The sequence below is a fragment of the Lissotriton vulgaris genome, chromosome 9, assembly GCF_964263255.1.
Source record: "Lissotriton vulgaris chromosome 9, aLisVul1.2, whole genome shotgun sequence".
Classification (NCBI taxonomy): Eukaryota; Metazoa; Chordata; class Amphibia; order Caudata; family Salamandridae; genus Lissotriton; species Lissotriton vulgaris.
Genome location: NC_141697.1, coordinates 374,901,693 through 374,973,781, shown reverse-complemented (window position 1 = coordinate 374,973,781; position 72,089 = coordinate 374,901,693).

Sequence of the window (72,089 nt, the reverse complement as noted above, 5' to 3'; positions counted from 1 at the left end):
GTAGGAGGGGCATCTAGCCGTCTCCCCCCTGGGAGGGGCCTATGGCCCATCTCCCCCTAGGCGACCCATCCGTAGTGGGTGCCGCCTCCCCGTGGAAGGGGCCAATGGCCGCCTCCCCCCGGGCGCTCCCATCCATTCTGGGTGGCGCCCCCCTCTAGGGACCTTGAAATTACTGCTCACCGATCATGACCTTACCGCCCGACCAAAACATAAATACGACAGTTGTTACCTACTAAGGAAAGAAAATTCGCCTAATCTGACACAGCTTGACGATTCATCAACTATTCATTCTACAAAGGGAAAAAAGTCCTAAAGCAGAAGACAATTTCTTTATGCGATACACTTCTTTACTTTTCTACAAAGGAAAAAAGGCCTATACACATTTCTTCAATCCCAAGGCATACATAACTGCTGAAAAAACGTGACTGCATCTCTTTAATACAATTGGATGACAATTACTTTATTCAAACAACATTGCAAGAGGGGCTGGTGGGTGGGTCAAAACTGCCGCTTGTTCCGTCGAGGGCTCACGGGCAACGAGTGGTGCAGCCTTCAGAGTACTGGAACAAGAGGACGCTTCTTCGGATTCCTGCTCTATTTATCCGTTTGCGGGAGGGCGGGGACCCTCCTCAGGTACGCCCCCTGGGCGCGGTCTTCCGGGCGGGTGTCTAGGACAACCCCTTCTGGGCGGGAAGGGCGTGCTCCGGCTACGCCGCTATGGGCATACCAGCCGAACCACGCCCCCGCCCAAAACGGTTTCCCGGGGGGATCGGGGCACCCATCCATACGTTCGGGGGGACCGAGTGGTCTTCCCTTTCCATATGGCCGGGATCCCCGCCACCCCCTCCCAACACCAATTCCCCAAGGGGAGGAGACAGACACAGGTTTGAGCTTTTGGAAGGCGGGGGGGAGTCAACCCCCGGCCGTATTTATTCAAATATGAAACTAAATGTAAAACATTAAATTAAAACGTTTCATGAATTATGTACAATTTTACTTTCATTAAATTTTTGATGAAGACATGTTCTTTGGCTAACGTTAACAGATCTCTAATACAAAGGTTTCCTAGCCGAGTCTAGCATCCTGAAAATGCATACATTCTAAATTAAAATTGTACATCCTAGCATTAAGGGCCAACGGCAAGGTCTTAACCGGTGTCAGATCCCTACTAGCAAACTCCCGCCCTCACGGTGTGAGTGGCGCATGCGCAGAGGACTTCACCCTCATTGCCAACTGTAACTTCCCTTGTCGTGGGGGCCCCCTTTCACTCGACGCCATCTTAAAGGTCGTCCGAGTTCCCGTGTGAGGTATCTGTAGGAAGGACAGCGTGGACTCCCCCCCTTCCCCACACTCTCTTCCGCCGGAGCGGATATCCGGCCCCTGGGAAATTCGTAGGAGGGGCATCTAGCCGTCTCCCCCCTGGGAGGGGCCTATGGACGTCTCCCCCTAGGCGACCCATCCGTAGTGGGTGCCACCTCCCCGTGGAAGGGGCCAGTGGCCGCCTCCCCCCGGGCGCTCCCATCCATTCTGGGTGGCGCCCCCCTCTAGGGACCTTGAAATTACTGCTCACCGATCATGACCTTACCGCCACAGGCCGGATAGTTGACCGACTATCCGGCCCCCCACTCCTCCTAAAGGTCATGCTTCCTCAAACCCCTTAGCCATGCTATGAAGTCTCCTATGAGTAAATCATTCCCCTCCCTGGACAGGTGAACCCCATCATTCAGATACATGCGATCACCCCGAATACACCCGTGGGGAATGCTATGCAACTGCGCGGAGCGAAACAATTTCCCAATTTTATTGTTGACCCTCTTTACCGAGTGGTTCAACGCTGACACAGAGAGCCCCCCCCGCCAAACCTTCCTGGGGACCATGTGGGACCAGGCAATCGCGACCCCGGGAGCCTCTTAGCCAACCAGCTAACTGCCGACAGAATGTGTTCTAATAACACTCGTCTTCCCAGCTTCACTAAGTCATTGCCCCCCAGGTGTACTCTGACTATAGATGGCGGTGACCTTTGCCGCCCTAAAAGACCCTCCACAAACGATTGAAATTGGTCAAAACAGAGGCCACCCTCCCTATGGAAGGTCACTCTGTACCCGTATTCCCCAGATGCGTGAATCGCGTCACCTGCCATGAATACGTCCCCGGCACGCCTCACGTATGAGTGGCCCACGACCCACACCACTAGCTCTCCAGTCGGTGATCCTCGACCGCTGGTCTCCTGGTGCTGGGTTGACTCCAAATTCCGCCCGCGTGACAGGCTTGCGAAACTGTAATTCAAACAAAAGACAAGAAGCGTGAGTGCATTTCAATAGTCTTTTACAACATGTGCAATCGCACATACCTTTTGAAGCAGTTCGAGGACCAACGGCCTAGCTGTTTCACTTCTTCCGCACCCTGACCCCGGGCCGTAGCCTCAGTAGCAGCCCCTATTGTAAATGAGTGGGTCCAAAATCGCACAGGTCCATGCCCGCGGCAGCGATTGTAAGTGCTAGCACCTTCTGAAACTGAAATCTCGTCAGAGGGGTGCCATCCTTGTGCCTAAGCAGGCTCCCTCCCCATGTAGCCGACCTCTGTGCCAAGTATTCCTCTAAACACTTTATCGGACAAGTGGGGGACCCTCGAGCGCGCTGCACAACAACACTATCTCCCATAGCTCCCTGGTCTGTCTTGGATCTGGCTATCGAGATTAGCATCGAATCACCCCTTATTTTTACGTGATCCCTGCATAAGCCTCCCTCCCTATCTTTCTTGTTCCTCGCCACGAGTTCGCTTACCCGCATAGCCCCATGGAATGCCAAGGCGAAAGCTGCCCGGAACAGAACTGCTTCGGAAGGGGAGGAGCACGTCTCATCCAGCTTTGCTAAAAGCAGAGACAATCGCTCTAAACCAATCGGGCGCCTCGTATTTTGTCTGCGACCCTCCAGGCGTTGCCAGCCGCGGAGCGCCTTCCTGACTAAAAAGGAACCCGTCGGGTCCCTTATGCCGTGTAGCTGTGCCATGAATGAAATGGACGCCCTATGTCTGTTGGCAGTTGCCGCTGATCGGCCTTCTCTATGCAGCGCTACCAAGAACCCCAGGAAGGATTCCTCCTGTCCCCAGCTATGTCTCCCTGCCGGGCCTAAAAACGTGCAGTAGGAACGAAACGCTCCCTCATAAGCCTTCCTCGTGCTTCGGGGAGCGGTGCCGCCACTAGGTCCGCTGTGGGTAGATAGCCCCTGAAAGCCTGCATGTGTGAACGAGAGAGTGCATCAGCTGCATTATTCAGTACACCCGGCACATGTTTTGCCCTGAACTGTAAATTCAATCTCATGCAACGTAAAACAATTTCTTTTAACAGTCTCAAGATCCACCTGCAGCGGGCTGCCTGCTGATTAATGCACTCAACCACAGTCATATTGTCGGACCAAAACACTACTGAGCGGTCCCTAAATTCGTCCGGCCATGCCAACAGAGCAACCCAAATGGGAAACAGCTCCAAGAACCCAATGTTACCTGTCAGGCCGCTGGAGTGCCACCACGTCGGCCATACTTGTGCCGACCATCGGTTACCAAAGATGGCACCAAATCCCATGCTCCCGGCTGAATCGGTCCACAAACCCAGTTCGTCCGACGATGCTGGCGGTTTGTTCCACACTACTCGACCGTTGAAGTCCGCCAGAAATGCCAACTAAATGCGCATATCCTGGCGAACCTCTGCCGACAGTCTCGTACGGTGGTGTCCCTCCTTGAGGCCGATCATAGCTTGTGCAATAGAGCGTGAGAAAGGGCGGGCCATCGGTATTATTCTCAAGGCTAAGTTAAGCTGGCCCACTGTTTGCTGTAACTGGTGCAGGGTCACTTTCTCTTTGCCCAGGCATTGTGTTAAGGAAGCCCTGAACTTGGCCACCTTTTACATCGGCAAACAGAAGCATCCTTCCACTGAATCGAGCTCAATTCCCAGAAACTCCAGTGAAGTAGATGGCCCCACCGTCTTACCTGGTGCCAATGGGACTCCAAACTCCTGCATGAGGATGCAGAAGTCCTGGAGCGCCTGTGCACATTTCCCATTGCCGGCCGGCCCTAAGAAAAGGAAGTCATCTAGATAGTGCATCACTTGTCTATGTCCTGTGGCCTCGGTGAATGCCCACTCTAAAAAACAGCTGAACATCTCAAAATATGCACAAGAAATGGAGCAACCCATAGGTATGCATTTAACCTTTTTTGGAGCATCCAACAGGCAGGACACAATCAATTCCTACCCATGTGCAGGTATTGTGCTCACTGCACCTTTTGGCTTCAGGGTCTTATCAAAGCGTCATTGCAGAGGTTGGCGAGGTGTCCCAAAGTGCACTTTCACGCTTTTTTCATGCCTTCTTGGATGCAATGCTGAACAGGCTTCAACATCACATCTACTTCTCAAACACCCCACAAGCCATACAAGAAACCAAGCAGGATTTCTATCAAATTGCACGTTTCCACATGTGATTGGATGCATTAACGGAACCCATATTTCCATCACTCCACCAGCAGCCACAGAATATGTTTTTCGAAATAGGAAAAGCTACCAGTCCCTCAACATCCAGATTGTGTGCAATGCAAAATACATCATCAATGATATAGTGTCAAAGTACCCAGGCAGCACACATGACTCCTTCATTTTCAGACACAGTGGAATTTATAGACGTCTGAGTGCTGGACAGTTTGGAGAGGGATACCTGCTAGGTAAATCACACTCATGCACACATCTATCCATACATCTTTCACAAGATAATGGAACACACAGTTACTCTTTTGTTTCCTCCATGCAGGTGACAGTGCCTATGCAGTGCGTGACTTCATCCTAACGCCATACTTGAATCCAGCAAATGCAAGTGAGAGAAGATACAACAGGGCACACCGGTCAACAAGTGGGGTCATTGAACGCACATTTGGCATTTTAAAAAGCCGTTTCCGCTGCATACACAAAAGTGGAGGAGCTTTGCAATACAGTCCTGAAACATGTTGCAAAATTGTAACTAGCTGCACAATGCTACATAACATGGCTATGCGCAAAGGCACAGATATTGAAGTGAGTGAGTCAGACACATCTGATGATGATGCCATACCTCCACCTAGAAGGGCTGTAGCTGGAGTAGGAGCAGTGGATGCCGTCAAAGACGATCTGAGATTACACAGAATTACTTTTAGGTAAGACAAGCAATTTCACAAACTTTCTCTTTTTTGCAAGTGTTGTTTTTATTCACAACACACAAACCATAGTACATTTTTCAAACTGGAAATGTCAGTTCACAGTCATGGTAAAGTAACATAAATGTGAAAGAAAGCCATATGAGACAATGCATTAATGAAAAAAGTATTGCACTGTAAATTGTCACTTCTTGCGCTGGTGGCTTGGTGCAGGCCGTTCTTCTGATTCCATGCTTTCATAATCAGGTGCAGTGCCAGCACGCCTTCCACTTCTGAGCTGTGTCATTTGAGAAGTTGGTGTGGGGTTCCTGCTACTCTTGCTGGAGGTGTCCTCACTGTCAGCTGAAGCAATGAGAGCGCTTGCACCAGAGTTTGCAGTTTGTAATATTTCAACTGCAGAGGGGACTTTATCCAGGATTTTTGCTATGTTATGAGTGCATTCACTCATTTCCCTCTGCATGTTAATGCTGCGCCTAGTGAAGTTGCATGTCACGGTTCTTAGCCGGGTAATGGCTTTTGTATAACCATGCATTCTCCCATGTGCATGGTGTGCAGCCCTGTTGCGAGATGTCTCAGTACTTTCGAGGGTCAAGCACAGTCTGTCAGTTGATGCTGCCATACTCTTCATTCCTTCTCCCATGCTTTCTTGGTTTGAGCTTCATTTTGAAAGCTGTCTATTTATTGAACGTAGGGCCTTATGTTGCAGGCACTGCACATGAAGCATATCCTGCTCTAAACCTGCAAAGACTGTTGGTGTTTCCAGTTGACCACTGCTGCTCCTAGATGTATTCAGCCTGTATGTACGGGGCCTTCTTTGTCTTTGGGGTTGTTCTTGCAAGTTACGAGGGCACACTGTGTCATGGCCACTGTCTACTGTACCCCCATCTTTATTGACATCTTCTTCCAAAGGTGGCAGAAGGGCTACCTGTCTGCCCTTTCTGAAAAACACATGAAGTAGAGACAGTCTCATCACTGCATCGTCCTTCAGCATCAGATAAAACATGAGGAGGGGATTCATCACCCTCACTTTGATCCCTGGATTCCCTTGATTGTTCTGTGGATGTAGAGTGACACATATGAGTTTGTGTTTGTATGTGCATTTTCTGACAAATAAAGTTTTTATTTTTTGAACAACTAACTTTCACTATACTATATTTCTGCCTTCAAAGTAAAAACACAAACTTTTCATGTGTTTCTGTGATGGCAATTTGATACAATTATGAGTGCACTACAACTCCCACTATGCATTGCTTGCTATGTGTTAAACTGTCTCCCAGGACTACTAGATTCCTCAAACTGAGTACATGCACTACACAAACACACATGCATTACACTCTTCTTCTGGACTTCTTTGCATGCATCTTACCTTGTGCAGTTGGTGTAGGGTCAGAGCTGTCTATATCAGCAACTCCACTCACTCTCTCTAGCAGCAGAGTGGATTCAACAAGTTCCTCGTGTGGTGTTGGTTGATCTGCTGTTGAAGTTCCACCACCAGTTTTGTTTGCTTCCTTTATTCTTTCTGTAACCCTTTCTTTGGATCTTTGACGCATGTCATACCATCTTTTCTTCAGTTCTTCTATGGTACGGTTTGTCACTCACACAGCATTGACTCTCTGCTGAATCTCCAGCCAGATTTTTCCTTTCCTTGATTCAGGAACTTTTAATGCTTTTTTGCCAAAAAGCAACTCATGGCTGCACACTATTTCTTCAATTAGAATTTCTTGTTCCTTTTCTGAAAACTTGTGTTTTCTCTTTCTTTTCTCTCCAGCCATAACCTCCTGTGTGTTCTGGGACTCCATTACACTCCAAACAGGTCTGCTCTGCCTCCAAACAGTCTTCCAACTGCCACTGGGTATGGCTCAGGCAAGCAGGTGCAGGTAATCACTCCCTCTTCCTGGGTGTGATGTCATCAGCCTGCTCCTGAATAGCAGATTCCCGTTTTTTGCGATTTCTTAATTTGCGAATTTTGCAATTTAAGAAATCGCAAAATATTCTCAGAAATGTTTGAGATTTTTAGGGAATCGCTAAAAATTCGCTAAATAATACATACTTACCATTTTGCGATTCTGCAATTGCGATTCGCAAAAAATCGCTATTACAGAATCGCAAAACACAATATTGATACATCTGCCCCATAGAGATCTATATTACATTTTTTAAGGTGCAGATGGGTGGAAGGAGGGTTGGGGTAAGTACAGTGTTTCATTATAGCATGTAATGGGATTTTTTTATTCAATTTGTGCAGTATGTTTTTAAATATAAGTTTTGTGCCTTTTCCTAGGTGCTATGAGGGTCGTATTTCTTTTTTACTGCTTTTTACTGTTTGAATTTAGCTTTGCCATGTATTAGGCAGTCCCCGTCTTTGCACCTAGTATCAAGAACGTCATGCCCCAGCTGTAAGGACTGCTCAACACTAGTATAATTAGGAAAGAGTTGAAGATCCCACTCAACTTGATGCAGTAACAGTCAGGTTCCTCTCTCAGAACCCAGCAATCCATCCAACCACTTTGCTTGGGCTCTGTACAGAACTATTTAAAAATACCACATACACACATACATACATACATATGACTGTGAACATGAAACACAGTTCGTAAAACATTTCAGAGGAATAAAATTTACAAAAAAGCCTAACACAATATAAACAACCAATCTCTTCAAGTGAACAGCACAATAATAATAACTAAATTGGATTGATTTACACGTAGGTTTATTCTGGCTGGTGAGCTGTTCACATCCTGAAGTCAGACCAATGGGAGATGTTAGTTTCATGCTAGCCATGTCTGGCATAGTAGCAACTAAGATGGAGGTCCTACATCATCAGCCTAGTAAAAGCAGGTCTACAAGTTTGAAGCTCCAATGCCAAGGGTCAAACCAAACTGAACCCAGGGGTGTCATATCTGTAAGAGAACATTTTAAAAACGCATGTCAGACTAGCATCACTGGTGGTCGCATGTGCAAAATACCAGCTCCTTCAGCACAGATGGGCCCCAAGGAAAGCTGAGTGCACGTCTAATGAAGAGGAGCATACAATGCTACAAAAAGTTGCATTGATAAGTATTGTCTATCCACAAGAGCTGACCCTCAGAGCTCTATGACATGTTTGGTTCCAAGAAAGATCTAATGTTAGCGCTCTCAGGGGTTGTAATTGTGAGTATTTGCAAATTTAAGACAGGGCAAGTCAGGCTGCTACAAGTAGTCTCTCTGTGACAGCTTTCAGGAGAAGGTCAGGAAATGTGCCTCTTGTTTGACTCGTTATTTAACTAACACAGTTCACTGGAGGAAATACCAGGAGTCTGAAATAATGAAAAGAACACGTGAAATTGGCAACTAAAATGGGCAAAATAGGAACCTATTTCCCTCCTGTTGGAGGTTAATATGACTTGGTATAACTCCCTTCCCTAGCACCAAAAGCCACCATAGCGACACAGTGTGCTTGTTAAACTTTTAGCACATTTCACCAATCTTAGTGGTAAAGTGAACCACAGCTGCTAGACCCCGACTCTGGGAAAGTAGTCACTGCCATTTCATTGTATTATCAATAGTCAGCCTCGAATATGTAAATTAACTCACATGTCTTAGCAAAGGTTTCCAAACCCTCATGATCTTATGTTATGGGATTTCATGGACTGATTTCCATGACTTCTGATTGGTTAGATTAGTTGCCAAATCTAACTTATCCGAAAAAACACATTCACATTTATCAGACCTTAGAGGCCATTAGCCAACATAGAAATTAGGACAGCACTGACCACATAGACTAAAAATGGAATAACTCGTTTCCCTTACATTTGGTGAACACCTAGCTGAATCCATGGGACCACCCTCCAAGCTCTTAATAAAAAGGAAGATCAGGACCATTACAAACCCCTCTCTAACTCCTCGTTCACAATTCACAAATTCGGTGCATTCTTCCTGAGACCCATATTGTAATAAAGCCAAAACAAGGTGGAAATCTCATGAATTATATGCAGGAGATTCAAGTCTAAAACAGTGCTTCCTAAACTCTTCAGAACCACAACCCAATTTTTAGAACAAACTTTCTCAAACCACCTTGCTTTGATAGAAATGAAGTGGGCGATATTTTAATGTGCTAAAGCATCATGTGGTATGCAGTGTCATTTGCAAACAGCACATTTTTAATTGAAATGGCCTCTGAATTTTCACAGAAATACAGTTTTAGTGATAAAACTGCATTACATACATAAAAATATCCTTTGTGGGCAGTCCACTTGCGGTCTGAGTTTTGAAATTAAGAGGATTGGTGGTGGGCGGCGTGGCTTTATATGCCGCAAGATGGCCGTGACTCGGTGAAGCTCCGGATTGCAACCAAGACCTTTGCCTTTGTGGAGCGGCTGACCTTGTCTCCTGGTAGTATGCTGAAGAGGTCCTGAATGTGCGGATGCGGAGGCACAGGTAGCTTTTTTTTTAGCTTCAGCTAAGCCGTTTTTTACCCTGTTTCCCCCACGCCGCGTTCTCCTCAAGATTGCCGGTTGCAGCTGCCATTTTGTAAGCTGCGGAATGCGGCGATGAATTGCAAGTGACGCGCTAACTTGTACCTTTGGAAATTATATATGCCCAAATCATTCTTTCAAGTTGGCTTTTATTAATTTTTTGAACACGCACTGGCTGAATCAACCTTACTAATGCCTCCATGCATATATCTCAAATATATAGCTCTACCAGGTGTGTTTCTCTCATTGGCTCCTTTTGCTTTTTGCTTTTCTTTGCCGCTCACCTGTTTATAAATTCAATGTTTCTTCACAAGAGCTACTAGATTGACTTCCGGCTGCATTTTCTTTGGATTTTGGACCTCTTCTGGTGTTTTGTAATTAGGATATGCACTTAAATATCTGGTTGCTATTTGTGGCTGTGTGTGCATTAGGTAACCTACCCTCTCTTTCTCTATATGGAGTCTTCCACCCTCTCCAGTCAAAAGCGTGCCTCTGTGAACATGTCCACCCTCCGCAAAGACTCCACTACTGCTGCCTCAAAAAGACAAACGAAGGAGCCTTGTTCCCCCACAAAATCTACATTACCCTTAGTGCTAGAACACCTTATAGAGGAAATAAAACTTTTGAAACCTTTTGTCATAGAAACAAATGCTACCCTTCAGAGACTAGAGGAGAAATGGTCTAGTCTAGAGTCTAGAGTGTCGGTGGCGGAGCAGTGGATTAGCAAGGCCCAGGACGTGATCCCTAAAGTCGATGCTATCACCAAAGAAATAGCGCTCCTTAAACAACAAACGGAGGACATAGAAAATCGAAACAGATGCAATAACCTCAGAATTGACGGTATTCCTAAAGGGGAAGAGGGATCTGATATGCTTTCTTTCCTCAAAAGTCATATCCCTAACCTGGTTGGCCTTAAGGAAGGTACTAATCTCAATCTACAACGTGCGCACCGCATTGGACCCAAACTCGGAGGGTCTTCTTCTTTTGCATCATCAACCAGTCTCTCCAGAGGGATAATTATCCTTTTTTTGGAATATACTGAACTCATAATGGTTCTCTCAGCGCCCAAGCAGAGAAAGCAGATGGTATGGTCTGGCCAGAGAGTTTTTTTATCACAAGATGTGGCTCGTGCCACTGCCGCCCTCCGTGAGGAGTTACTTTCCTTTTGTCCTGCTCTCTGCTCCATGAATGACAGACATGGTCTAGTGTATCATTGTTTTTTTAAGTTACTTATAAGGAAAGGTCCTTTCATTTGAGGGCCCTGAGGACTTAAGACAGTTTCTTTTTTGCCACAAAGGTGAAGACATGGATTTTGGGAAATCCTGAACATGGACTTGTTTAACACATTTCAGTTCTATTTCACATAACCTCTCTTATTTTAGATGAAGAATAGTGATTGCCTCTGTTCTCTAGTTTAATATGTAAATGGTGTTTGTCTGTTTTCTTAGGCAGCTTCTACGTAACAATTTCTGCAATTTCTTTTTTACAGATATCTCTTGTCTGGTACAGATACCCTTCCTTGATGTTCTCTCCTCCATGTGCCTCCCTTCCTAGTCCTAGTGTTTATAATTCCTATTCACATGTTGGTAAGTCTTGCTCCCTTATCAAAAATGCTTGTTTCTTGTGTTTATCTTTTGAACTATTTTTTCATTTGGTTAAATTCTGCTCATTATTTCTTCCTACCTGCTTCTCACTATTCTATTCTTATTCATTGACCTTCATTTTCAGTGATCTTTGTCGTTTCTCCTCGACTTGGCTGACTCTGTTGTCTGTCTTCGTCTTTGCATTTCCCAGCCTCTTCATGTTGTTTTATCCACACTGGCAGTGTACTTTTTTTTGTACTAATACATAGCACTGGCCGAAGATCTGAAGCTGTGCACAATCTCACTGGGGTAGAAAAACTGTGAAGCTTTGTCTATAAGATCCATATGGCCAACTATATATCTGGAGACATCAATCAATCAATCAATCAGTGACACTTATAGAGCGCGCTACATACCCGTAGGGTCTCAAGGCGCTGGGGGGGGGGGGGGGGGGGGGGGGGGGTGCCGCTACTGCTTGAACAGCCAGGTCTTCAGCTTCTTCCTGAAGGAGAGGTGGTCTTGGGTCAGGCGCAGGTCGGTCGGGAGGGAGTTCCAGGTCTTGGCGGCCAGGTAGGAGAAGGACCTTCCTCCTGTAGTCGCTCTTCGGATGCGGGGGACGGCGGCGAGTGCGTGGTTGGCTGATCGGAGGTGGCGTTTGGGAGCGTAGAAGTTGACTCGGCTGTTGAGGTAGCTCGGGCCTTGGTCGTGTAGGGCTTTGTGTGCGTGGGTGAGGAGGCGGAAGGTGATTCTCTTGTTGACGGGGAGCCAGTGAAGGTCTCTCAGATGTCCGGAGATGTGGCTGGTTCGTGGGATGTCGAGGATGAGTCTGGCTGAGGCGTTTTGGATCTGCTGGAGTCTCTTCTGGAGCTTGGCGGTGGTACCGGCGTAGAGGGCGTTGCCGTAGTCCAGTCGGCTGGTGACGAGGGCCTGGGTGACGGTCTTCCTGGTCTCTGTGGGGATCCACCGGAAGATCTTCCGTAGCATGCGTAGGATGTTGAAGCACGCCGAGGAGACGTTGTTGACTTGCCTGGTCATGGAGAGGGAGGAGTCCAGGATGAAGCCCAGGTTTCGTGCATGGTCTGTCGGTTTGGGTGCGGTGCCCAGGGCGGGAGGCCACCAGGAGTCGTCCCAGGCGGAGGGTGAGGAGCCCAGGATGAGGACCTCCGTCTTGTCCGAGTTCAGTTTCAGGCGGCTGGTCGTCATCCACTCGGCTACCTCTTTCATCCCTTCGTGCAGGTTGGCTCTGGCGGCGGCGGGGTCGTTGGTCAGGGAGAGGATCAGGTGGGTGTCGTCGGCGTAGGAGATTATGCTGAGGTTGTGTTTGCGTACGATGGCCGCGAGGGGGCTCATGTAGACGTTGAAGAGGGTGGGTCTCAGAGATGATCCTTGGGGGACGCCGCAGATGACTTCGGAGGCCTCTGACTTGTACGGTGGTAGGCGGACTCTCTGTGTTCTTCCGTCGAGGAAGGAGATGATCCATTCCAGCGCCTTGTCCTGGATTCCGGTGTTGCTGAGGCGCCGTACTAGGGTGCGGTGGCAGACCGTGTCGAATGCCGTGGAGAGGTCTAGGAGGATGAGGGCCGCTGTTTCTCCATTGTCCATCAGGGCTCGGATGTCATCGGTGGCGGCGATGAGGGCGGTCTCGGTGCTGTGTTTGGCTCGGAAGCCGGACTGTGAGGGGTCGAGGGATCCGTTTGTCTCGAGGAAGGCGGCCATCTGCTTGTTGACGGTCTTCTCGATGACTTTGGCTGGAAACGGGAGAAGCGAGATGGGGCGGTAATTCTTGAGGTCGGTGGGGTCCGCTGTTGGTTTCTTGAGTAGAGCGCTGAGTTCGGCGTGTTTCCAGCTCTCAGGGAAGATGGTGGTGTCGAAGGATGTGTTGATGATGTCTCGCAGGTGGGGTGCGATGACAGCGTCGGCCTTGTTGAAGACGTGGTGAGGGCAGGGGTCGGTTGGTGATCCGGAGTGGATGGAGTTCAACGTGCGGATGGTGTCTTCGGTGCTGATCGGGGTCCAGGCGTGGAGGGTGGTGGTGGGGGGTGGTTGTTCGGTCGTGGTGTGCGTTGGTTGGTTGTTGAAGCTGCTGTGTATGTCCGTGATCTTGTTGTGGAAGTATGAAGCGAGGGAGTTGCAGAGGTCTTGCGATGGGGTGACGTCGTTGTTTCCTGCGCTGGGGTTGGAAAGCTCTTTCACGATGTTGAAGAGTTCCTTGCAGTTGTGTGCGTTGTTGTCCAACCGGTCCTTGAATGCTGTTTTCTTGGCGGCGCGGATCAGCTGGTGGTGTTTCCGGGTGGCAAGTTTGAAGGAGGTCCTGTTGTCCGGTGTCGGTTCCCTTTTCCAGACTTTCTCGAGGGCTCGGCAGTTCTTCTTGGAGCTCTTGAGTTCGTCGGTGAACCATGGGGCCTTCTTGCTGCCGGGTCTGCTAGGCGGGGTCCTCAGCGGGGCGAGTTCGTCCGCGCAGTTGCTGATCCACTTCGTGAGGTTGTCGGCGGCCTGGGTGGGGTTCGCTGAGCTGGCAGGAGGGTGCTGGCTCAGGGAGGTGGCGAGCTGGTCTGCTGTGATCTTGTTCCAGCTTCTGCGGGCGGCCTGTTGCTGGTGATGGTGGGTCGTCGTTCTCTTGAAGGTGAAGTGGACGCAGCTGTGGTCCGTCCATTGAAGCTCTGTGGCGTGGCTGAAGTCGATGTCTGTGCTGGATGAGAAGACGGCGTCGAGTGTGTGTCCGGCGAGGTGGGTGGGGGTGGACACCAGTTGCTTGAGTCCCAGGTTGGCGAGGTTGTCGAGCAGGGTGCTGGTGTTGCGGTCGTTGTTGTTCTCCAGATGGAAGTTGAGGTCTCCCAGGAGGATGTAGTCAGCGGAGGGGAGGGCATGCGGGCTGACGAAGTCGGCGATGTCCTCGCTGAATTGCGTGCATGGTCCAGGGGGTCGGTAGATCAGGGTGCCTCTGAGGGTGGTGTTCGGGTTGGTGTGGATCTGGAAATGCAGGTGTTCGGCGCTGGTCAGGGTGTTGTCGGTGCTGGTCGTGAGATGGATGGTGTTCCTGTGGATGATGGCGATGCCTCCTCCCATCTGGTTGGCGTTTCGGTCCCTGAGGACGATCTTGTAGCCCTCTGGGATAGCGATGGCTATGTCGGGAGCTGAAGAGGCGTTCATCCAGGTCTCCGTGAGGAAGGCAACGTCAGGGGCTGTGGCGTCTAGGAGGTTCCAGAGTTCGATGGCGTGTCTGTGGACGGAGCGGGTGTTGAGCAGGATGCACTTGAGGTGGGTGCTGCTGGTGTTCGACTTGGCGGGTGCTGGTGCGGGGCTGGTCCGGATGCAGGAGAACTTGCAGGCGTGGCAGCTGAAAGGTCCGTGGGTACGTCTTGGAGTGGCTTGATGGCATTCTGGGAGTCGGCCGGTGTTGAGAGCGATGAGGGTGGCGGCTGAGTACGTCAGGCGGGACGGTCGGGGTCTTCGGGGGCCAGGGGTCCTGGCGCTGGTCGCGATCCGGTCGCGGACGGGCGCAGACGGGCTTACCTTTGGCGCGCCTTCGGCGCACAATCGGCGCGCCCGCTGCGCGTGACCGCTGCGCGTTCGCACGGTCGCCATTTAAGGCGAAGTGCGCGGGTGGGTGGAGCAGCTGGGAGGCGGGAGCGGGGAGGGTTACAGAAGAGAAAAAAGGGGCGGGGACAAGCGGCGGTGGCGGGAAGGGAGGGCGGAGGGCGGCGGGGTAGGCGGACAGCAAGGAAGGAAGCAAGAACACGGGGAAAATACAAATTAAAGCTAAACAGGCACAAAAAAACGCAAAAACAAGGGCAAAAAGAGGGAAAAACAAAGCAGGCACAAATTAACGTAAAAACAAAGGGCAAAAACAACCGCAGCGGCGGCAGCCGGCGATCGGCAAACGAGGCAGCAGCGAGGCAGAGGGCAGGCAAGGGGCACACGCAGCAGCTGGTGGCCGTGCGGCGCGGGGGTGACATACGCTATCTCACCATTCTCCAACATAGTTTAGGTATGCCTTAATCATCTGACCTGTTAGGTGGCATCTCAATTATATTCCCCTGGGCAAGATTCTCCCCTTGGATGTTTTCTGTCAAGATCACCCACATCGTTTTTATTTTACCGGGCCCCCTCATGCAGTCGGCCCAGCAGGTGTTTCTAACATATACAAATACTCTCTTAGTGACGCTGCAACCTGGACTACCCATTTCGTGCAAATTTCTCTGCTTGCCCTAACTATCAATACAAAATAACAGATGTGCCTGGGATTTGTTCACCATATAATTGTTATCACCTCTAAGTGTAATTGCAAATATAACCAATTCAAGGCTTACCTCTATTTTGGCCCCAAGTGTTCTAAATGCAAACGCACCCACCTTGTGCCGGAAGATTTGGATTACTGGACATAGCCATAGCAGGTGAACATCGTCCACATTTTCCAGCATGCATTTAAGTTGTCTTCTCTTACTTCCACCCATCTTAGATAGCTTCTTCGGAGACCAATAGGCTCTCTATAAAGTAAAAAGATGATTTCTTCTCAAAGGTGTAGGTTGGACAGTTGACCAAGGTGTAGCACTTGATACTTGCCATAGACTTTATATATCTGAGTCCGGCATGTTCGATCTCCATACCTCCTCTGGCGCTGGTAAAGTATTATCCTCTGTTTCCACCAATATCCAGTACCATTAAAATACTTCCTTCGCGAAGGTTTGGTCTTTAACAAGCTCTCCCTCCCATTCTGTCTCCAACCCAATTTGTGCTTCGTTTTGGAACCAGCTTGTCAATTGAAGATATTTAAATCTTGATAATGTAAAGTTTGTTTTTAATGCAAGTTTGTTCCATGGTATCAGAGAGGTTTGATCGTATAGCTGCCCCCATTTTGTCAAACCTGCTGTTTATAAAGGTAGAACTAAAGTGTCTAAAAGACACTCAGGGGTGCCTGATGAGTTCCCGATTGGAGCCTTACATCTGTAGTAAGATATTCCCAAGATTTATTTGACTTGCACCCATACTTTACAGGTTGCTAATAACACCTTAAACTTGATTTATTTTTATTTTTATTTTGAGTGTCCATATTTGAATAGTAAGGAAATTCCTTCATACAGGAGATTCTTTCTTAAAACCCGTAAATGAGGGGGAATATTTTGTGTATTGTCCATTAGAAGATGTCTAGTGTTTTTGAGAAAAAAGGCCCAGTGATACAATTTAAAATCCGGTAAAACAATCCCCCCTTCTATTTTCTTTTTACGCAGTTTTTTCCAAGCTATTCTCACAGCCTTATTTTTCCATATGAAATTGCTTGTAGTTTCTGAAACCATTCAGTTTTAAAGTGTAAAGGTAAGGTGTTAAAAACAAAAGTAAATTTAGGGAAGATCATCATCTTGATCAAATTTGCTCTGCCCAAGATTGACAAAGGCAAGTGCATCCATGATTCTAAAAGTATCGTGGTTTTCAAATGAATTCTCCTAAAATTAAGGACAGCTAATTTAGCCAGATCCTTGACTATTTTTACACCAAGATATCTGATTTCTGACTTTTCTAATGGGGAATTTATTGAGCCATTCCAAGTCAGGGTTTCGTTTTATCCTTATATACTAAGTGACAAGAGATCTTCCCGAAGACTTCCATTATGCCCATTATAAGAGGTAATGATGCAGGGGTACAAGACAGGGCTGTCCTCCCTTCCCCCTCCTGTTTAACTTTTATATGGAGCCCTTGGCTTTTTGACTTAGAAACGCAATCGATATTCCTCCTTCTATCTGGGAGAGTGGGTCAGAAAGGTTGCGTTATACGCAGACGATCTCATGGTATACTCATCTGGTTTGTACGCAGCCTTACCCACTATCCTAAGAATAGCATCATACTTTGGAGTGGTATTGGGGTACTCAGTAAATGAACACAATACAGAGGTAATGGTATGGAGGTAATGGTATGGAATCAGAGAAGCAATAGTCCGCTGATCAAGAGGGAAATACAATATCTTGGTTTAAAGTACAGGATATAAACGCAATTGCAGAAATCAATCTGAGGTGAGTGTTTAAAGAGATTGTTCAACTAATTAAGGGTTGAACACACCTTCCGTTAACGATTTTGGGGAGAGTGAGCTTGGTCAAGATGGCGATCCCGCCAAAGATCACATTCACAATTAACACCATACCACTGCATTTCGATAAAGATATCATACACAAAATTCAGCAGGCAATACATTTGTTTATTTGGGCATACAAGGGTATTAGGATCTCCTGGAAAAAACTGCAGAGGAGGAAGGAGAAGGGAGGATTAACCCTCCCAGATATACAATATTATGCATGGGCCTTCCAACTGACAAACCATAGAATGCTAGCAAAGACACCAGATGGATCTATAATAGGTTTAATGTTCTCGGCAATGTTAAAAGAATGTAAAGCAGACACAGATGGCTTCCTCTTTAAATTCGGAGCCCCAAAATTCTTTAAAAAAATCGAATTAAAGGTATTACAGTTGATGGCAAAAATGTGGTATCACATTAGACGTCTTTTGAAATTGGACTATTATTCGCATTTTGCCCCGATCTGGGACTTGCCAGGGACTCCTGAGTGGCTCAATGATAAACTGGCGGTACCCATTAAAAACTCCGATCTAAGGATCTGGGGAGACCTGACTCGGGAGGGAAATTTTTACCCTGGCAACATCTAAACGGGTTGATGAAGAGTAGCCTTTCAAAATTTAAATTTCTACATTTAAAAAGCTGGGAGCAAAGTAGGACATCAACATTGGGTGTAGGCAATATTTTAGAGGAACAACTGGTTACAAAACTACCAGGGAATAAGGAAGTTGCATTCTGGTACTGGCAAATTCATGACACCATGAACGGAGAGTTTACTCTGGCAGAGGAATTGTGGGGAAGATACTTGCGGAGGGAGCAGCTGCAGAATATTTGGCAAGTATCAATGCGCACACTTTACCTCATTGTCAAACCTGCTTTTTTAAGGAGAAACCACTTCTTTTCACTTCACGGGGCATAGATATCATCTGAAAAACTATCAAAGATGGGAAAAGGAAGCTGAACCAGCTGTGCAAAATGTGGACTGGAAAAAGCAACAAACGTTCATATGTTCTATCAATGCCCCGCGATCAGAGTGTTTTTGAACAACGTGGAAAAAACTATGGGGCCTATTAGGATGGCATCCGTCCGCCACCCCGAGGTGGAGGGACCGTCCGCAGGGGCAGCGGCGGTCCCTCCGGTGCAATTAGGATGTGACTTCCACCCTGAATGAATGAAAATGAATTTGTACAGCGCGATTGCTGCCCTGGGGCGTCCAAGCGCTAAAGGAACCAGAAGGAGGTGTAGTGAGGATGACAGAACTGGGAGGAGGGGAAGGGGGCTGAATTGATTACGGGGATTTGAACAGATGTGTTTTAAGTTGCTTGCGGAAGGAGGCGAGGTTAGGATTAGATCTCAGGTGAAGGGGAAGGGAGTTCCAGATTTTTGAGGCGTTGAAGGTGAACATTCTTCCGCCAGCTCTAGTCCTTTTAATTCTAGGGACTGTTGCCATGAAAGCCTGACTAGAGCGTAGGTCTCTGCCTGGATGATATTGGCTAACTAGGCTACGCATGATTTTGGGGCCCGAATCCCAAAAGGCCTGGTGGGCAATACACATTGCTTTGAAGGTGACTCCTTTCGTACTGGCAGCCAATGAAGGCTGGTCAGTGCCTCCCTGACTGGGGTTCTGCGGGGAATTTGCAGTAAGGTACGGGCCGCACAGTTCTGTACCAGTTGTAGTTTATTCAATGTGTACTCTGGGGCTCCCAGATAAAGGGTGTTATTCGAGTCCAGGCGTGACTGTATTATGCCCTGTATGGCTGTTTGTTTTGCCTCCTTTGGGAGCAAGGGAAGAACCTTCTTCAGTGTCCGGAGAAGTCCAAAGCAGGTGGCGGAAAGCTTTGTGGCCTGAGTGTTAAGAGACAGATTCCTGTCCAGCCATACCCCCAGGCTTTTGATGTTATCTTTTGGAACCGGGGGGGAGCCTAGATAGGTGGGCCATAATGACTTGAAGAGAGTCGGGTCGGCCGGGCCCAAGAGCATGAGCTCCGTTTTGTCCCCGTTCAGCTTTAGTGATGACTGGGTCATCCAGGATACGGGATGTGACCCTGGCGGTCACATCCCGTATCTTTAACCTTGCAGCGGGTGCAGCTTTAAGCAGCACCCGCCGCAAGGTTAAAAATGCATGTATTGCATTTACATGCCCAAAGCGGCAGGCACCGCGCGGTGCCTGCCGCTTTGTTCATGTAAATGCAGGGGGGTACCATAGGTACCCCCCATGTTCACCCCCACCCCCTGACACCCTGGGGGCCCGCAACGGGCCCCCAAACTCAAAAGACCACATGCTTTTCCACAGCGGAAAATCCGCAGTGAAAAAGCATGTTTCCTGCCCTATCCTAATATGGCTGGCGGTGTCTGATAGACACCGCCACCATATTAGAGCTTTTCCGCCACGGTCGGAAGGCGACCGCGGCGGAAAAAGCGACGGACGGTTTACCCGTCCGCAGATGACCCCCCAGCCATCCTAATATGGCAGGGGGTCTTGAAGGCACTGCTGCGGTGATTCCACATCCTCCGGGCCGGCGGTGGCTTCCGCCTGCCCGGAGGATGCGGAATCACCGCAATCCTAATCGGCCCCTATGTCAGGTATTTTGGATTGGCAATTGAAGATAAGCCTATCATTGGTTATCTTTGGAGTGGTGGATGTCCTTATGGGAGCTCTTAAAGATCTACTGTTTTATGCAATCCTACTGGCCAGAAGAGAAATTTGTCGTAAATGGGTGAGTGGCGTACCACCGCAGCATTCTGATTGGTTGGAGTCCCTCATATGTATGTCTAGGATGGACCTGCTAGAGAAAAAGTCTAAGAAGAAAGCCTTTTGGAATCCCCTACTAGTGAGGGAGATCTCGGAAGGGCTGTCGTAAAATCCGGGGGGGCGGTATAATGTTGGCATAGGATTACAAATCTGTCCAATGATTACACCGGCAAATTCTCTGGACTGCTACAGGGCCCCTCCGTATTTCGATCGTTAAAGCAGATGCCGGTGTAAGTTTACACCGTGAGAGAGAGACAGCCGCAGAAAGGATAATGTTCATTGTGGTATGCCCGTCAGTGAATGGTATCTCTCTTGATAGAAGGGCGGAAGGAGTGGACAGTGTTTTTGAGGTGAATGAGGACAAACAAATAAAAAAATAAAAAAAGAGGTAATGATGCCTCCGGATTTGGTGTATAAATCATCAGATCGTCCAATCCAGATATCTAAAGGTGGGCATCACATTTTCTAGCCTAATTCTCCTGGCAAGGGGTTCTATATATAAATTTAAAAGTAATGGTCACAGAAGGCATCCCTATCTAGTACTGCTTTCTATTGTGATCTTAAGTGAAAAGGACCCATTTACCAACAACCTTGCTGTTGGCGTATCGTATATTGATTGTATAGCATTTAAGAAAATGGTACCTAGATCATTTTGTTCAATTACTTTGTATAAATAAGGCCAGCTTACCCGGTCAAAAGCTTTGGCCGCGCCGATCATTATAATGGTTAAAGGAGATTTAGATGTGGTAGCAATATCAATTGCAGTAACAAGCTTGTGTGTTAGATCATAAAGCTGCCTGTGCTTCATAAAACCCTTGTGATTCTGATGTTTAATATCACCAAGTACCTTGTAGCTAAAATTTGTGTAAAGATTTTGTAATCACTGTTTAATAGTGAGATCAGTCTATAAGACTCACTCTTCAGGGGATCTTTTGCAGGTTTTAACACTGGCAGTGTACTTTGTCTACTTTGACTGAAGTCTCCTGGTTTCCTTTTCCTGTCAACTTATTTTCCTCTATCATTTACACCTTTCTCTTTCCTCTTTCCTCTTCTTCTCTATCTCTAGTTTCTTTTTATCCATTCTTCATTCTTTGAGTTGTAATTCTTCTCTTTCCCCTTTTTTCACCAAATCTCTACCTCAATTCATTTTTATTTACTTTTCCTATTTTGACATGTACCTTTTTTTAAGTTCAAGAATATTTTTATTAATAGTAATAGAAAAGTAAACCAGGTGTCAAAACAAAGTACAACGTGATATCAGAGTAAGAGTCTAAGCAAAGTAATACGATTATACAAATGCAAACAGTATAATAAAATAGATCTGGGTACAAGGTGAGAAAAAGGGAAGAAGCAGAAAAAAAAAAAAAAAAGTACAATAAGCATAAAAATATAAGAAGCATGAGAACATTGGGAAGTAATAAATACATTTGATACAGTGAAGGATAAGTGGAACGCATCGGGCAATTAAGGAGGCTTGGGAACTTCCTGTTGTGGAGGCGGAAGATGAAACATGCGTTTACTACAAGAGTCTAGATAAAGTGTAACGGGAGTCCATAAGTCCATGCGTTTTGTAGCCAGACATGCCGGGAAGACATGGGCAGTATCCAATCTGTGGTTGTGGCATACGTTAAACCACCATGCTTTGAAAGAAATTTTAGAGAAGTCTTTCCAGTTGACTGTTATTTGTTGGAAGGCAGCAGCAAGTAATAGGTCAACAATCTGAGGTTTTAGATCAATGTTATTCCAACAAGGGGAAAGACTACCCATAAAAACATGTGTTTGAGAGAAAGGGATAGAAGTGTGAAAGATTGAATTAATTTGAGCCCAAACCTGAAGCCAAAAATTACGCACATGAGTACATAAAAATAACATATGAAATAAATTGGCTTGTGGTGACGAGCAAGACCAGCATAAGTGGGGAGTAGCAGGATAACGTTTGTGAAGGTCAGAGGGTGTGAAAAGGAGTCTGTTGTAAATAAAGAACAGAGTCTGAGTAAGAGTGCTGTTCTGGAAGATTTGCGGAGTTTGGTCCAGATTTTGTCCCAAAGGGGAACCGACCAGGAGACAGACAAATCATGTTCCCAGGATTCTTCTACTTTAGATTTCGGTCTCGGGTCTTACCATCGTGAAGGTATTTGTAAATAGCAGTAGCTTTTGGTGTAGTGCGTAAGAAGGAATGAAGTTCGATAGTGGGGGTGGATGGAGCAGGAGGAGGGCAGGACTGAGAGAGGTCATTGTATTTCGTTAGGACTGTATCTTTAAGCAGTTGGTATTTGCGTGCAAAGGAAGTAGGTAAGTTATAGAGGGAGCGAAGGGTGTCGAAAGATAAGAAAGAGGAATGAGAAAAAAGTTGGGAGACCCACTGCAGACCTCAAGTATGCCAAGTTTTCCAAAAAAAGGGTCTATCACGAATGAGTAAAGATGTGTTATGCCATATGGGGGAGGAAAGGAAAGCAGCAATGGTAGTAGGAGGTGCATGCGTGGAAGAGAGGAGTAATTTAGTGGTAAACTTATGAATCGGAGTAGAGATAGAGGTGGGTTTGCGGGAAAAGGAAAGGTATTCAGCAATGGAGAAGGGGGAAAGAAAGAGGCGTTCAAATTTGACCCATAAAGGACAAGGGGTATCAGGATCCTGTAGCCAAAAAGAGGCTTGTCTCAACTGGAACGCCTTGTGGTAGGCTGGAAAGTCAGGGAAGTTAGCTCCACCTTCTGATTTAGGACGAATCAGACGTGCTAGGGACATTCTCGGCTTCTTTTTATGCCAAAGAAAGGACGTTAGAATAGAGTTGACCTTTTTGAAAAATTTGGAGGGGATAGGGACCGGAATATTAGAGAGGGTATAGAGAACAATGGGAGATAACATCATTTTAATAGTGTCAAGACGACCCCACCAGGATAGATAAAGGGGATGCCACCTGGAAGTGAGATCCGTTAATTTTTGAATGCATTTGGACATGCACAGGGAAACAGTATCCGGGATGGTGGGGGTAATGTGCATTCCAAGATACTTGATATTGGAAGGTTTCCATGTGAAATGAGAAGCTGCAAAATCGGGCTTGAATGTGAATTTAGTCAGGGGAAGGATCTCACATTTATCATTATTGAGTTTATAGCCAGATATTTGGGAATAAGTGTGAACTTCGGCAAGAAAGGCAGGAATGGAAACGGAGGGGTTAGAGAAAAATAGCAAGATGTCATCCGCATAGGCGGCTAATTTGATGTGGGATTCTGATAGTTGGAAACCATGAATAGAGGGATTTTGACGGAGTTTGGAAAGGAAGGGTTCTAAAGCCAGATTGAAGAGAAAGGGAGATAGGGGACAACCTTGGCGAACGCCTCTTTTTAAATCAAAAAAGGAGGATGTTTGACCATTGGCACATACCGCTGCACGCGGGTTAGAATAGAGTAGTGAAATTAAAGAAATGAAAACAGGACCGAAACCAAACCAACGGAGAGTATGGAAGAGATAAGTCCATTCGACCCTATCAAACGCCTTTTCGGCATCCAGGGCAATAGCCGCAAGGGGATGGGTTAAAGGGCGAGATTTAGAAAGGATGTTAAAGAGGAGTCTGGTGTTATCAGTTATAAAACGGCCTTTGACAAAGCCCGACTGTTCCTCCCCCAAGAGGTCTGGAAGAAGAAGGTCTAGGCGTGCCGCAAGAGACTTTGCAAACATTTTGTAGTCGATATTAACTAAAGAGATCGGCCTATAATTTTTGCAATGTTGAGGATCCTTCCCCTCCTTGGGTATAAGGCAAATATGAGCGTCTGAAAAAGAGCCTGAAGAGGATCCCAAGGAAAGGAAGGTGCCAATAAGGGAGTGGAGTCTGGGGATGAGGAGTTTTGAAAAGTGGAGAAAAAATTCTACTGTGAAGCCGTCTGGTCCGGGGGCCTTGTCTTTTTGGAGGGTTTGAAGCGCTTTGAGTAGTTCTTGTTGGGATATGTCAGTTTCTAAGTGAGAGAGGTCATGTGGAAAGTGAGATGGTTTATGAATAGAGGAGAAAAATGTGTCTAGGGAGTGGGGAGAAGGTTGAGTTTCAGATGAGTATAAGGTCTTGTAGAAGGTAGAAAATTCTGTGAGAATTTCTACGTCAGTGTGTTTGAGGTTCGAATTGATGTCATAGACTGATTCAATGTTTAATTTGTTGTGTTTCACCTTTAGATAATTGGCTAAAATTTTCCCAGCCTTATTTTTGCCTCCATAGAACTTGGCACTAGATTTTAGTAAGTACAATGACGCATCATCCGTTGACTTTTTGTTGAATCTCATTTTAGCATTGACCAGGGCGGTTAGAGTTTGCTGTGAACGAGAAGTAAAATAAGAATGCTCCAATTTCTTAATATCGAGAAGGATAGCCTTGGTAGAATTACGAGCAGCTCTACGTTTTTTAGCAACAAAGCTAATGATGAAATCTCTTGCTGCTGCTTTATAGGCATCCCAAATGGTGTGTTTGGGGACAGGGGAGTTATCGTTTAGGGAAAAAAATTCATGAGAGAAGGAGGTGAACGAGGTGGTAAATTTAGGATCTAAGAGGAGAGAATTATTGAAACGCCAACGTTTAGGACCTACAGATTTGGGTAAGATGTCCAATTGAGCTAGTGTGGGGGCATGGTCAGAGAGTAGAATTGGGCCAATTTCCGCATTAGTGAGAGTTTGGGCGATATTGTGGGTAACAAAGATGTAATCTATTCGGGATTGGGAATGATGACACGGTGAATAGAAAGTGAATTCCTGAAGGTCCGGATTACATAAACGCCAAGCATCAGTGAGCTTGTGCTGGGAAATAGCTCGAGAAAAGGATTTGTGGGAATTGTTAGGGATGAAGTGTGCTTTGGAGTTCCTATCTAGAAAGGGATCTAGAGGTTAATTACAGTCTCCCGCCAGTATAAAATTATCATCAATAAATCTGGTGATGTGCTGGGAAAATGAGTGCCAGAAAGTGGGGTCACCAGTAGTAGGGGCATAAACATTTAGGAGAGAAATTGGAACATTCTTGATAGAAAGTTTGGTATATATCCATCGCCCTTCGGCATCGGATTCTTGGGTAATTAAAGAATGGGAAAGAGCTTTATGACACAAAATTGCAACTCCATTGCGTTTACCGTCCCCAGGAGAGTAATAGACATCGCCTACCCAACCTCTCCTCAATTTGACAGATTCTTCAGCAGTTAAATGGGTTTCTTGCAAAAAAGCAATGTCCACATTCAAACGAGAAAGATGTGATAAAATTCGTTGTCGTTTGATAGGAGAATTGACGCCCTTAACATTCCATGTAAGTATCTTCAGAGACATATCATATCAGAGAAAAGGAATAAAACAGAGAAAGAAAAAGAAGTGCAGAAGTGACCCAGAGGAAGAAAAAAGCCAAGGAGAATTAGGAAGTCAATAAAAGTCAGTGCAGTGTGACATTGTGTAGAAGGATGAGGAAAGAGGAAGCGGGGTGAGGAAAAAGAGAGTAAAATCGATCGGTATAGAAAAGATGAGAAGGTAGTCCGAAAAATAATTAGAGTGGTAGGAAGAAAACAAAAATTGAGAAGAATTTGAAAAGCAGGAGAGAGAGACACCCGTAAATGAAGGGAAATGGAGAAGCTTAAAAGTGAAAAAGAAACAAGAAGGAGAGTAAACAATTGGGAAGAGAGGGAAAACATACTTACGAGGGGTAAAGGTGGGGAGGGTCGATCACCAGGGGGAGGATACGTGAGGAAGTGGATGAGGGGGGAGCGCCAGCAGAGGAAGCAGGCGTCCAATGCAAGCAAGCCAACAGGTCGGGGGGAGGACGCCGTACATATTGTGAAACCTGCAAGGAAAAGGGAGGGAGGACATTAATGAATGAAAGGAAGGAAAGAAAGTGACAACAGAACAATGGTAACTAACAAAAAAGGTGTGTAAAGAAATAGTAGCGAGCAGTATCAAGTAACGAACAAGAGTACCATAAAAATGACGAAGAATAAAGGGGAGACCAGGAAAACTAGAATCAGTAAAAACATGGGGAAAACAAACAGTGATACATTGAACTATGCACGGGAAGCATGCAAATTAATGGAAACTGCAATAGTGCGCCACGCAAGAATCATGGCGTAATCATCCAAACAGGATGCATGAGAGAAAGGGAAGAGCGAAGAAAGGAACATAGAAATTGAAGGTGCTAGGAACGCAACGAAGAGAAACATGAACGCAGTCTACAACAAGCATATAACACATATATGAAATAAAGCATCAAAGCTAGATCAGGCATAAATCATGGAGGAAATGCCGAAGAGGAACTGGAGAAGTCCATATCAGATGCTTGTGTTGCATTCAAGAAGCTTCGGAGACGAACAGGATCCTCGTAAGTCGTCGTCTTGTTGTTTTAAGTTACTCGAAACAGACAAGGATGGAAGAGGCCATATCTGGCTCCAATGGCACGGAGTTCTGGTCGCATATCAGGAAGGCCTTGCGGCGACTGGCTGTGGCCTTGGCGTAATCCTGCGCGAAGAAGAGATTGGAACCTGACCATTGTAGACGAGGTGAGGCACGGGCCGCTGAGATGACTTTGAGGAGGTCAGTATATTCTAAAAAGTACATGATGACACCTCTTGGCCGTGAAGAGGAGGAGGGAGTAGATGGTAGACGACCCAGCCTGTGTGCACGCTGGATGTTGAGCGCTGTGCCTTCAGGCAAATGAAGAAGCTTGGGTAGAAATGATTTGAAAAAGGCAATGGGATCAGTCCCTTCACAATTCTCCGCCAGGCCGTAGAGTCGAAGGTTATTGCGTCTGTTCCGGTTCTCCAATTCTTCAACTTGCTTTTGGAGGGAGGAAATCTGAGATTGCATGTGTGTCACCTTGGATGACGACTCCTGCAGAGATGTGAGAGAATGTTCTACATTGGTCACTCTAGCCTCCATCTGAGACCAATTATCAGTAAGAACTTGCAGTTTGGAATTAGTCTCTTCCATAAATGGCTTGAGAGCGTGGATCTCTTCTAGTAATAGCTCCATGGAGACAGCCGAAGTGGACCCAGTTGGTGATGGGGGGTCTTGTTTTTGGCGTTTTGTGGTCACTTTCCCTGAAGGTTGGGTGGGTCGCTCTGTGCTAGACTGTGACATCTGGGTAGCGAGCGCTTGAGAGGCCTCAAGGTGCGCCAACGCTGAAAAGACTTTCGAGTTTTTAATAAAAACACGACGTGGAGTCTTGAGAGTTCGAGGGGTGACCTTTTTTTCCATACAGAAGAAATATTGTTGACAGGGAAGAAGGTCCAGTAGTACTCACTGCGCAGCTGTGGATGTCTCAAAGACTGATCCGGAATACTCGAATGAGGCAAGGTATACAGGCTCCAAGAAAAATAAAAAGGGAAAGGAGGAGATACTGCCTTGAGGAATTCAGAAGAGCCAGAGAGCCAGAAGATACATAGAGCAGCCTTCAAGTATTTAATTGGAAGGAATATCCCATAAATGGATGAGGCAAAAAATCAACATGAAAGTGAGATGCTGATAATTGAGACAGCAAGAAGCATAAAAGTTTCTTCAGGCGAAAGCAGCAGGCATAGAGTTGAATGCGCCAGCTTGTTGTATGGGAGCGCCAGCAATTGTAGATAAATAAAGGCAGGGAAGTGGAGGAAATTACAGCGCTGAGAGTGTGCCAAAATTGCGCTCATACTAGAGTTGTGTGAGAGAAGCTGAATTGCGCAAAATGGCCGCCGATATGATGATAGAGAAAAATGCGATGAAATATGGTAAAATAGCAGCGTTTCTCAAACACTTTCAATTAGGTTGCTGACCTGATGAGAGATGCTCATTATAAATAATCGCCATGAGGGAAAGCTCTGCGCTTGAGAGTCACGTCCTTCAGTCAGCTGCTCCGTAGCGCTCGGCACCGGCATTCAAAATGGCGGGCGCGGCTGACAGGGGACCGCGTTCGCCGAGAAATGAAGAAAAGCGGACGTTCCGCCGCTTAATTGTCAGCGCATTTGCAAGCGCGATGTTGTCCCCAGCTTCCAATGAGGGATTATGGTATCTGCAGGCGTCGGGAGAAGGTAGAAGGCAGCGAACCCCCTCGGCGACCTGGAGCGCTCACACGGGAGCCGCCATCCTCGTCGGGCGCAAGCCACGCCCCCCGACATGTACCTTTTTAATATTCGTTTCTGGCACTTATTCCTAGCTTTTCCAAGGATAACCCAACTGTATAATCCTAAATTTCCTTTTCCCTCCCACTGGTATCTTCAATATATAGGTGCTGATAAAATTGTTGAAAGGCAGCCTGAGCATCTTCAATTTCAAGTATCTAGCCCTTTGTCACCCATTGTCTGGTGCATAGCGCTAGCAAATGTCGCACTCTCTCACTGCATTCATACATTTTAGACCGCCAGGCAGCATTTTTCCTCACCGCTTTTCTGGCCATGACATCTAATGTTGCAGATTTTGCTGGAGCCACTTTTATTTGTGCCGGCCCCACTTCACCCCATTTATGATTGCCTCAAGCACTTGCGTTTCAGATTCAAACAGCTTTCTATAGAGTTCCTGTATTTGATCTTTCCTCTTCTTCTGGGATGTCAAGCCATACCTTGATGTTTCCCCTCTTATCCCTGCTTTCAAAGTATCCCATACTACCTTCACCCGTGTACTACCCCTGTTCTCAGCAATAAACCTAGGGATCCATATCCTCATATATGCAATATATTCTTCATTGTAGAGGAGTGTTCTATCAAACGTCCAGCGTGATATCGTGGGTTTTAATGTTTGCATTGAAATTTCAAGGACTATCGGGTTGTGATCAGACATCACGCATGGAAATTTGAAAAAATCCGGCAGCATGTTGAAAGCCCCCGGGACACAAACAAGTTGTCTAGCATAGCATGAGACTGGTGTGGGGCAGAGAAAAAAGTGTGTATCCTACGTCTTGGGGTTCCTGTGTGGCCCAGACGTCTATAAGGCCATGTGTCAAGCATAAGTTAGCCAGGGACTTAAAGACTTTGGGTTTACGACCATGATTCAAGCTTTACACCAGCTTGATGTTATTAATATTCATATTTATATTGAAGTCCACACTGACTATCAATGGCAGTGGCCACCCAACTAGTTCTGTATTTAGCCAGTTGAAGAGTGCAGGGTTTTCAAATACTGAGCCATGCACAGAGCATAGCGTAAAAGAGTAAGTATTCGCAAAGTATTGAGTAAGGACCCACCTGCCCAGTTGATCACTTTTGGAGCATGGAAATCTAAAAGCTTTTTTGCGAACCCCTTTTGTGCCTATTCCTTGAGTTGTGGTGGAGACCAGCTAGAATCCTGCTACTTCTGCCATCCTATGTCTGCCCATTTCTATGTGTGTCTCTTGCAGTCATATTATATCTGCTTTTAAATATTGAATGGTCTTCATTGACCCTACGCTTCTTTTGGGGGTTGCTTAGCCCGTAGATGTTAATAGAAGCAATTATTAGCTTACCCATTCCCATTTTTCGGAATTAGACATTTTTGAACTGCCTTCTAACAGAATTGTACCAGTTGGATCAACCCACCCCCCTCACCTCAACCTCTAGGCAAAAAAGGTCTGAAGACCATTGTGATGCCTCCTGCATAATGCTGCTTCCCGCCACCAACCATCTAGCTCCACCAAAAAAAGACATGTGTAAAAAAAGCAATTGATCTTCCACATTCATTACCCCACAGATTCCTTCTGGATCCTAGTTTCCGACATTTCTCGTAAAAAATCCAGTGCCTGAATTTCAGAGGAAAACACCCTTGTGGTTCCTTGATGAATGACCTTGAGCCGAGCCTAGCTCAGTAGAAAAATCTCACACCCAATCTTTTGAAATTAGTTGTCGGAGCCTCCGCCTTTTTTCTACAGTAATGTGGCAGAAATCCGTCGGTCAAAGAAGGTGTTCCCCTCCGCCAAGCGTCTTGCTTCGGGCCACTCTTTGTCGAACACTGCTTGGCTCAGGAGAAAATTACCAAAGAATATTAAAATGGCTCTAGGGTTTTCATTTATGACATTTAGCCCATTCCTTTTTTTGAGCATGAGTGGAAAATGAGGCACACGCTGCACCTCTGTGTCCCAGTACCAGTGCGCCAATTCAGGGAGACCACCTTTCAGCAGGCGCAGCGCCAATCCTCTGATATTCTCTCCTTCTGCATTTTCCGGAATGCCCTAAAGTCTCAGTTTATTGCGCCTTTGGCGATTTCCGAAGACTTCGAGCTTCCACATGACGACTGTCATCTGTGATTCATTTGCTGTGGACTATCGCGTATTGCTTTCTGATCCAGCCTCTAATGCCACCACTCGCTCTTCCAGTGCAGTAGTTCTATCTGCAATTTCGGTACAAGTTTTGTTTACTTTTCTAATAGCACCTTGTAGATTTTTTGTTGAGAGGTGGGTTTTCTTGTGCTCCTGTCTAGCTTCCACCTACATCTGTTTGAGAGTGGAATATATCAGACCCATTGAGGGCGAAGTCTCCATCATAGACCTTGGCTGGGAGAGTGGTTTATTTACCCCTTGCGTGGTGTCATCTGCTTCCAATCCCCCATCTTCAGTGCAGAAATGAGTGGTTGAATAATCACGTTTTAATTGGCTGGGCCGGCTCTGATCTGACTCAGACTGCCTGGCCTCAAACTCCCTTCTGCTTTTATTGCTTTTCTTTCTTGTTTGGGAAGAAAGCCGCTTTTGAGTACTGGGGTTAGAGAATGAGCTGTTCAAGTCCGTCTCTGAGCTATTCAGATCAGAAACCTCATTCCCGCTGGCATTGGATACCTCAGAGTCCTCATTAAGGTAAAAACAAATCCCCCCCTTTTGGGGCCCACCCAATCTTATATTGACTCTGGGAGAGCTTATGGTTAGCTGCCGAGGTTCCCTTAGTGTCCTGTTCCTCACTTCCTTGCCTGCCAGTCAACATGGTGCTATGAGACCCATCAGCCCCCCCTGCATTGGCTCCCCTTGACCCCGTACTCACTCTGTCCAAAGAGGGGGGTTGAGGTTGCCCCCCGCAGGCACCCACAGGGTCTCGCCATCAACAGCGTCTCTCTTCTCCTCGTCTCTTCCACGACCAGCAAACATCCCTGGGATCACTTGTTTGGCAGTTCCCGCCCCCTCACTGAGACGCTGCTCTTTGATTTTCTGCTTCACAGCCTCCATATCTTTGTTTCCTGTTGTGGGAGTAGCGTCTCCTGCCTTTTTCATGATTGATGACTTCAGCACTGCAAGGGGTCCACGCTGGTTCCCTGTAGCATCGGCTCCAATGGGACCATTTTCTGGGCAGTCCTGAGGGGCCCTGGACTGTTTGGGAGGCTTGATGTTGAACCGGAGCTGACGTCCGCTGCTGCACCAACCGAACAAAACCTTCAGCCCTGCCATGATCACCAGGTGAGTGAATTCAGCGGTTCCCGCCTGCGTTCTCCTTCCTTGCTGCCATTTCCAGCCACCCATTTCAGAGGGGTGAACATTAACGTGGGGTTAGATCAAGTTTATAGGACATCCATGGAACAGCATATGGGTGGCTTCCGCAGTGTCTTATACAGCCGCCATCTTGCCTGTGAGGAAGAGAGGTAGTTTGTTAATTACTGACTGCATCCTGCTCATGAGATAGTGGACTCTTGATGAATTTACACTCTAGTGAAACCTTAAAATCACTGGTCCTTATTCTTATTGTATTTTTTTCTCTATGTTGGCTTAATATTTATGTTATGTTACATAGCTTATAGAGCGCGCAGCTGCCCTAGCAAAGGGGTGTTCCGGCGCTAAAGCAGTCCGAAGGAGAGGGCCGCCAGAAGAGGTACAGGAACTTACAGTGAAGGGAAATAGTAAATCTTAGTTGCCTTACAGAATGCCAAATAATTGGTTAGGCTGCTAATAGACAGTGGAAGAGAGTTCCAAAGTTTGGCTACCAGTGTGCAGAAGGCACATCCCCCAGCCCATGCTCTCCTTACCCTGGGAACTACCACCAGGTGTTGGCCCATCAAACGTATTTGGCAGGGAGGACTGGAGGGTCAGTGCAGGGTGGCCAGAATGGCCGGGGAAAAGGACTTCAAGATCTTGAGCGTGATGCAAAGAGATTTGAATTCAACACGTCTGGCCACCGGCAGTCAATGTAGTTGGTGAATGGCGGCAGTGGTGGGACTCTCTGTAATCTTAGGATCTCTGACTTGTTGGTCCCCAAGTAGAGTGAGTTGGCATAGTCTAATCTCAACAGGATTGCAGCCTGGATGATCACCTGCCGAGTGGACGGGTCAAAATAACCTAGCAATGGTTTGAGCCCACACAGAAATCCCATACAGGCCACTATGCATCCTGATTTCATACAGTTACCAATTTTAGAATGCTTATAGTTGCTTCTATTGTTCTTCCTTCCTCATTATGACTGACAATGTTCGTATTGTGTCATGGAATGTGAAGGGCCTTCGTAACCCCATTAAGAAACAAAAAGTACTCACACATTCATCTAGATTACAATGTAAGATTGCAATGCTACAGGAATTCCATCTTAATGAAAATTATGTTAGTTCTCTTAAAAAGTTCAAGTTCAAGTTCAGGTATTTGTATAGCGTACTGCTCACCCAGAGGGTCTCAAGGCGCTAGAGGGAGGGGTTCATTATTTGTCGAATAGCCAGGTTTTCAGTTCTTTTCTGAAGTAGGTGTGGTTCTGTGTAAGGCGGAGGTGGGTGGGGAGTGAGTTCCAGGTCTTGGCAGCCAGGAAGGAGAACGATCTGCCGCCCATGGTGGATTTTCGGATGCGCTGGACTGCGGCGAGGGCTAGATTGGATGATCTTAGTTGGCGGGTGGGTTTGTAGAAGGACAATCGATTGTTGAGGCATTCGGGTCCTAGATTATGAAGGGCCTTGTGTGCGTGGGTGAGGAGGCGGAAAGTGATTGTTTTGTTGACGGGAAGCCAGTGGAGGTCTTTTAGGTGTCCGGTGATGTGATCTTGGCGCGGGATGTCTAATATAAGTCTCACTGACGCATTTTGGATGCGCTGGAGTTTTTTCTGTAATTTTGTTGTAATTCCGGTGTAAAGTGTGTTGCCATAATCCAGACGACTCGTGACCAGTGCATGGGTAACAGTCTTTCTTATCTCGAGAGGGATCCAGCGGAAGATCTTTTTGAGAATGCGAAGGACGTTGAAGCAGGAGGATGAAACGGCGCTGACTTGTCTGGACATTGAGAGGGTGGAGTCTAGAATGAAGCCAAGGTTATGTGCATGGTCTGTGGGTGTGGGTGCTGTGCCCAGAGCGGAAGGCCACCAAGAGTCGTCCTAAGCTGAGGGGGAGGATCCTAGGATGAGCACCTCCGTTTTGTCTGAGTTGAGTTTTAGGCGGCTCTGTTTCATCCATTCGGCTACTACTTTCATGCCTTCGTGAAGATTGGTTTTGGCGGTGTTGGGGTCTTTGGTGAGGGAAAGGATTAGCTGGGTGTCGTCGGCGCAAGAGATGATGTTGAGGTTGTGTTGACGCGCGATAGAGGCGAGAGGACTCATGTAGACGTTGAATAGAGTGGGACTGAGTGAGGATCCTTGTGGTACGCCGCAGATGACTTCGGTGGCCTTTGAGTAGAATGGGGGGAGTCGGACTCTCTGGGTTCTTCCAGCTAGGAACGAGATGATCCAGTCCAAGGCTTTTCCTTGTATGCCGATGTTGCTGAGGCGTTGTGTAAGGAAGCTGTGGCAGACTGTGTCGAAAGCGGCGGAGAGGTCGAGTAGGATGAGGGCCACTGTTTCTCCGTTGTCCAGGAGTGCTCGGATGTCGTCGGTCGCTGCAATGAGGGCGGTTTCGGTGCTATGTTTGGCTCGAATTCCAGATTGAGAAGAATCAAGGGAGTTGTTGGATTCAAGGAAGGCGGCGAGCTGGCTGTTGACGGCTTTCTCGATGACTTTGGCCGGGAAAGGGAGGAGGGATATTGGTCGGTAGTTTTTCAGTTCTGAGGGGTCTGCTGTGGGTTTTTTCAGAAGGGCGCTGAGTTCGGCGTGTTTCCAGATTTCTGGGAAGGTGGCAGAGTTGAAAGAGCAGTTGATGATGTCGCAGAGTTGGGGTGCGATGATGGAGTCAGCTTTGTTGAAGATGTGGTGGGGACAGGGGTCAGAAGGCGAGCCAGAGTGGATTGAGTTCATGAGGCGAATGGTGTCTTCAGTGGTGATTGGGTTCCAGGCACTGAGGTTGTTGGTTGGAGGAGTGGGATCCCGAGGGGGTGGGGCGGGTTGATCACTGGGAGTATATTGAAGCTGTTGTGGATGTCAGCAATTTTGTTGTAGAAGAAGGAGGATAGCGCGTCGCAGAGGTCTTGGGAGGGAGTGATGTTGTTGGATGCTGCGGTGGGGTTAGTGAATTCTTTAACGATTTTGAAGAGTTCCTTGCTGTAATGAGAATTGTTGTCGAGACGGTCCTTGAATGCTGATTTCTTGGCGGAACGGATCAGTTGGTGGTGTTTGCGGGTGGCTGTCTTAAGGGAGGCCATGTTGTCTGAGGTTGGGTTTTATCTCCAAATCTTCTCTATGGTGGGGCATAGCTTCTTGGATTTTTTAAGTTCATCATTGAACCAGGGCGCCTTTTTGCTGGCGTATTTCAGCTGGTGCTTTTTCAAGGGTGCTAATTCTTCCGCACTGTGGGTAATCCATTGCCTGAGGTTGGTGGCCGCTTGGTCTGGGTCCATTGAGAGGGTAGGAGGGTTATGGTTGAGTGATGTGAGGAGTTGGTCGGTGGTGATTTTGTTCCAGTTTCTTCTAGGAATGGGTTGTGGGCGGTTGTGGGTCAAGGTGGTTATGTAGCTGAAGTGAACACAGCTGTGATCCGTCCAGTGGAGGGCTGTAGTGCGGTCGAAGGAGATGTACTTGCTGGAGGTGAAGATAGGGTCGAGCGTGTGTCCGGCTGTGTGAGTGGGGGTGTCAACAAGTTGTTTGAGTCCGAGATTGGCCAGGTTGTCCAGAAGGGTGGTGGTGTTGCTGTCGAGTGAGTTTTAAAGGTGGTAGTTGAGGTCTCCAAGAAGAATGTAGTTCTTGGAGGCAAGGGCGTGCGGGGTGACGAAGTCTGTGATGTCGTCGCTGAATTGAGTGCGGGTGCCTGGAGGCCTGTAAATGAGGGTGCCTCTAAGGGTGGTCCTGGGATCGGTGTGGATCTGAAAGTGGAGATGTTTGGCGGTTGCAAGATTGTCGTCGGAGCTGGTTGTAATTTTGATGGTGTTTCTGTGGACGATGGCGATGCCTCCTCCAGTTTGATTGGTGCGGTCTTTTCGAATAATCTTGTAGGTGTCCGGTATGGCTATGGCGATGTCCGGAGCAGAGGATGCGTTCATCCATGTTTCAGTAAGGAAGGCGATGTCAGGTGACGCAGTGTCGATTAGGACCCAGAGTTCTGTTGCATGTCTGTGGACCGATCGGGTGTTCAGTAGGATGCATTTCAGGCGATTGGGTTTGGAGATGTGTGAGGAGGAAGTGGGTTTGGTGAGGGTTCTGAAGCAATTGAACTTGCAGGAGAGGCAGGCGAATGGTCCTTGGGTACGTCCTGGGGTAGCTTCGCAGCATAGTGGTGAGCGTCCGGGGTTGAGGGCATGTGTTTTTCTCCCCGGCTAAGCAAAGAAAGAAAGGAGTGGTGACATTATTTCACAAATCCCTTTCTCTAACTATAGAAAAGGAGGAGAGGTATGCTGATGGAAGATGGCTTCTTTTTCACCTAGTTATTAATAGTTCCCTTTTTCTCTCTTCAATATTTATTGTCCTACTGGTTTAGATTCAAAGTTTTGGCAAACTATGTCCCCTGTCTTGCATTCCTGTTCCAATTCCAATCTCCTGGTCGGTGGGGAATGATCATATCAAAACAAGCTTTAGTCGATTTTTGTGATAATATCATAACAGCATACATTTAAGAACATTTCAATAACACATAAGTTAAGAAGTGGCTTGAGGTAAAATTTACAAAATAATTACATGATGATACAAGGTTCAATATCTGCAGTCACAACAATTTCATTTCAGTTAAAAACAAATGGTTCAGATAAGAATAGTTTTTCTGCATTTCATTGTACATTTTAAAAATGATGAAAGTGGCTTTATAAAATGTTCATTATCTAGAAATTTCAGAGCTAAAAATGCTGGTCCGCATTGTCTCAAATCCATAACTTTTAAAATTGGTAAAATCCATCTCCTTCTTTGGGTTGTGAAAATGTTACAGAATAAAAGCACATTAATTGTTGTTTGCTGGGACTTTTCATCACAAGGTCATCGGCTCAATTCTGTAGCCCAGTCATTTATTACAGGAAAAGTTATCAGGTGGTGAAAGATACAGAGTCTGAAATGTGTTAATGCAAATCTCTCATAAGTACTTAATGTCAGTGCTAGATAGGGCTGCACCCCAAAAGTAGTCAGCATCAACTGATTAGTCTGTACCAAGGGGTTGATTGCCTCGATCACAAATCTGTTTTCCTCAAGATGCGTCATACAGAACTTTTTAAGATCTTTTCTGGAGACAGAACTTATGGTACCAGGGTTGTTATAGTATTCATGGTGGCGAGATCATTAGTAAAGTCCTTTATAGATTTTAACTATGGAATATTCAGTGCCCTATCCAACTTGATGCTATCTTTTAAAATTTCATGGTTCAAAGTAGTCTTTACAGAAGTCCAAATTCTGTGCCACAAAAGGACAGGTTGGCATTTTATCAAGTCTGACTTGTATGGTATCCCTAGCTCGAAGTGGTAAATATAAGTTGAAGTACTGCCTGGAACCTCTAGAAGACATTTTAAGAAGGTATTCTCTACCTGCCAAATGGGATTTGTATCTTGATAGCCCCAGACTCCAGTGTTATATGTTGCCATACTGACACATTTCGCCTGATAAATATGTAGCATCTCAACAGGTGGCCTTCTTTCCAATTTCCTAGCGAAGTTGGCGAAAGCAGCCGTCGATTATATAAAAAGCAAGCTCCTATTTTTTAATGCTTGGGACCATGTCCCCTTTTGATCAAATAAAATGCCTAAGTAGGGATGGTGAATTCCATCTTCTTGTTACCAATAAACATGTCCCTACATTTGGCACTGCCTTTCCCACACTTCATAATAAAAGTTTTAGTCGTGTTTACTTTCAATCCCAGGTTGTCCGTAGACTCTTTGTAAAACATAAAGGCCCTTTGGAGTACCAATTGTGTCCTTGCCATCAACACTGCATCGTCCGCGTAGAGAAGGGCGGGTAGGGGGGTATTTAATTGTGGCACATCCAGGCCCTTTTCCACCATTATGTGTTCTAGATCATTGGTATATAGTGTAAATAAAAAAGGTGGCAGGACGCAGACCTGTCTAACTCCCCTCTCCACGTTGAACGGTGCAGTGCATTCGCCCTTTACTCCATACCAGACTCTTGCATTCGCATTCCCATAAAGCCGTCTTAGAAAAAGGATAAGTGGAGCTTCCACCCCCATCTCAGTTAAGATGTTCAATAACTTGTCATGAACCACGCAGTCAAAAGCTGCCGTAAGATTGTCAAATGCGAGGTATAGCCTTCCTTGTTTGGACCGCATATACTTCCCTAGCAGGATGTTTAGGTTTAATCCTTGTTTCAATGTACCCAGCCCTTCCCCAAAGCCAAATTGTACATCTGAGAGGATATTCTTGTCCTCTGCCCAGTCTTGCAATCGTTTGAGTACAATCCGACTCACCACCTTAGCCAGGGAATCCAGCAGAGATATTGGGCGATAGCACTCTGGATTCTGTCTATCACCCTTTTTAGATCGAGCTCGACCTGCATTCAATGCGAAGCATTGATTGCTGTGTCTGCTCGACAACTATTGTCGGCCGTATTTGGGAATGTGGACACGAGAGTGGCACGAGCGCAGATTTGACCTCGCGGGCGCGCACGGCGCCGTGCCCATCTCCCATCTCCTGCCTCGGATGCTCCAACACCACACACGCATGCGCGAGAACCTTCCCCCGCTGTCGCATACACACACACGTGCACACATACACACACTGCATACATACACGCTCCCCCCCCCCGGAAGCTCCAACACCACACACGCAAGCAGATACACAGAGACACACACACGAGCGCCAATGCACACACGCACCCATACATACAGAGAACCCACCCCCGCCGTCGCATACACACACGCACGCACACACACACAAGCGCACCAAGGCCCCCCGGCGACCCCCCCTACAAGTGAGGTTTGATAACGTTGGGCGCGTGCGCTTCTGACTCAGACTGCATAGCATGGCAGCGTGCACACATCCCCCTCACACCCCACTCACCAGGTTCTTTGTTCGTGTCCCTCGTTTTACTTCTGCCTTCCTTCACCGCACACCGCCTGGTTGTTATGTATTGTCTCGTCTCTTCGCGGCCTTCCTGCCTCTCCACTTTCAGTCTTCCCGTTCCTACCCCTTTCTCCTAGCTCCTCCTCCTCGCGTCTCTCCTCCCTCTGACCTCTCTTTCCCCTCCTCCTCCCCCTCCCTCCCTGCAGTTGCCGTTCTGCAGGCCTTGTCGTGCCGCACTGTCACCTGTCGGGCCGGTGCTGCCGGTCGCCCCGCTGCAGGCAGTAAGAGGGCGCAGGACAGTCCCGTCACCTCAGGCGTGAGCCCCCGTCCCCCACCCAGTGCCGGCGCTTGGATGGGGGCACCGGGCCTCGCACCCGGAGGCTCAGAAGTCGGCCAGGTGAGTGAGTGCCTTTGGGAGAGCAGTCGCTATCCAAACGCACCCCGTTGACAGCGCGCAGATGTCTGTAGTCAGGACTAAGCACTTTGTGGTGGCGGGGTCACTGGCCCGAGAAATGAGGATTCCCTCCCAGAAAGGTGACCTGCACTGCTTGTTATGTATGCATTAGTAATAACTTATGATGACAAGGCAGATCATCTGGCAGGAAGGTGTCCTGTACCAGGCTCTTGCTTATGTTTTGGTTTCTGTCACGTCATCTCAGCTTTAGTTTCTGTCTTTCTTTTGGGTTCTAGTTAATGTGTCTAAAACCCAGTGAGTTCGAAATAGTTCCTGCTCCTAACCCCCTCGCTGACGTCCCAACTTTTCAAAACTATAATAATGTTCATTTCTCCTTGAAGCGAGGGCAGTGCTTCATTGTTCACTGGGGATCATTTCTGTGTACCTCCTAGCCGAGTTATGGCCTTCTCGCTTGTAGACTGGGGGTCTACCGTTTTTGTGGATTCTGGGACACCTTCCTTGTGGATTCTGAGTACTTTTGTACATCTTGGAAAAAAACTCTACCCACTGACGTTCCTCTATGGCAATCTCAATGGCTGGTAAATCTTGAACTGAGAGGAATGGGGCCTTTACGGCACGCCAAAAGGCAGCACTATCTTTTTCCAGGGTTGCTTCATGTAGCGTCACCTAAGCCTTATCTTTTAATTCGGATTTACATGCTTTCAGGGCCTGATTATATCCCTTTCTTGCTAACCTTATTTCACTGCTGTCTCTTGTAGGTGTATGTAATGTTTACTTTAATTTTGAATAAGCTTTTGTACAATTTAAATCAAGCCATCCTTGGTTGGTCGAGTATGTTCTTTTGTTCTCAACCCTCAATGCATTTTTTATTCCAGAAGTAATCTGTGCATAGGCTCTTTAAATGTGGTCATGGGGGCTCATCTGGTCCAAGCACAATAAAAATGATTTTTGACAGTTTACCAGAATTTTCTTTGTAAATTCTGCGGGTTCTATCTGGGGCCACCACAATAAATAACTGTTTATTTTATTCAGCACTATGTTTTGGACCATATAGTCAGGATTGCCCTGAATACTTTGCAAGTTCATCAAATGAGATGAACTGACGCTCAGTGGGAAATGATCGCCCACAGATATATCGTTAGTTCTAAAATGTGTGAGTTTTGCTGTGTATCTATTGGACAGAATTATATAATCAATTATTGAATTCATACCTCTCCTGTTGAATATCTGGGTGAAAGGGACTGGGGGAACAGAGATTGTTAGCAAAAGTTAAATCAAATGAAAACAAAATCTCATTTAAAAGCTTTAATCAGGTTATGAATCCCTTCATTGACAGAAAATCCTTAATAAAATGCAAAAAACCTTTACAAACACAATCCATTCAAGAGGTTTGGCTGAGGCATGGAGGATATACAACCAGGACAGTTTAGAATTCACCTTTTATTCTCCCACACATAACTCCAGATCAAAATTTGATTAAAAGAAATTGACTCCCCATCTTCCAGCTAACTTAAAACATGGCAACATCAGTTCTATACTCATCTCGTACCATGCACCTGTTTTTATTGATTTAGATCTTCCTTCTGAACCCTCCAAACCTCGTAGATGGCGCTTTAACAACTATTTACTTAAAGATCCTCTTTTTATGGAGTGTTTCAAAGGTTTTCTATCAGATTTGTTTCCTACCTAAAAGTACCAAATTCAGTGCTTTCCACCGGATTAATGTGGTGCTTTTAGGGGAACTGCTTACCACAAAATGTCCATCAATTAGTCCCCTTGCAGTCATTATCATCTAGAACTACAAAACGTTCAGTGCCCTGGTACAATCAACTGCTCAAAGATAGTAGAGTTTTATGTAAGAGAGTGGAAAGGATATGGCATAAAAACTATGATCTGGGTACCAACAGAGAATATAAACAATTGCTTAAAGCCCATTATAATAAAGTCTTTCAGACTAAAATAAACTATTTTGCAAATAAAATAGAATCGTCTAAATCGAAAAGCAAAGAGCTATTTAAAATTGTTATATCCTTTACAAACCCGGCTTTGGGAATGAAGGCCTCTCCCTCCACAGCTGAGTGGCCGGTACTATTAGCAACTTTTTGTTCATGAGAAGATCAGACTTATTCAAGAAACTCTGAGGGCAAATCCGCCAGTGGAGGGCGAAATATTATCTAGCCATGCTCCGGAGCCAGTGGTAGGAGTTTGTACTTGCTACAGCAGTTTCCCTCGCTGTCTCTGGAAGCTTCCCTAGCCAGCATCAAAGACCTGAAGTCAGGCTCCCCTTTCAACCCCTGTCCTGTAAAGGTGCCAGTGTCCATAGCTCAGGCTATTAATCCAGTGGTAAATAAAATCTGTGTTTCAGTAGAATCTGGCCATATGCCATCGAGTTGGAAGCAGGCTAAAATTCTCCCACTGATTAAAAAACAGACCGCGGACCCGAAAATACCGGAAAGTTAGAGGCCCATCTCTTTTCTCCCAGTCTTCTCTAAGGTGGTGGATAAATATGTTAACTCAGTGATTACTGACTATGTGGAAATTAACAAACTTCTCTACAATAGACAGTCCGGGTTCCGATCCAATTATAGTACTAAGTCCGCCCTCTTAGAAGTATCTGAATACATCAAGGAGACCTTGGATGGGGGTGGGATTGCCATTCTGATCTTGTTAGATTTATCAGTGGCCTTCAACATTGTGCCTCATGCTAAACTATTGGACAGGATCCAAGCTCTTGGCATTGGAGGCTCTGTATTAAAGTGGCTAGCCTCATATGTGAAAGATAGGGATCAGAAGGTTTAGTGTCCTCCCTTCCTAGCTAGAATCCCTAAAAAGGAGCTGGGAATCCCTCAGGGCTCCATTCTGAGCTCCATCAATATTCAATTTATACTTGTCCCCATTAGCTGTCCTGTCGGAGACTTATGGAGTGAAAATCATCTCATAAGGTGATGATACTCAGCTCCTCTTCTCCTGTGACAAAGGAAAGAGATTTGAGGGATCCCTGATTAAAATCTGCCTCTCCAAAGTGTTTGCATGGCTTAGATCTAGCCAGCTGAAAGGCAATACGGAAAAGTTGGAAATTATTTTCTTCGGCACTCAATCGTCAGACGACTGGAGACTCTGGTGGCCTGAAGATATGTCGCCAGCCTCCTCGGCGCAACAAAAAGTTAAGAACTTAGGCGACTTGCTAGGTGATCGCTTATCAATGAAGGCCCAAGTCTAATCAGTGGTAGGAACGTGCTTTGGTTTCCTCAGGATGATGAGGAAATTTCTTTCTCTCTGGTCTCTTGAACACAGGAGATCTGTGGTTCAAGCACTAATCACTTCAAGATTGGACTATGTTACTATAGCAGCTAGAGCCATCCTTAGGTTACAGGCGAGGACACACATGTCCCCCATCCTTAAAGAACTTAATTGGCTCCCGATAAAGAACAGCATCCACATTAAGGCGATAGTGCTATTCTTTAAAGTTTGGTATGAAACGGGGGCCAAGTACCTATGCAAAAGGATTTCTCACTATGTTCCTTCTAGAACATTGAGATCCTCTTCAATGAACCTAGCTAGGGTCCCCAGAATTTCTCACGTTCGTGCTGGGGGATCCTCGTTTGGGCTGCTCGGCACCCAGTCCTGGAAGGTGCTCCATCCTTCACTGAGAGCAGTGACAGATCTTACCATTTTTTTAAAAAGTGTTAAAACCTTGCTTTTTAAGCAAAAACTTTGAAGAATGTCCCGCGCTTTGTGGCATCCTTCTTCGGTGCTTCTGTTGTTGATGGGAGGGTTTGAGTCAGGGGGCCTTTTTGATTCGCCGGGATACTCTTCTGAGTAGCTATGTGCTATATGAGTGCCTTTATATTCATATATTCATACTAATACCAGCCCGGCGTTACCATTCCGTAATGTTTGGGACGCTTTTAATGCGACAGCCAGAGGTTTTATCATTGACAACGTGGCTGTCAAGAAAAAAAACTCTTCTTAAGAAATCCTCTTCCTTATTATCTTCTATTAAACAAATCAAGCATGCATATTACTCTGCTAATAATGAAGACACTCTCAAACAGCTAGTTCAGGCTAAATTATATTTTAATAGGAAATCAACCAAGTAAGCCTCTGGGACGTTGCTAAAGATCACCTCTAAATTCTATGGACGCAATAGAGCTGGTAAACTGCTAGCAAACAACTTGAAAGTCAAATGTCAGAAATCCAAAATAGTTATTATCATCGATGAAAAAGGTACTAACCATTTTAAAGATGAAGAGATGCTGTAATGTTCTAACAGGTTTTTAAAAGAAGTTGTATACCCATGAGTCTTCTCCCTCAGACACAGCCTTGAAACCGTTTTTCGATTCTTTACCCTCAACCTCTCCTTCTCCTGATTGTTCCCTTTTGGATCAAGACCTGACCTTATCCAAGATTAAGCTAGCTCCAGCTCAGTTACCTAAGGACAAAGCCCCTGACCTGGATGGCTTTACAGCCAAATTTTATTACTGCTTTTCACAGATTCTCATCTCCTATCTCTTTTTCAGGACTTTATTTCCCGTAATGAGGCCCGCCGCCCAGGGTAGAAGCTATGATCTGTTTGATCCCGAAGAAGGATAAAGATCTTTTATCCTGTGCTAACTATCGTCCTATTTCTTTAATAAACTTGGATTGTAAATTATTTGCTAAAGTGTTGGCCTGTTGCATTAACAGGGTAATTGGGGTTGAACCTTGGCAGATAATTCCATAACCTTTCTGAATATTATTCATCCTCTTTCCAAGAGTTCCTTGCCTTTGGCAGCCATCACCTTGGACGCTGAAAAAATCCTTTGATCGCATTCACTGGCTTTTTATGAAGTGGGCATTTAAATGGCATGGTTTTGGCCCTGTGATTCTATCTTTTATAAGATTGCTCTATTCCTCCCTAACCACCTCAGTTTTTGTTATCGTTTTTCAATCTTCATATTTTTTACTTCAAAGGGGCACTCGTTAAGGCTGCCTTCTTTCTCCAATGCTTTTTATATTATCCTAGAACCTTTTCTCAACTCTTTATGTCAGTCTCCCTTATTCCATGGTCTTATTTACAAATCCAATGAAATCAAATTCACAGCTTATGCCGAAGACATCTTGTTATATGTCTCTGATCTCCTTGTCTCTCTACCTGTTTTTAATGATATCCTAACTTCCTACACCACTTTGTTGGGTTATAAGTAAAGTTTTTCAAAATCCGAAGTTCTCCCACTAAACAAATAGTGCTTTAAAAACATGTTCGTAGATACAGGTTTCAAATGGAACTTAAATTACGTAACTTTGCTTGGGGGTCAAATATTCCACTTCAATCTCCAAAACGGTTCAACTTAACTTGGAGGATGTTTTACAAAAAGTGCTTCATATGTCAGAGAAATGGTCACCCTTATATCTATCGTGGTGGGGAAGATTGGACACTATCAAAATTATGATGCTCCCTGTCATTAATTTCTATTTGTCCATGTTACCAGTGAAGCTTCCATTAAATTTCTTTAAAACCCTTAATAGTACTCTAAGTAAATTCCCGAGGAATAATCGGAAAGCTCCTATCTCTCTGTCTTCTTTATCTGCTCCTAAGGACTGGGGAAGTGTCAACTTTCCTAACTTCCGACAGTACAACTCTTCTTTTCTAATACGTCAAGTTGTACCATATTTTTCTCCCTTGGAAGCGCCTTTTATGTTGGTTTGGTGTAAATTGGAGGATCCCCTGATTAAATCTCTTTCATCCTTGCAAATTTTTTTTGATTCTTCTTTATGGCATAATAAATCCATTAAACTCTCTAACCATACTATTTTCTGGAAGAATTGGGTTGCTAAAGGGATTTTCCAAGTTAAGCACCTGTTTCAAGGCACACCTTTTTTTTCCACTCAGGAAATCCAATCCAAATTTCGTCTGCCCACTACCTTATTTCTTAAGTATGACTCTTTAAAAATGCTCTTAACTCCGCAGTACTCTCTTTTATCTCAATCTTCTTCTATTTCGCTTGATCCTCCATTTGAACCATTATCCATCTCCTTGTCTGTTCGGGCCTCCCACATTTATAAATATCTTAATTTTTCTCTTCCTAATCGTCCCATGAGTAAGGTCTAGATTATATGGGAATCGGACTTACAGTGCACCCTTTCTGTTCATACTTGGAACTCGATCTGGTTATGAGTACAACACGCTTCCTGTAATGCTAGCATTACTCAAACTTTATGTTACTTCTATCAGAGGTTGTTTGTAACCCCATTTTTTTTATCTCCAAATATAGTCCTAATATATTCCCTAATTATTGGACATGCACAAACACTCGTAGTACATATTTGCATTCCTTTTTCCTTTGTCTTAACATTACTTCTTTCTGGACACAGGTTTGTTAATCAATCTCCTCCATTTGCTCTATCAATTTTCCTTTTGAGATTTACTCCATATTTCTGCTTCTACCACTACATCACATCAGCTTCTTTGAAAAGAAGCCTTTTAGTCCCCACTCACTAATTATTTATTCTCACCTGTAATGCGTAACAAAGTCAGTACTTTTGTATGTCAGCCTCCATGAGTATTGAGAATTATTCTTTTATATTGTTCATATTAAGATGTCATTTTATTATCACTTAGCTATTTGAACTTTTATAGTGCCTAATGTTGCAGTTTCCAACTAAGTATAAGTATAGTTGTTACAGATGTTATTTTTTTTTCTTTCTTTTCCCCTCTCTCTCTCTTTCTTTTTTTTTTTACTTATAAAATGCTAAGCCGATAAGGTACTTATTTCTGTATTACTGTTCCTAGTTTTTTTTAGAACAGTAATTATACCAAGTTTTCATTCTACTATGGTCTTATGTATTGTATACTATTTTTGTAGTTTTCCTACAATTGTTGCTGTAAACTGTACCCTTTGTTTTTACTTACTTCAATAAAGTTCTTTTAAACAAAAAAAATGTATATCATTTGTGCATCACCATGAAAAGTGTTTTGATTCGGTTTGATCCCACTAACATCTTTGTTTCCATAACACCACAGAATTACCATAAATGTGCTTCATTGTTTCTTTACTAACTGCTGACTGTGTGATGTTCATTTACAGGTATTTACATTGTATGTGTTACAAAACAATTGCATCCTACAGCCTTTCCTTTAACACCTTTGTACACCAGTAAGGTTGTCTCATAATTCATGTTTCTTTCTCTAACTTCAAAGTAAGAGGAGTTTGTAAACACCAATCCCCATTTTAAAAAAGCAACAATTTGTCAGCAGACATAGCCTGACATTTGACCTTTGTCTTTAAAGCACAGCAAATGTGACAAGATAAATACTGAATTTAAAGACATCTTTATTTATTGCTTGGACTTCCACAACCCTACACAAATCTGCTCATGACCCACCAGTGAGTTACGACCTGCAGTTTGGGAATCTCTGGTCTAAAATCAAACGAGAATGGTATCTGGGTCCTAAGGTATCCCTTTAGAAAAAATCTGTGGGACCCTCAATAACTATTTACGGTCAGTACTGTATGTGTTGCCACTAGCGTACTGATAGTTGATAGCATCATCATCGGGTCTTCCTTCCTCCAACCAGGAGGTAATCTCTTTCCATCAGAGAGATTTTTTGTGGGGATCCACAACAGAGTAAATGGTCTAAAATTACCTCTTGTCTAGAATCAGACTTTTAATAAAAGTTAGACATGGATAAAGTTAAAAGAAAAGTAGTTGAGTATGATGGACGTGTAATGTATTCATCACATCTTGTAGTCAGGTTAAGGTCTACATGTTTCAGCCTTCCTGCGCCCATGAAGGGTCGACATCTTTCATCAGGACCAATCAGAAAATGTAATTTAGAGGTTCCGGTAGTTTTAATGAGGTCAGGTGGGACATTGTCTCGAGTTCTGAGGACGCAGGGGGAACCTACACTGACCCCCTCAGCCCTTCTGGGGGAATGGAATAAAAAAATAAAAGTTAAATAAAATGTTTTTATCTCTAGCTCTGGACCTACCCTAGCTCCTGTAGACAATATTGGGTTCTCGATATTTGTGAATCTTGCACAAAATGTGTAAATCCGTAAAATAAATATTGTGGTAAGTGTACGCTTTCTTTGCCTATGGCCACCTGGGGGAATTAGTCACCATTGGGGACTGGGTCCTGCTGCTGTCTGCCACTGCTCACAGTCTTTGGTTGTGTGCAACTGGGGTCAACTGTCACTACAAGCTGAGCTGTAGGACAGGCCCTGCTCCTGTTTGCAGTGGGGGTAGGTCCCCGATTGCAGATTGGCTAAATGCAGCAGAATGGCAGTAAGGTGTGTCCACGCACAGAAAGACTTGACTGCCAACAGAGGGTTGGGTGTAGGATATAGTTGCACAAGGTATATGTTGAGATAACCCCAGAAATCACGGAAAGGGCTAAGGTTAAAGTGAAGTAATGGGTATCTTTGGTTATAACACCTTGATGTATGGTTAAAAAAAATCTTAGAAATTCACTTAAAAAACATAAAACAAGAAGTTTGAGTAGGGATATGGCTGGAAGTTAACATAAAAAACTACTGAAATGCACAAGTTATAGGTAGCACTGCAATTGGTAACTCACAAAACAGACATGCAAACGATAACCGGCACACCAAAAGTAATGATTATGACCTCACACAATTTAGTATTGAAACCTAATGCACAACATATTTCAATAACAATATACACTCAAACCAATAAATAATACTACATTCAGACTCATCTCCTTCATTTTGTTACGGGCCATCTGATATGTATTTTTATTTTTAAGATTATTTATGACATTTGTAATTGAACCTATCATATCGAGAAAGAGGTCATGATGTTCAAAGTTATGCGTACAAAATAACTCAGGATAAATGTTGAAAATAGTTCAAAGTTTATTTTCCTAACACAAATTGACTTTCAAAATATGTTGCTGTATTCCTAATGTTCTGCAACAGACTCCAAACAAAGCAGTTGTTCTTAAAAAAGGAGATCCCAGTCCACGTAGCAAGATTCTGGCTACGGCAACATTGAATCGCAATTGGCTAACAGGGATGGTGTAAAGCATGTGGTAAGTTAAACCCAAATGCAAACTGGCGACCACAGTCGACTGGGACTGTTTGGAGGCATAGTTTGTCATCAGGGCACTGTCACATAGTGCATTCTCCACAAATGCTAAACCTCAGATCAGTTAGACACTCTGCGAGGACTACCAGCCTTTCCTTCACTGGGATGAACTCAGTGTGAATGGTTTTGGAGTATCTCTCCACTGTGCCTGCCAAGTCTTAAGCAGTAATCTGTACCTCCAGACATACCTTCTGACAATATGTAACAACATAGAGTCGTTAGAAATCAGTTCCAGATTGTTTCCGCAGTACCTTTGAAGGACTAAGGGCCAGATGTATCAAGGCCTTTGCGACTCGCAAACGGCCTTTTAGCATTTTTTCTTATGTATCAAAAATTCGCAATTTAAGGAATCGCAATAATTTACGATTCCTTTTTTTGCCATTGCATTTAAGGAATCGCAAATTTTGCGATTCCTTAAATAATATGTATGAAACATTTTTGACTTGCGAATTTGTGTTACGAAATCGCAATTTACCACCAACTTGTAAATTGCGATTTCTTTTAAAAATGCCCGATTTGGCATTTGTGAGGGTGGCATGTGACACACATACATGCCCATAGGGCATGTATGTGTGCCACATGCACACACATGTAGATTTCAGGGGTGCAGCAGGGTGTCTTTGAGACACCCCTGCACCCTTGAAATAATTCTCAAATTGCGATTAGCAAATTGTGAATTCGCAATTTGAGAATTATTGCACTATCATTCCTATGGCCCATAGAAATGCATTGGAAATTATTCTTTATTTGCGAATTCACAAATTGCGAATTCGCAAATAAAGAATAATAAGGAATCGCAAAAAAATTAACATACCGTTTTGCGAATTCTAAATAGCGATTCGCAAAAAGTCACTATTTAGGATTCGCAAAACGGTATCTTGCTACATCTGGCCCTTAGTTCTTCATCCTTTTAAAATGACTGACTAATAGAATTTCGAGTACCCTAGACATCAGTGTTTAATTGTGAAAGATACTCAATTTCCTAGATGCACAGAATTCATCATGAAGCACACTATTTCAATGAAAGCCAAGATTCCAGCAGCAGCTTGGCTTCGAAAGAGACAATGCCACCTAGAATAACAACAGTTTAAGACTCCTTTACTTCACTGTTACAGTTGGTCTTTGATATCAGTCCTTGAGTCTGGTCCCAACTTTACAGGTGGTCAGCTAACTTCCTTCCGATCGCCCAGTCCTTTCTCTTGGCTGGTGCAAAGAGATCCTGCTTGAAACCAAATGTGTACATAAATATCACAAAGCCAGGTTGTAAGAACAGTGTGTCATTTTCAGAATGACCAAAAGTGAACATCTATTTCACAGAGCCTGCTTCTATAGGAAGGCGGTGTCATTTTCAGTCAGATGAACAACCCCTCAGAACTAGTGAAAGCGTTGACATTTTGGGAGATCAACTGGGTTCAAGTACGTTCTTGATCAGTTACAGTTCATGCTTCAGATACATATCTTATGATCTTCTTAATGCCTCTGCTTCCATGGTAATTACATGGATCCCATATTGCCAAAGGGGAACGTGTGTGTGTCTCAGAAAGTCCTCCAGTTAATAAGAGGCTGTTACTAGATGCCAGTTCTCTTCTGTCAGAGGTTACCTGAGGGGGGAGGGGGATGGGAAGCAACACTAGTATTCTGCTAAGGTAACACCTTGCCATAATCATTATCAAGCTGTTTTGTCTTTGCAGAGCACTGGCTAAACCATCCAGAATGCTCTGATCCAGTGAGGTGAGCACAGAGACATTACCTTTTCAAAGAATATCTTGTTGATCCAACCTAGACATAAAAAAACCTCACTACAATGCGCTGTGCTGGAAAGAAAAGAGGTATGAGCAGTTATATTGCCAGTTAGCAGGAAAGGGAAGCAGATACTTTAAAGCCTAAGCTGTTTAACGTGGCAACCCACCTTCTTGAAGTCAAACATACACTTGTGTTTCCCCCATTCTCTAGTAATACAACCTCTCATGTATCACATGCTATGTCACACACACATCTCACATTCTGGGGGAAGCAAGAGTCCCTGTTATGACAGACATACATGTTTAGCAGGGAGAGACCATTGGCTGCATGCCCTACTTGACATACAAGCAAGGTGACTACAATAAACTAATATCAAATAAACTATAAGATATACCATGGTGCACAAAAGAAGTATATTGGGAAAAATAAGGGGAAAAGGCAGTGAATAGAGGAGTCGCCAGTATGATGTAGATGAGGAAATTGGCAAGAGGGGAGAGGTGAAGGGTACAAAAAAAGCTCTGAAGACCCTAAGACCAAGATGGGAAAGGAAGTGTGCAGCAGTAAGAGAGTGGGAGATGGGCGGAATTCTCTCCAAACTGTAAAGTGAATTATATTAAAGGGGGGAAAAAAGAAACAACAGTGAAATTAACTTGCTGTTTAAAATGAAGTAACTGAAACAATACAATCCAAAAACAAAAGGAATAATTTTTATTTTGTTGATATCATGTTCTTTTTCCACATGAACGTGTTTCAAACTATGTTAGAAATGGGGGTCTCTAGTTGTTAGGTTGTTAACCTGCCCAAGTAGGGACCCTTCTTCCTAGTTAGGACAAGGGAGTTACACTTCTAAAATAACCCCTGTTCACCCCCTTGGTAGCTTGGCACGAACAGTCAGGCTTATTCAGAGGCAGTGTGTAAAGCATGTCTACATAACATACAGAAATACAGTGAAAACACTACAAAAGGACACCATACCAATTTTATAAAAAATAGCCAATATATATCTGTGTAAAACAAGATCAAAACAATAAGAATCCAACATACAGTTTTCAAAAATACTCATGAAGGAAAAACAGACTTTAAAAACAGTTCCTTGAAGTCGATAGCTCCATCCAGAGCTATCACAGCTTTGTGAACACACAAATCCAACAGTTCTGGCTGACCGTGGCAACGCACGCAAGCTACAGTGTTGGGAAGACCCGCAAAACAGTACCTTTAGAAATGCAGGGTTCCAGGGACCTTGCGAGGAGCTCCGAAGAGCTGGCATTGGCAGGCGATGGTTCAGTAGGTCGATGCAGGAGTCCTCAGGCCCTTGAAGTCACACGTGTTGTGGGTCAAAATCTGTGCAGTCGGGACCATTGGCAAGCGTCGGGACTGTGGTGCCGAGTGCAGAGGGCGGGCTGCAGTGCCAGCAGATCGCAGCGCATGCAGCGGCTCGGTGAAGGTTGTCCAGTGATGTCAGTGAGACTAGAGCTGTGGTGCAGAGTCAGACAGTGCCCGTTGTGGTGCTGGCAGGTCACGTGCAGGCGGCGGCAATGTTGTTGTTGAAGCCCTGTCGTCAGCTGATGAACAGTAGTCAATGGCTCCGATATTGATGGGCCAAGGCTGTAGTGTAGGCCAAACCACAGTGCAGGCAGCGTTGTCAATGTTGGAATGGAGTGGTGTCGTCGGGGATACCAGGGCAACAGAGTGAAGCGAGGCGGTGCGGAGTGTAGAGCAGCAGCTCAGTGGCGGCGGCGGCGGTGAGACCAGGGTTGCGGTGCGAGGTGCGACGGGGCCCTCTGCCGTGCCTTCAGGTCAAGAAACCTGCATTGTTGACTGTGTCGGGTTGCTTTTTCTTCTGTTGCAGCCCAGAACATACAGTTCCTGGAGCTGGTAGCAGATGAACTTTAGGTCTTTGATGTTCCTGAGACTTCTTGAACAGGGGTAAAGCTCTACCTCAAGCCCTTGGAGAAACTCAGGAAAATAAGATGCAGAAAGTCCAGTTCAGTCCTTTTTTAATTGCCCAAGACAGAAACAGCCAATATAGGCCAACATCGCAAAGCACACAACAAAGTGATAGTCTTTCCTCACTGCTTCTCCAGCTCTTGTTCTTTGCAGGTTTCATAATCCAAAAGAGTTCTAAAGAACTGGGGTCAGGTCCCCAATATTTATACCACATTTTCCTTTGAAGTTGGTACAAACAAAGTTCCTCTGGCACGCATAAACCAGTTCCGCCTGGCTCAGGCCACGTTCACCACAGGAGGTAGAGGCAGCTCTGTGAGCGGCAGCAAAAGCCCATTCAAGTACTAGCAACAACAGCTCCCTCTCCTTTAGATGCAACCAGGTCTATTGAGCCTGGCTATGAGCCACCCAGGAAAGGTAGGACACACCTCAACTTCCCCTTGTGTCTGTGTAGTGTGAATGCACATTCTCTGCTCCTGTCACTTTAAACCCAGACAAGGAATACACAAAAGGCAGAGGCCCACAGGATGATTAGGCAAGATAATGCCCACTTTCTAAAAGTGGCATTTTCAAAATCAAAACATAAAAATCATCTTCACTAAAATATGTATTATTAAATTCTGAGTTCAGGGATACTAAACTTCATTTCTCTATTTTATCCCAATGGAGAGTTATGCTTGTAAAATGCACAGGGTCAAGGCGGATTTGCATATGGCCATGTCTGAACAGGGGTGGTGTGGAGTGCAAAAAAACAATGAATTTAGGCCCAGATCTCTGTACTGGGGTGAATGTATGACATTGTTCTGCATTCTGTCCATCAACTGTTGTTTTTGCATTTTTCACCTCAAGTGGGAAGGGTATGCTAAGACGTGAGTCCCGTACTCTCCACACCACTGGAGTCAAGGTATCCTGACTGAGGACGGCTGATAGCCAGAAACCCGTCCTAGGATGCTTGATTCCGGTCCAGGGAAGACATGGCTTGGCAGTTCGGGCTGGACTGTTCCCACGAGGCACAAGGTCAAGGCTGATTTGCATATGGCCATGTCTGAAATGGGTTGGTGTGGATTGCAAAAAAAGATGGATTTAGGCCCAGATCTTTGTACTGGGGTGCATGTATGACATTGTTCTGCATTCTGTCCATCAACTGTTGATTTTGCATTTGTCACCCGAGTGGGAAGGGTATGCTCAGACGCGAGTCCCGTGCTCTCCACACCACTGGAGTCAAGCTATCCTGGCTGATGATGGCTTATAGCCAGAAACCGGTCCTAGGATGCTTGATTCAGGTCCAGGGAAGACATGGCTTGGCAGTTCGAGCTGGACTGTTCCCATGAGGCACAGGGTCAAGGCTGATTTGCATATGGCCATGTCTGAACTGGGGTGGTGTGGAGTACAAAAAAATGATGGATGTAGGCCCATATCTCTTCACTAGGGTGAATTTATGACATTGTTCTGCATTCTGTCCATCAACTGTTGTTTTTGCATTTGTAAAATGTTACAAGGCAACTCCCATGTTAAGCCAATGGGACAGATAGCCTTTCAACACTGAAAAATGAAATACACAGTATTTCACTATCAGGACATGTCACACACACATTACATGTCCTACCTTTCACATACACTGCAACCTGCCTATGGGGGTGCCTTACATGTAAGGAAAGGGAATGTTTGGGCCTGGTAAGTGGATGCACTTGTGTGGTCGACATAGCAATAAAAACTGTGCGCAGACAGTGGCAGGTCAGAGACACCCTGGAAAAACTACTTTTGTTGGTGGTACAATCAGTGCTGCAGGCCCACTAGCAGCATTTGGTTTACAGGCCCTGAGCACACTTGTGCACATTACTGGGGACTTACTAGTAAATCAAATCAAACATACCAATCATGAATATACCAATCAGTAACACAATTTACCTGGAGAACTTGTATTTTAATACTGATCAGCAGCCTTAAAGTACAGAGAAACACTAAAGTAGCAAAAACTATATCCAGAGTACCACTAAGATCAGGAGGTCAGAAGCAGAAAGACAGGGGAAGCACGCAAAACAATGCCAGGTCTATCATGCTACTATACCTATTCCATTCTAAACAGTTCTTGGTCACTGAATTTAAAAATGGAAAATATATATTTTATGTCTATCGGCCATGATGTCCATTTAGGAGATAGTTGTTGCATGTACAGTTACATTAAGGAGGTAGGAAGTGCACACTGCGATGTGTACAATCATCCTCTAATCATTTTCAACATTAATTTTGGGTAGGGCAAGTTGCTTTAAATTAACAAACTATGGGGAATATTATCAAGGAATGGCATTAAAATTATCGCCACTTTAGCGGCAGGAAACTGCTGCTAAAACGGCAATAATGGGCTTGATAATATGGCATAGAGAATTCCAATAGAAGCCCATGTTAGCACCAGAACATGGGCTTCTATTGGAATTCTCAAGGGCATATTATCAAGCCCACTATCGCCACTTTAGCTGCCGTTTCCTGCCGCTAAAGTGGCGATAATTTTAACTCCGTTCCTTGATAATATGCCCCTTGGTTATCAAGTAAGGAATGTACGGTGATTTGCCAATGGACTTATTTGAGTTGAGAGTGTGATGGTTTAATGACTTGGGTAGTTGCACAAAGAAGTGTGTTTGTTTTGCACACGTTTCTGGAGACGCAGGACTACATAATGGAGGAGTGTAAAACATTCTGCAGCTATATGCAACCAGCAGATTGCATTCTGTCTCCCTTCCCAAATTGAATTTATGCAATTACTGTATAGTTATAGACATTATATCCAATCACATTGACCGAAATCATGTAACGCTTCAACTAATTAGGACTGCACAAAACGACAATTGTTTAAATGTTGAATGTTTTGAGTTCATAGCAGCATAGTTGGTCAAAAGATCAGGCTCTAGCACTGATGAAGTAGTATGTAAAATGGGATCCATGAAATGCTCTTGAGATGTTCCTTCGTGTCATAGCTATTTCATGTGGAAGCCGGTCCCTGCTGAATGAGTTTTTTTCATTAGCAATACCTACGTTCCAAATGTTGATTACTAGGGGTGAGCGGTAAATCCGTTACGCCCGCTGATTTTGCGGATTTTGGGGAAATCCGCAATCCGCGAATTTTGCGGATTTCCCGCAAAATCCGCAAAAAAAATTCCGCGGACGTAACGGGTTCAAATGTTGAACCCCCACTCCAGTAACTATTTTACAATGGCGCCAGCAAGCTGCCAGCGCCGTTGTAAAATAGTTACAAAGTTAGCTTGCACAGGAACCACTAGATAAAACGAAGCAGGTGCTGCTTTATTTTATCTAAGTGGTTCCTGTACAAGCTAACTTTGTAACTATTTTACAACGGTGCTCGCAGCTTGCTGGCGCCATTGTAAAATAGTTACAGCCTGGCTACAGCTCACTCAAGGGACTCTTGCGCCCTTCGGGGCGATTGCATAGCAACACACACATGGTCGCTCGAACTAGTTGATGCTCAAATTCAGTGACTCATTCATTAGCCCAAAAACAATCGTGAGCGTCGTCGAGGCTGGGCAGGGGTGCCTTCTTCCCAAATCTACCGTGGAAAATCAGCTGTGATGCTGGATAGAGGCCTTTGCATCCTTGACTTTCACGAGCGCAATACCCGTGCTGTTCCTGTGACCAGGAGTTTCTTTCTCTTCATCTGCTGAACTGATCTTTCTCTGACCTTTTATACACACAAGAGGCAGTGTTCGCACGGGTTTCTGTAAGTTCGCGAGCGTTTTGTACAATTTCGCAATTTGCGAAATTGTACAAAACCCTCGCGAACTTGCAGAAACCCGTGCGAACACAAAAAAAAATCCGCGAGGATTCGCGGATTTTGCGGATTTTGGCAATCCGCAAATTCGCAAATCCGCAAATTCGCGGATTGCCAATCCGCAAAATCCGCCCATGCCTATCAATGATTACCAGACCATTCATGAAAGCTGTAAGTCTACATATGCATCTCACAGATGGCTCTAGGGTATTCCAGAAACCGAAACTAGTGCATTCATGGTTTTGCCTCCTTCTGTGATCTGATTCATTTTAGTATATTTATTTCACCAGGAAGGACTGGATCTCAGGTGTCTGCATGTAACGTTGTGCAGCAACCAGTAGGTCAGCTAGACAGAGTATCTTCCTAAATATACTTTATGCATGGTTCAGGTCTAGAGGCTTAAGTGCGTGGTCTGAGGTGCTCAAATCCAGCAAAGCCCTTGCTGCTTTCTTCTGAATTCGGTGCAGGTTTGATGGTCCATTTCTAGAATTGAAGGTTTATGCTAAGTAGAATCATAGCTCTCTTGGTAATGTGTTTTTGGCTTTTACCTTGTAGGGGGGGGGGTGCTTATTTAACTTTTGAATCCAAACTCCTCTTCTGTATTCTTATCCTTAAATGTATTGATTGATCAAGATCGACCCATAATATGTATTTATTTCAAAAATTGCTTTTTTGGTCCACAAGCAAACCCGTAAGGACAATATTAAGATCATCTTTTGTCACATTTGTCCTTTTTTATAATTTCTTGCAACATAAATCCACATGTTGGATTGTATCAACATGTTATGCTTGAGGTGTGAATCATAAGGTTGTTGGCAACATAGATTTCTTTTTGCAGCAGACTGTAAACAATGTTCTTCATGTGCTAGAACATGGAAAATTTCCCCATAGTATCTAGAGAAAAGCAACATAATTCCTGCTAAACCCTAGCTAATTTTGATAAAGTACCGTCCTAAATAGTAATACATGCTAAATGCAACACACTTTAACTCGACATTTAACGGCCCAAAATCTGGATTAGGTGGAGAATAAATTATTCTTTTAATACAAATGTTGTATGCTTTCTTTTGACATGGAATATTCCTGCTCACCTTAGTCACTTCAGTACATCGTGAGGTTTTAGACATGCATTCCTAATGGCAAAGGAAATTCTCCACCACATATACTGATTTTGCTGAAACAGGAACACTTAATTTACATGTAGATCACCTTATTTATATGTTTTACTCGATTGCCAGATGTGTATTTGCTTTCCTATTTAAGGCTTGTTCTCGAAAACATCTAACATATCGACCAGAAAACAACATAATCTGATAGCAAACTCAATAAATGTTTCCTTGCAAAGTAGCATTGGACTCTTTCCTTGTAAATATCTCATTGTGTGTGGTTATTGTTGCCTTTAAATTAATGTTTATTTATCTCTCAGGTTTATAGCTGTAATTTAACACTATGGTTAGGTACTTCATCATTTAGAGTAAGCAATTGCTTGCTGAGTCTCTCAGTTTTACCCATTTGTATCTATCGTTTATAGTGTATTTAAATGTGTTTGTTATGGTAAAGAGCTAGCGGGAACAGCTACACTCTCTTCACCCCAATTTAGATTAAAACGCATTATGTTAATTTGTATCGCTACATGGTCAAATTGTTTATTGGTCCTTGGTTTACTCGATTAAATTACCTTCAGACAGCACTCTAAATAGAGACTAAATGCACCGTGTATTCAGCTGCATGGGGCTGTGTTTTCGAAGTGCACCAGGATTACAACGATGGTGTATGCCATTTTTAGAACGTGTGGAGCACTTTAGTATTACAGAAAGGGTTGTAGATATTTGTGCATCCGCTTATGCAGTAGCCATTTTGTTCGGGCACAATGTGGAGTTACCTCATTTGTATTCAGATTAACCACATGTATAGCAACATGCACATGAGGGAATGTCTTTACCTATGCACTTGTTCCATGTTAAAGAAGCAAGCGGTCTAGCAAATAGCCCTGGAGGGATGCGCTATGTGGAGCACAGTTGGTAGGCCATCCATGGGCATCATTTGTTAGGAGACTTGGAAGGTCCCAATGATCAACTAAAAGCTGAAGGGTATGCGTCTCACTTCAAAGGAAGACTACAGTTGCCCAAGCACTCTCTGCACAATGGGCCCTAATAGGGACCTTGGAAGCCCTGACACGGGAGATTTCATTGATTGACTTCACTAACCCTTGTTGAGGGTCTTCAGAGTCTCCCTCAATGGCTTGTGGCAAGAAAGTGAAACAGACAAGGCAAGTGTTTTATTTTCAGTAATGACGATAATGGCGGTAGTCTGCACAATATATTATGGGTGAATATGCTCACAGGCTCAGACAAGGGTTGTGTGCCTATATGCTAAAGTGGTCCAGAAATTTACTAAGCGAAAAACAGTGGCGAAAGAAGCCTTGTGTCAGAGAGACAATTTCTCATTATGGGGCAGATCATGAGTGGCATCTATATTTCAGGGAGACTGCTCCCCAGGGTGCAGAGCAGGAATATCGACGGAGAAATATCATGGGAGATTAATATCCCAGCAGAAATATTTTTTTGGGAAGAAATATCGACAACAAAAATATAGTTGACAAGAATATCGACTGATAGGTAAGTAATATCGATTACAAAAATATAGTTTACAAAAATATCGATTTATTAATAATGTTATGTATTTTAGTGTTTTTAATGAGGATTGTTTGTCATTTTATTATATGTTTTAGAATTGTACTAGTTATTAATTTATTTTATGTTTAATTTTGCGTTATTAGTTCCGTAGCGGGTTGTGGGTTTATAGGGGAATAGGGTGGGAAGTATTTTGATTATATAAAATTAATTGATTAATTAATGTGTTAGTTTATTAATAATAGTTTAATAATTAGTTGGTAATTAATTTCAATTAATCAATTAATAATTAATTATGTTAATTGTTTAATTAATTTTAGGTGTGTGTTCTGGAGTTTATATGTGTAAATGGTGTGAAGGGTGGTAAGTAATAGATTTTTCATTGATTAATTATTAAATACTTTTTAAATTAATTACCATTAATTAATTAGTAGTTAATAATTGTAATTGTGCAATTAATTTTAAGTGTGTGTTGTGGTGTTTATATGTGTATATGGTGTGAAAGCTGGCAAGTAATTAATTTTGTATTGATTAATTAATAAATAATAATACTTTAATTTTCATTAATGAATTAGTAAATATTAAATGTAATTGTGTAATTAATTTTAGGTGTGTGTTGTGGATATTATAGTGTTAAACAATGTGTAATTAATTATTTTTCATTATCTTTTTTAATAATAATATATTTAAATTGATATATTAATTATGTTTATATTGGAAATTAAATTTTATAAAAATGTTGATATTTTTGTTTTTTATTGTTTTGGGATACAGCGCTTTCCCTACTGTTGCACTCACTGGAGTGGGAATAGTAATTTTCAACCCTACGCTATCCAACGCTTTCCCTACTGTTGCACTCTCTGGAGTGGGAATAGTAATTTTTACCCCTCTGCTATCCAGTGCTTTACCTACTGTTGCACTCTCTGGAGTGAGAATAGTAATTTTTACCCCTCCGCTATACAACGCTTCCCCTACTCTTGCACTCACAGGAGTGGGAATAGTAATTTTTACCTCTACGCTATCCAGCGTTTTCCCTACAGTTGCACTCACTGGAGTGGGAATAGTAATTTTTACCCCTACGCTATCCAAAGCTTTCCCTACTGTTGCACTCACTGGAGTGGGAATAGTAATTTTTACCCCTCCGCTACCCAGCGCTTTCCCTACTGTTGCACTCACTGGAGTGGGAATAGTAATTTTTACCCCTCCGCTATCCAGTGCTTTCCCTACTGTTGCACTCTCTGGAGTGAGAATAGTAATTTTTACCCCTCCGCTATACAACGCTTCCCCTACTCTTGCACTCACAGGAGTGGGAATAGTAATTTTTACCTCTACGCTATCCAGCGTTTTCCCTACAGTTGCACTCACTGGAGTGGGAATAGTAATGTTTACCCCTTCGCTATCCAATGTTTTAACTCCTAATGTTTTTATTTTGTTAATAAATGTATGTATTATTTTCTTAAAATAGTTTAATGTGTTGATTAAATATAACATATTTTATTTTATTTAAAATGTTTTATATATGTGTTTATTTTGTTTTTCTATAATTATTCAAGTTTATAAATTAAATAAAGATAATAGTTAATAAAATGTATTCAAGTAAATATATGTATATGTACACATTTGTTGTGTTTATATTTATTAAATTAAGTTTATTTGTTATAATTAGTTAAAATATAAATTTAATTTAATTTATTTTGTTAATGATATTAATATTATTTATTTAATTTAATTTAAGTTATGTTATGTTTTAAAGTCGATATTTTTTACATCTATATTTTTTACATCTATTTTTTTGAGTCGATATTATTGTACTTACCTGTTTAAGTATAGGGAGTCGATATTTTTGTAATCAATATTTCTACATCGATATTTTTATTAACTATATTTTTGTTATCAATATTTAAACATGGAACCGCTCCCAGAATTACTGGTGCTGTGTGGTATCTCCCCCAAATTACCATGTTATTGCTAGATAATGGCCCGGAAATTGGAACTAATATGCAGGAGCAGAATCACCACATGTCTTTACACAAGTCTTTGCCTGCTAGAGGGCCATTTTCTGTCTTTTCTTATGCAGGTTCAACTTTGGCCTGGTTTCACAATACCTAGGGGCCTCATTTATGAAGCCTTATCACCACAGTTGCGCCACCCTAACGTCACTTTTTTGAAGTTCCAGTTACACAATGTGCCACAGCATATTTAGAAGGCCATGCAAAGCCACTTTGTGTGGCTTTTAATGGCCTTCCAAGTATGTGCCCCTTTCATGCAGAAAATTGTGTGAAAGGGGCGTTCGATGGGTGTTGCTGTAGGTGTTCCCATGCAACACCCATGGAACCTGACACATTCCCAGATTTACGAAAAACCGTAAATCTGAAAATGTGTCAGAACCTAACGCCACCCAAAGGGTGCAACGTGGAAAAATGTTTTACCTTCTCCTCTTGCTTTCCTTTTTCTATGTGTTCTACATTCTGCAGCCCACATAGAAAAAGGAAATCAGCCCTGCAACACAGGTACCCTTGCAACGTGATGCAAGGGTGCCTGCGTTGGCCCCCGGTAGCCCATTGTGCACCAGTGTTGGGGAAAAGGGCAGGAATGCGTTGTATCATCTAGATACAGCGCATTCCTGCCTTTTTTTTAGGTAGTATTTACAACAAGGGGTGGTGAGGGACAGAGTCTCTGAATTAAGCAGAAAGCTCTCACCCAGTCAAGAGATCAGGGTTAGATCCAACACCGTTTTTGAGCTCACTGCACCATCCCAGTTTCAGAACCTGGCTGTATGCAAATTAGTCTGTTCCTGTCCCAGTGCATGATGGAAACAGGGCAAACCAAACTACAAAAGCCAATTCTACACTGGGAAGGAAACAAGCTCCCGGGGACCGGTTTCTGGCATTACAGCCGTCTTCGGCCCGGTTTGCTTGAATCCTGATGGTGCAATGAGCAAGGGTCTCACATCTGAGAATACCCTTCCACTCTTAGGGTGGACAAAAATATTTACAACAAGGGGTGGTGAGGGACAGAGTCTCTGAATTAAGCAGAAAGCTCTCACCCAGTCAAGAGATCAGGGCTAAATCCAACACCGTTTTTTAGCTCACTGCACCATAACAGTTTCAGAACCTGGCTGTATGCAAATTAGTCTGTTCCTGTCCCAGTGCATGATGGGAACAGGGCAAACCAAACTACAAAAGCCAATTCTTACACTGGGAAGGAAACAAGCTCCCGGGGACCGGTTTCTGGCATTACAGCCGTCTTCGGCCCGGTTTGCTTGAATCCTGATGGTGCAATGAGCAAGGGTCTCACATCTGAGAATACCCTTCCACGCTTAGGGTGGACAAAAATATTTACAACAAGGGGTGGTGAGGGACAGAGTCTCTGAATTAAGCAGAAAGCTCTCACCCAGTCAAGAGATCAGGGCTAGATCCAACACCGTTTTTTAGCTCACTGCACCATCCCAGTTTCAGAACCTGGCTGTATGCAAATTAGTCTGTTCCTGTCCGGGTGCATGATGGGAACAGGGCAAACCAAACTACAAAAGCCAATTCTTACACTGGGAAGGAAACAAGCTCCCGGGGACCGGTTTCTGGCATTACAGCCGTCTTCGGCCCGGTTTGCTTGAATCCTGATGGTGCAATGAGCAAGGGTCTCACATCTGAGAATACCCTTCCACGCTTAGGGTGGACAAAAATATTTACAACAAGGGGTGGTGAGGGACAGAGTCTCTGAATTAAGCAGAAAGCTCTCACCCAGTCAAGAGATCAGGGCTAGATCCAACACCGTTTTTTAGCTCACTGCACCATCCCAGTTTCAGAACCTGGCTGTATGCAAATTAGTCTGTTCCTGTCCCAGTGCATGATGGGAACTGGGCAAACCAAACTACAAAAGCCAATTCTTACACTGGGAAGGAAACAAGCTCCCGGGGACCGGTTTCTGGCATTACAGCCGTCTTCGGCCCGGTTTGCTTGAATCCTGATGGTGCAATGAGCAAGGGTCTCACATCTGAGAATACCCTTCCACGCTTAGGGTGGACAAAAATATTTACAACAAGGGGTGGTGAGGGACAGAGTCTCTGAATTAAGCAGAAAGCTCTCACCCAGTCAAGAGATCAGGGCTAGATCCAACACCGTTTTTTAGCTCACTGCACCATCCCAGTTTCAGAACCTGGCTGTATGCAAATTAGTCTGTTCCTGTCCCAGTGCATGATGGGAACAGGGCAAACCAAACTACAAAAGCCAATTCTTACACTGGGAAGGAAACAAGCTCCCGGGGACCGGTTTCTGGCATTACAGCCGTCTTCGGCCCGGTTTGCTTGAATCCTGATGGTGCAATGAGCAAGGGTCTCACATCTGAGAATACCCTTCCACGCTTAGGGTGGACAAAAATATTTACAACAAGCGGTGGTGAGGGACAGAGTCTCTGAATTAAGCAGAAAGCTCTCACCCAGTCAAGAGATCAGGGCTAGATCCAACACCGTTTTTTAGCTCACTGCACCATCCCAGTTTCAGAACCTGGCTGTATGCAAATTAGTCTGTTCCTGTCCCAGTGCATGATGGGAACAGGGCAAACCAAACTACAAAAGCCAATTCTTACACTGGGAAGGAAACAAGCTCCCGGGGACCGGTTTCTGGCATTACAGCCGTCTTCGGCCCGGTTTGCTTGAATCCTGATGGTGCAATGAGCAAGGGTCTCACATCTGAGAATACCCTTCCACGCTTAGGGTGGACAAAAATATTTACAACAAGGGGTGGTGAGGGACAGAGTCTCTGAATTAAGCAGAAAGCTCTCACCCAGTCAAGAGATCAGGGCTAGATCCAACACCGTTTTTTAGCTCACTGCACCATCCCAGTTTCAGAACCTGGCTGTATGCAAATTAGTCTGTTCCTGTCCCAGTGCATGATGGGAACAGGGCAAACCAAACTACAAAAGCCAATTCTTACACTGGGAAGGAAACAAGCTCCGGGGGACCGGTTTCTGGCATTACAGCCGTCTTCGGCCCGGTTTGCTTGAATCCTGATGGTGCAATGATCAAGGGTCTCACATCTGAGAATACCCTTCCACGCTTAGGGTGGACAAAAATATTTACAACAAGGGGTGGTGAGGGACAGAGTCTCTGAATTAAGCAGAAAGCTCTCACCCAGTCAAGAGATCAGGGCTAGATCCAACACCGTTTTTTAGCTCACTGCACCATCCCAGTTTCAGAACCTGGCTGTATGCAAATTAGTCTGTTCCTGTCCCAGTGCATGATGGGAACAGGGCTAACCAAACTACAAAAGCCAATTCTTACACTGGGAAGGAAACAAGCTCCCGGGGACCGGTTTCTGGCATTACAGCCGTCTTCGGCCCGGTTTGCTTGAATCCTGATGGTGCAATGAGCAAGGGTCTCACATCTGAGAATACCCTTCCACGCTTAGGGTGGACAAAAATATTTACAACAAGGGGTGGTGAGGGACAGAGTCTCTGAATTAAGCAGAAAGCTCTCACCCAGTCAAGAGATCAGGGCTAAATCCAACACCGTTTTTTAGCTCACTGCACCATCCCAGTTTCAGAACCTGGCTGTATGCAAATTAGTCTGTTCCTGTCCCAGTGCATGATGGGAACAGGGCAAACCAAACTACAAAAGCCAATTCTTACACTGGGAAGGAAACAAGCTCCCGGGGACCGGTTTCTGGCATTACAGCCATCTTCGGCCCGGTTTGCTTGAATCCTGATGGTGCAATGAGCAAGGGTCTCACATCTGAGAATACCCTTCCACGCTTAGGGTGGACAAAAATATTTACAACAAGGGGTGGTGAGGGACAGAGTCTCTGAATTAAGCAGAAAGCTCTCACCCAGTCAAGAGATCAGGGCTAGATCCAACACCGTTTTTTAGCTCATGCACCATCCCAGTTTCAGAACCTGGCTGTATGCAAATTAGTCTGTTCCTGTCCCAGTGCATGATGGGAACAGGGCAAACCAAACTACAAAAGCCAATTCTTACACTGGGAAGGAAACAAGCTCCCCGGGACCGGTTTCTGGCATTACAGCCGTCTTCGGCCCGGTTTGCTTGAATCCTGATGGTGCAATGAGCAAGGGTCTCACATCTGAGAATACCCTTCCACGCTTAGGGTGGACAAAAATATTTACAACAAGGGGTGGTGAGGGACAGAGTCTCTGAATTAAGCAGAAAGCTCTCACCCAGTCAAGAGATCAGGGCTAGATCCAACACCGTTTTTTAGCTCACTGCACCATCCCAGTTTCAGAACCTGGCTGTATGCAAATGAGTCTGTTCCTGTCCCAGTGCATGATGGGAACAGGGCAAACCAAACTACAAAAGCCAATTCTTACACTGGGAAGGAAACAAGCTCCCGGGGACCGGTTTCTGGCATTACAGCCGTCTTCGACCCGGTTTGCTTGAATCCGGATGGTGCAATGAGCAAGGGTCTCACATCTGAGAATACCCTTCCACGCTTAGGGTGGACAAAAATATTTACAACAAGGGGTGGTGAGGGACAGAGTCTCTGAATTAAGCAGAAAGCTCTCACCCAGTCAAGAGATCAGGGCTAGATCCAACACCGTTTTTTAGCTCATGCACCATCCCAGTTTCAGAACCTGGCTGTATGCAAATTAGTCTGTTCCTGTCCCAGTGCATGATGGGAACAGGGCAAACCAAACTACAAAAGCCAATTCTTACACTGGGAAGGAAACAAGCTCCCGGGGACCGGTTTCTGGCATTACAGCCATCTTCGGCCCGGTTTGCTTGAATCCTGATGGTGCAATGAGCAAGGGTCTCACATCTGAGAATACCCTTCCACGCTTAGGGTGGACAAAAATATTTACAACAAGGGGTGGTGAGGGACAGAGTCTCTGAATTAAGCAGAAAGCTCTCACCCAGTCAAGAGATCAGGGCTAGATCCAACACCGTTTTTTAGCTCACTGCACCATCCCAGTTTCAGAACCTGGCTGTATGCAAATTAGTCTGTTCCTGTCCCAGTGCATGATGGGAACAGGGCAAACCAGACTACAAAAGCCAATTCTTACACTGGGAAGGAAACAAGCTCCCGGGGACCGGTTTCTGGCATTACAGCCGTCTTCGGCCCGGTTTGCTTGAATCCTGATGGTGCAATGAGCAAGGGTCTCACATCTGAGAATACCCTTCCACGCTTAGGGTGGACAAAAATATTTACAACAAGGGGTGGTGAGGGACAGAGTCTCTGAATTAAGCAGAAAGCTCTCACCCAGTCAAGAGATCAGGGCTAGATCCAACACCGTTTTTTAGCTCACTGCACCATCATAGTTTCAGAACCTGGCTGTATGCAAATTAGTCTGTCCCCGGTAGCTTGTCTCCTTTCTGGTGAAGAATTGGCTTGGTAGTTTAGTCTGCCCTGTTCCCATGATGCACTGGGCCAGGGACAGACTGATTTGCATATAGCCAGGTTCTGAGCTGGGATGGGGCAGTGAGATAAATAACGGTGATGGATCAAGCCCTGATCTTTGGACTGGGTAAGAGTGGTCTGCTTAATTCAGATACTCTGTTCATCACCACCCCCTTTTCTGAAACGTTTTTGGCCACTATAGGTGTGGCAGGGTATACTCAGACATGAGTCCCTTTCTCACTGCTCCATCAGGATTCAAGCAAGCCGGGCCGAAGACGGCTGAAATGCCAGAAACCGGTCCCCGGTAGCTTGTCTCCTTTCTGGTGAAGAATTGGCTTGGTAGTTTAGTCTGCCCTGTTCCCATGATGCACTGGGCCAGGGACAGACTGATTTGCATATAGCCAGGTTCTGAGCTGGGATGGGGCAGTGAGATAAATAACGGTGATGGATCAAGCCCTGATCTTTGGACTGGGTAAGAGTGGTCTGCTTAATTCAGACACTCTGTTCATCACCACCCCCTTTTCTGAATCGTTTTTGGCCACTATAGGTGTGGCAGGGTATACTCAGACATGAGTCCCTTTCTCACTGCTCCATCAGGATTCAAGCAAGCCGGGCCGAAGACGGCTGAAATGCCAGAAACCGGTCCCCGGTAGCTTGTCTCCTTTCTGGTGAAGAATTGGCTTGGTAGTTTAGTCTGCCCTGTTCCCATGATGCACTGGGCCAGGGACAGACTGATTTGCATATAGCCAGGTTCTGAGCTGGGATGGGGCAGTGAGATAAATACCGGTGATGGATCAAGCCCTGATCTTTGGACTGGGTAAGAGTGGTCTGCTTAATTCAGACACTCTGTTCATCACCACCCCCTTTTCTGAATCGTTTTTGGCCACTATAGGTGTGGCAGGGTATACTCAGACATGAGTCCCTTTCTCACTGCTCCATCAGGATTCAAGCAAGCCGGGCCGAAGACGGCTGAAATGCCAGAAACCGGTCCCCGGTAGCTTGTCTCCTTTCTGGTGAAGAATTGGCTTGGTAGTTTAGTCTGCCCTGTTCCCATGATGCACTGGGCCAGGGACAGACTGATTTGCATATAGCCAGGTTCTGAGCTGGGATGGGGCAGTGAGATAAATAACGGTGATGGATCAAGCCCTGATCTTTGGACTGGGTAAGAGTGGTCTGCTTAATTCAGACACTCTGTTCATCACCACCCCCTTTTCTGAATCGTTTTTGGCCACTATAGGTGTGGCAGGGTATACTCAGACATGAGTCCCTTTCTCACTGCTCCATCAGGATTCAAGCAAGCCGGGCCGAAGACGGCTGAAATGCCAGAAACCGGTCCCCGGTAGCTTGTCTCCTTTCTGGTGAAGAATTGGCTTGGTAGTTTAGTCTGCCCTGTTCCCATGATGCACTGGGCCAGGGACAGACTGATTTGCATATAGCCAGGTTCTGAGCTGGGATGGGGCAGTGAGATAAATAACGGTGATGGATCAAGCCCTGATCTTTGGACTGGGTAAGAGTGGTCTGCTTAATTCAGACACTCTGTTCATCACCACCCCCTTTTCTGAATCGTTTTTGGCCACTATAGGTGTGGCAGGGTATACTCAGACATGAGTCCCTTTCTCACTGTTCCATCAGGATTCAAGCAAGCCGGGCCGAAGACGGCTGAAATGCCAGAAACCGGTCCCCGGTAGCTTGTCTCCTTTCTGGTGAAGAATTGGCTTGGTAGTTTAGTCTGCCCTGTTCCCATGATGCACTGGGCCAGGGACAGACTGATTTGCATATAGCCAGGTTCTGAGCTGGGATGGGGCAGTGAGATAAATAATGGTGATGGATCAAGCCCTGATCTTTGGACTGGGTAAGAGTGGTCTGCTTAATTCAGACACTCTGTTCATCACCACCCCCTTTTCTGAATCGTTTTTTTTAGGTAGGGCAGCGCTGCAAGACTCCTTATGGTACTGCCCTACATTAAAACCCCATAAGTGAGGCCCGAGTAGTTACGGCTGCAGTGAAACAAAGGACTTGGAATCAGTCATAGTGTTATTCCCCATAGAAAATCCATTTAACTCAACTTGTGGGTGAACCCTATCGAGTAATGAAAAAGTCGGAATGTCACAATGCCATTTACACCAACCAGCGCAAAGAGTTAAAGACAACTGAGTGAATAAGAAAACATGCCACCTAAGCACTTTATTCAGTAGCCAACCTGGACTCCAACATGTCTCCCCCATTTTTCACACAATGCCCTACAGCAAACATGTTACGGCATCATGTTATTTACAATTGTAGGTCTCCGTCATATCTTTAAGACAATAACCCAACAATAATTTTTGTATAAAAAATTCTCTTCTTTACTGGAGATCCCCAAGAAACGGAAAATCAACCTTAACATGATGGGCCTCGTTTAGGACTGGTTGGTAACGGAACCTTGGGCAAACAAATGTGTAATTCTGTCGGCCCTCCTTTTTAGGTCTCAGCTCTGCGACTGCGTGCATGCGCTGTCTGGACCAAGACTTGGTGTCTCTACATCGCCCGCTCTTAGTCTTGCCATTGGCTGAAATCATCGTTGCTTCCTTTTGCGGGTTTCTGATTTGCCAAGAGCATGTATAGGTCATGCCTCTTCTGGTTTTTAGCCCTGCCCGAGCGACTGTCCCAACATATGCAGTGGTCATTGTGGGGCATTGTTTCAGGACTTCTATTTTACTCATACTGCACTGATGTAGCAGGGTGGCATGGGGCATTACAAAATACATATGGAGTGGGCAGTAATATATATTCTCGCAGCATTGATTTTATTATATGAGATTTACAATCAAGATACTTGTATGGGATACTTTTATGGTAAACGGCATGAGTCTAATTGTAGTGTGCAGTGTTACACTTACAACACAACCTCTGGTGGCAAAAAAGGGCAAAAAAAACCAATTTATTGTACTGATGCAATGCACGTTGCCTTTGATGTCTGCTGAGGACCCAGGAAGTTCGACTAGCATTTTCACTTGACCACATTGAGTGATCGTAATAGGGTTTATTTTTTAAAGTCTCAAACCGAGACATGGTGTATCTACATCGTGGGCTTCTGCCCACCCATAGTTTAGCCATTAAACTGCTAAACTGCACACACTGCCAAAATGCATTAAATTGCAGACCTGTGCCGCAGCATGCACCGTCTACACCACAGCCATGTCTGTGGTTTTAAGTGGCAGTGTGTGGCACTTGCAGAATGCGCACGGCCTGCTGTTATGTTTTCTGGTGCGTTGATTTTGCGAGGTCTGTTTTGATGTGGGCCCGATTGTACACCGTCTAACATGGTGTGTGCATGTGCATGCTATACTGGGATAAGTGTTTCTTTGTCTGTCTTGTCATATACCTGATTGTGCACAGCCTGCGGTGTGAAATATTGGACGTGTTTAGTTTCCACAACTTTCCTCACTCTATTTTTGAGTGTGCATGGTGTATCATGGGATTATGATGCGATGCCCTCTATGCAAGATGTCACACTGTGTGTGGTCTTCTGTGATAGTTCCATAGTTGTACACAAGCTGTCTTTGTTTTTTGATTCTCCTTGGTATACATTGGTGTTTATCTAATTATGCAGGGTCTGCTGGGGTATGTATCTGTGCATGTCATCCCACTACACTTGTATGATTATGCGCAGCTTCAGTGGTGTTTCTGATAATGCAGGGCTTGGCGCTGTTTATGTCTGTGAAATCTCTGCAGTGTTGTGTGTCCATTTGTACACCCTGCTGTGATGTGTGTATGTAAAAGGTCTGCTTTGGTAACAAATTCTATTTTGCATGGAAAGCGTTATGTCTTGTGTCACCCACTGTGGCATCACTGACCTGTAAGCACTTTCCTGGCTCGAATAGTAATTCTTTTTTCTCACTAGTGTACATTCAAGCACCTCATAGTTGTGACTTTTGTTCAGGGAAACTGGAATTATACGACACAGTTGAGTAAATTATGTGGCAAGAAAAGGCAAATTATGCAGTGTAATGCAGCATATTTTGTGATACGATTACTTAATCGCATGGTTCGTTTTACCTGAGGGACTGTTTTGTATGAACAGGCTGACAAGCTAACTTTCAGATTTTTATTTAACAAATTTGAACCAAAAGAAGGAATTCAAATATGACAGACACAATCTGGTGTCCTGCTCTAAGGCTACATTATCAGCTTTAGCCAACCAAATGGGAAAAGATAAATACAGTTTTTCCTTGCTCTGGCACAAATACAAAAACATTGGCAAAGCCTTAAGGTGTCTACATATGATTAAAAAACAATTCCATTAACAATGCCAAAAGCTCATAGCTCGCCCATTGCCAAGACCTATTGGTTTTGCCAATGCTTGTTCTGCCTTAGTATGAGGGTATTGTTCAGGAAAGTTACCAGCAAGGGAATTTGTTTGAACAAATATTTAGCAGAAATCAGAGCGGAGTGTTGTTCATAATAATTGATCTCCTTTACAGTTATTTCAATTTATCTAACTTCCACACAATCAAATGAAACAGCAACACAGGAAATCTTTTCTTATCAAAAAAGATTATTTTTATCTGTATAAAGTTTTTAAAGGGTACAATTCATTTTATAGAAACAATCAAATAATGCATTCAAATGTTAAAGGAACTCATGAGTTATTCCAAATAAACATGTGAATTAAAAGTCCAATAAAAACAAATCAATAACAACTGGCTCCTATTTCTTTTATAGTGAAAGTCATTTGTCAATTCAATTTTCCAATGTAGAAATGGACTTTAAAGTTGACGTTTCGGTCTAGCGTTGTTTACTCGTTAAGACCTTCTTCAGGACAACATGTATTTGCATATGGTGGTGACCCCTATGGAAACATAATGCAACAAATTACCATCATATCTCCTTCTCTTTAACCTACAAAAAGAGAACATATAATAACCCGTGTGCATAACATTTTACGCATTACCCAAAATCCAATTAGTGCATTGCGAGTAAAATCTTTTCAAACAATACTGTTTGCTTTAATTTACCAATTTAGACAATTTTGTTGGGGCAATTCAAAGACCCAAAGGAGTATACACAACTTAATGATCATCCCAGTTATTTGCTACAGTGTGTCAACTATGACATTCTCCATGTGACAACTTACTTGGAGAGGTTGTTCTTAGCAGGAGGTAGATAGAGAAAGGACTCTCGAGAGTTGTCACAATTTTCTGTGAATAAAGATAAAAACGAGCGTTTCAAAGTATGAATTTTAGCCCCGCCCACTAGGGTCCCAAAGGAGTAAGTGTTTACCTGAGTGATTTGCTGTGACATATACTGGTTTAATTTGCAGTATGGTTCAAGTCAGAATGTTAATCTTGATAGAAAGTAGCCACAGCTTTCTGTAAATAAAAATGTAAACAAACGTTTCAGGACATAATCTAAACCTCCGCCCAAAGGTATCCCAACGGGTTCAGAGTTTACCTGAATGGTTTGCTACGTTATATACTTGTCTGTTTTGCAGTATAGTTCCGGTCGTGGTCAAAATATCTATTTTGCCAATAGATATTTCGTCGTTCAAGCATAAAAATCTGAAAAATTAAACCTTCGGGTGAGTGAATTAAATCCCAGTTCTTTAAAAAAAATTACTGGTTGTAAAGCACTTTACAGTCAAGCCAAAATATCAACATTGACAGTTTAAATAAACCAATTGCGCTGTCCGTCACGGTGTTAGGTAAGTGTGTTAGTATCTTGATGCCGCACATTGATACTTTAAAGGAGTACGACTATTGCCATGTGCTGTTCTAAAAATGTCGGAGTGGTTATATCCATTATGTGGCTCACATGTGCCCAGCTACACCTAGAAACGCCTTGCGCGCACCTTGTTAATCTTGCAAAAATGAATTAATCACAGCGACATCCAGCTCCCGTTTGTTGTTTAAAACCTGTGAGCTATTGCCTGATACACTGATGGTACGGGATCTGATGCTAAGTTTGGTATGGCAAATCAAGATGGATTAGCCAAGTTAGAAGCAGCCATGAAGCCGGAGAAGCCAATGGATCAGGTCGAAGACTTGGGGCTTACCTCCTCCAGCCTTTCGACGTTAGTATGTAGATCTTTCAGATTCGGATCACATGATACTTTAAAGTAGGCGCGAGAACAGCAATCAACATAACTGTTGGTATGTCCGCTTTATAAAGGATTCTATCAAATATGGCCGCCCTTCGGAAGACGTTACAACGGAGCGGCCATATTGGAATGGCCAATTATGTCTTTGCATAGGCGATGTTTTACCAAGTGACACTGAGAGTTCACTTGTTGTGAATCTTCATTTATTGTAAGTTTTATCAATGTTCAAAAATAGCAAGTTTTTTAAATATTAGAAAGATTTGCAAAGATTTACAAAAATGGTTAACTAATTTGTGTTCGTCAAACTAATTCATGAGTATCTGACATCAGTTGCACAATATGGAAATCAAAGTTGCAATATTCGGAACTGGCAGTTACTTCAGTGCCTGCCATTTGGTTGTTATCGTAAGGCTAATGGTAACTGACGTTTTTGTAAGAAAGCCTCAACGTATGAAAGCCCTATGGAAGGGGCCGCCATATTAGAATGGCATAACCTATTGCATAGGTTATGCCAGTTCTCTGATCTATTTAGTTATATTAGTGGTATAAAGGTGGTGCGGAATTCGTACCAATTCCTCAATATAGCTAACACGTCATCGTTGTTTAGATGGTAAACAAAGGGAAAATTGTAACAAGACAAACTAATCTGTCATATACGTGGAACTATTAACGATCACAGACGTAAATAACAATTTTGAAAATCTCAACTGTCACTTGATTGTGTGCTCACAGTCTAATAGCTATCGAACTGTCACATTTAAATCAAACTGTCACATTTCATATATACATTACTAAACTATGATGACAAGCTATAATGCATCTCTTGATGCTGTCACTGTT